The sequence below is a fragment of the Canis lupus genome, chromosome 35, assembly GCF_011100685.1.
Source record: "Canis lupus familiaris isolate Mischka breed German Shepherd chromosome 35, alternate assembly UU_Cfam_GSD_1.0, whole genome shotgun sequence".
Classification (NCBI taxonomy): Eukaryota; Metazoa; Chordata; class Mammalia; order Carnivora; family Canidae; genus Canis; species Canis lupus.
In genome coordinates this window covers 15,178,938-15,251,026 of record NC_049256.1, presented here as the reverse complement: position 1 = coordinate 15,251,026, position 72,089 = coordinate 15,178,938, and the positions used below count along the sequence as shown (strand labels likewise).

The 72,089-nt window shown below is 43.8% G+C and overlaps 3 long non-coding RNA genes across 3 annotated transcripts in view; 2 read left to right on the top strand and 1 right to left on the bottom strand.

Moving 5' to 3' along the window:
* Positions 1 to 5,699, top strand: part of LOC119867620 — a 7,245-nt gene extending 1,546 nt beyond the window's left edge. The window contains exon 3 of the long non-coding RNA XR_005384164.1: positions 5,056 to 5,699. This is a non-coding gene — a long non-coding RNA (uncharacterized LOC119867620). The remainder of the gene's footprint in view (positions 1 to 5,055) is intronic.
* A 17,784-nt stretch (positions 5,700 to 23,483) lies between these two features.
* LOC119867619 lies at positions 23,484 to 27,180 on the top strand. The gene is made up of 3 exons (XR_005384163.1): positions 23,484 to 23,581; positions 25,529 to 25,611; positions 27,070 to 27,180. It is a non-coding gene; the product is annotated as an uncharacterized LOC119867619 (long non-coding RNA).
* Positions 27,181 to 37,745: 10,565 nt separating this feature from the next.
* On the bottom strand, positions 37,746 to 52,313 carry LOC119867618. The gene is made up of 3 exons (XR_005384162.1): positions 52,198 to 52,313; positions 47,189 to 47,455; positions 37,746 to 37,885 (listed from the first exon to the last, which is right to left on the bottom strand). It is a non-coding gene; the product is annotated as an uncharacterized LOC119867618 (long non-coding RNA).
* Positions 52,314 to 72,089: the final 19,776 nt, after the last annotated feature.

Genomic DNA, 72,089 nt, shown 5'->3' with positions numbered 1-72,089 from the left:
TTTCCCGGGATAAATTAGGATCCTGGGCAGTGCCTCCCGGGCCAGCCTCCGTAAAGGCCCAAGAGGGCAAACACTGCAGGGAAGGGGCGGCTGAGGACGGCCAGCCGCCTGAGATCGCCGGGCAAGAATTCCACCCAGAGAATCTTTGTTGTTGTTTATACTCGTGGCAGGAAGCAAACACATTGCTCTTTAATTTTCCTTGGCAGGGTCTGCGGCGCCGTGTGGCTGCCAGCCTGTCTGCTGGGCCCGAGCTAGGCCCCCACCTCCCCCAGCCTCAGGTGGATGGCCCCCTCCCCGGGCAAGTGCCTTGCCTGGAAAAATGCGACCCCCCCCACCCTCCCCGGAAACCCCGGGCTCTGTTCAAACCTCTGCTCTATCTCTGTGGCCCAGCTGCACCTTCCATGGCCCTTCCCTACCTGACAAAGGGAGATACCTTTGATAGTCAGGCGTGCATTGCGAGCCGCATGCATGCTCCGTTTGGAAACAGGAGAATTTTCATTTTGCTTTGGTTTATGAGGTGGGGGGATTAAAACTGGGACAAATGCAAAAGATCCTGCAGGACAATGGGAAAGGGGGAGCTCTGGGAGGAAGCCGCAGAAAGGGGGTGGGGGTGGGTGGAGGGGAGGAGGAGGTAGGAGGTGGGAGGGGGCCGACAGGACCAGTGAAAGAATAAACTAAGCTTTCATCTTGGAGTCTGATCCGTTTCTGAACCCTGATGGGAAAGGTCATGAATTTTAAAATGTGTCTCTCCAGCCGACAGCTCCAGTCATAAAACCAGCACTCTCTGAAGCTCTAGACGGCGGGCGGCGGGAGACCTGAGACGGAGGGGCCGGCCTGGTGCTGGGCAGGCTGTGCGCCTGCCGGCCTGTTGGAGGCGGTGATCAGGAGGGGGGGGGTTGAACATGCTGTCCTGGGCAGGCTTCTGAGGTCAAGTCCTCCTTCCTGCCAGTGTGCGGACGTCTCCAGCACGCCTGGCACCAGCACTTAACTTTCCGAGCAGGCCTCATGGCCCTCACCGGTTGCTTGTGTTGCTGGCAAGTCACATGGCCACCTGCCCTAGTCCCTTGTCCACCTGCCGGAGGTTGGAGCCCACCGGGGTGGGAGGTGCGTGGGAGGTAGCACTGGTGCCTTTTTCACCACTGAGGAGGGCGGATCTGAAAGCTGCTGCAGGAGGGGAAGCTGGGTGCCCCTCCCCACCCCTAACCCCCCAAGTCTCGGGGGAGGGTGAGAGTCTGCAGGCTGCAAGTGGGCTACCTGGCTGTGGGAGGGATGTGAAGGCGGCTGTTGTCTTTCCTGGACTGGAATAGGTGATGGTGACCATTGTCCTGGGGCCCTGGCCAGGTTGTCAGTGTATCCGACTTGGGGAAAGCTGCGTGCTTTTGAGAAGCGGAGTATTGTTACATCTTAAATAGAAGAGAGGCTCATCTCTCCACCCCCTGGAAAGAACCCTGAGCAAGCAGCCGTGACTTATCTGTTTGCAGATTTGGGGTAGGAAACACTGAGTTTTCTGAAAGCGAGACGTGGTGATGGAAACAAGATTGCAGACATTTCTGGAACCGCAAAGTAGCCAAGACGGGTACCCTGACAGCTTCCAAGAAAGTGGCTCCTTAGCTAAGTGGCTGAGCCCCAGGAAATGGAGGCTTATGGCCTTGGGAAGAGCGCTGATGTGCAAGCCAGTCCTGTAGAGACAGGGGGTGCTTTGGGAGCCCCATGAGAGCCCCCACTTCTCTCAGCTCTGGGTCCTGCCTGGTCCCATCTTTCCACCCCTTGGAAATTGGGAAGCTCCTCTCAGAGGGTAGAGGGGAACCAATCATCTGTGTTTCAGCAATGGGGCTCCTGAGGCTCTCAGTTTTGGGGAGACTCTTCTCAGAGGGTGAGCTGGCCAGAGCAACCTCCTTCTCATTTAAGAAAAAGATGTTTTCACTGGGCCAAAATATACCCGAGGTAAAATTTACCATCTTGACCTTATTTTTAAGTGTACAGTTCGGTGGCATTAAGGATACTCACGATGTAGTGAAACCGAGAACACGATCTCCAGAACTTTTCCATTTTGCAAAACTGAAACTCTGTATTCATCAAACAATAACTCCTCTTCCCCTCACCCCCCAGCCCCTGGTGACCACTATTCTATTTTCCATCTCTAAGAATTTGCCTCTTCTAGGTACCCTCCTGTGAGGGAATGGTACAATATCTCCCTCATTTTTGGCAAAGATTATTTTGGAAACCATCGGTGTACAAAGGCTCCTCAAAGAGAAGCAGCAAATAACAGGCTTTAGCCTGTTTATGGCAGTGCTGGTGACGGGGTCCTCAGAAGCAGGCAGCAATCTGAAGTGGTCAGACAGCAAAGGCAGCCCGGATAGGACCCCCTGAGCCCGGAAAAAGGGTGGGGTGGCCTGGCAGGTGTGTCCAACTGCAGAGAAAGACTATAGCAATAGAAGGAAGCCTTGATCTTAAAGCACAGTGCTTCCCCTGTTCGGATTTCATTGACCGCCAGCAACTTTCTGAAAATCAGACTCTCCACAAAGCCTGCCTGCAGGAGGGAAAACGAGGTAGCACGGGTTTCTCTTTGGTTGGCACTTAACGCTTGTCTTGGCAACAGTGAGGAGTGGTCAGAACGTGAACATAGAGGTCCTTTGTGAATTTGAAAACCAGCTCTTCCATGTACAAGATGCGAGGCCTGGAATGAGATCATGTCCTCACGGGGGTTCCCTACCTACTTGTGAAAACTGGAGGTGAGAGGGATCTCTGTCTCTTAGGATTAGCATGAGGAATAAGGAACATAATATGTCATATGGAAAAGCGATCTGCCGAATGCCCGGCCTACAGCAAGTGTTTGGCTATCACAGTAATTGTAATAATAATTCATTTTGATGTTACGTATCAGTCTCTTATAAGTTTGGTTAGCATGACCCATTATCCTTAAATCCAAACAACTTTACTTCTTTTTTATTTATTTTTTTTATGTTTAAAGATTTTATTTATTTATTTATTCATGAGAGACACAGAGGGAGGCAGAGACACAGGCAGAGGGAGAAGCATGCTCCCTGTGGGGATCCTGATGCGGGACTCGATCCCAGGACCCCAGGATCATGCCCTGAGCTGAAGGCACATGCTAAACCGCTGAGCCACCCAGATGCCCCAAATCCAAACAACTTCAAATTGAGTTTGGGGTATGCAAGCCTGAGGCCCAGGCATTCCTGTGAATTTGCTGGGATGAACCTCACCCTGTGAATCCCGGGAAATCAGTTTCTCCGCCTTCTGACATCTCGACCTCTCCATTCATTTCCCTTCTAAGCATCAGTGGAAATAAAGATTTGGAAAGTGGGAGCTCATCTGTGCAGGAGAAATAGTAACCCACAACCTTATTTTAGTTTGTCATACTGCAAGTGACAGATGGGTGACTTGGTGAGAAGGTGGACGGAACATTTAATGTTGCCCCCAGACAGCCAAATTCACCTGCAGTGGGGCCCACAGCAGAGGTATGGAGTGGGTCTGGTGGAGCCCAGCTGTTTGAGCACACAGGTCTTCCAGGACATATTTCCTGTCTGTCTTCAGGGGCTCTGCTCAAGGTGGTGCCAGCGGCTGTTATGGCTGCTGAGGAGGACCCTGGCAGGGGTCCTCCTGGTTTGAGGAGTCTCCTTCCTGCGGGACATGCGTGTAGCAGGGACTCATACACTCCTATGGGGGTGGCCCCCTTGACGACTCAGACCCATCACCCTCTTGACTCTTGGCTGTTGGCCCACAGGTCCTATTTGCCCAAGCCTGGGGATGAATTCTTTCTCAAAAGTCTGGTCTGCTTTTGCCACCTGGCTTCAGGGTACCCAGAGATTTTTAGTAGCAGCAAATCTCGAATCCAAAGTGCTGTGGTCTCAATCTCTGCCCTCTCAGGTGCACCAGCTAACTGTTCCTGTAGGCGTCACTCAGGCCCCAGACCCCATTTAGCAATGGGTGTGTCAGGATGGTTAGGGAGCGCCCATCTGCCCACGGATCCCAGTTGGGTAGATTAATGAATGATTATAGAGTACTTTGAAGGTTGGAGGGCTAATTATTTAGCCAGTTTCCTCCCTTCCCCCCAAACCCCTTGACGGCCTTTTGTCTCTTTTCCCTCATGGGGCATCCTTTGAAGTGAATAAGAGAGGATGAACCAGGGGTCAGTTAATAGAGCCAGCCATTCCAGATGGCCGGACCAGAGAGCCCGTCTGGATGCTGCCCCACTGCTGGAGCTGAGCTTTTTCTCGAGATTGGCAGCACCGTATAGCTTTCTTTACATCTGAGTTGGCCAAGGTTCCAGAAGACATGGGTTCTCAGGCTCCCAACTGGGCGTAATCAATAGCAGGTCTTTATTTGCTAAGGAGTGGCCTCATGCCCTTGTGTCCAGGTTTGCTCCATGTTCAACAGGAAATCCCTTATCGATTAATTCATTCTCCCTCCTCCCTCTTACTACTTTTTCCCCAGAGCCTGGCTCCCTAGGAAGAACCTAGGTAGGTTCTGCTCCCCTTCCTAGATTAGTACCAGATGGGGCAGCATGGGGGGAAACCAGTTCTGAGTGGAGTGGTGGGTTTAGGCTGCCCCATAGAGGGAGGACATCCTATTGCTTCTCTGCTCTATCCCTCTCCCAACACATCAAGATTTTGAAATGAGACATATTTTTTATTATTTTAAAATCTTGAATTGTGTATCCATTTCTAGTTGGGAGAATCAAGGAGGAAATAAATATGGCCAGTAGTGGGATAGCACTTACATATCCCTTTCCTGAGCCCAAGACCAGGTCTTAGGTGCACCTGTGTACGTATTATGCAAAGAGAAGTTTGGGGGATGAAAAATTCTGAGATAGCGTAAGTCACGCATTCATTCACCTATATTCACCAAGCTTACTGAGAGGCTACTGTGGTTGTAGAGATAGATGGCAGAGATACAAAGAGAAGACGATATTTAGTTCTGAAGGTAGGTTGAGTTTAGTAGGAAAAAAGGAAAAAAGTTTGAAAATATATAAATATGGCAAATGATACTTTGAGTGATTGTTTTGTATTTTGTTCTATTTTTATGTTCCCTCAGGTCAACAGGTAGATTGGCTCTTCGCCTGTCCTTGCCTCAGGATATTTCCAGGGCAGAAAACAGAAGCTGCTTGAAGTCAAAGGCTTTTGTAAAACTCCTAAGCTCTTTGAAGAAAGGATGCTGGGGTCCCAGGGGTAGAGGGGAGGCCTTTGAGGGCATCGGGAGGACAGAGAGAGATGACTCTAAGAGCCAGAGGCTGGGTGAGAGAGGGCTTTAAGCATGATGTAAGGGAGGGAGACAGAGAGGCCAGGAAATGTAGAAAGATCACAAGCAGACCTTGAGAGGCTGATGAGGCAGGGGATCCCAGCTTCACCTCGAACTCCCCAAATGAGACCTCGAAGCAGAGGAGCCAGTGGCCCTGGAGATCCATATGTATTGGGGCAATAGAGGACTCCAGGGACCAGGAAAAGCTGACCAGTGAGTGGAAGGGCTCCCCAGTGGTCTGGTGATGGAGGAGGGCCTGATCATTGTCCAACCCTCCAGAGCAGGTGGGCTCAGTAATGACTGTGCTGAAATTTCTGCCACCCCAGCAGGACCGGTGTCCAGAATGGGACTAACATGATTAAAATAAAAATATTCTGCACATACTGGAGTAGTAGACTTTGATGCTAAACCCAACACAATCAAAAGTGGGGGTTGGAGATACCCAGAGAAGTCAAATCCAGGGATCCCTGGGTGGCTCAGTGGTTTAGTGCCTGCCTTTGGTCCAGGGCATGATCCTGGAGTCCTGGGATCGAGTCCCACATAGGGCTCCCTGCATGGAGCCTGCTTCTTCCTCTGCCTGTGTCTCTGCCTCTCTCTCTCTCTGTATCTCTCATGAATAAATAATAAAATCTTTTAAAAAAAGAAGAAGTCAAATCTGTAGAGACAGAAGGTAGAATGGTGGTTGCCAGGCACTGGGGCAAAGGGACCTGGGGAGTTGTTGTTCGATGGATACAGACTTTCTATTTTGCAAAGTGAAAAGTTCCAGAGAGTGCTTGCACAACAATGTGAATGTATTTAACACTGTGAAACTGTGCAGTAAAAATAATTAAGATGGAGATGCCATCTCACACACATGGCTATTATTAAAAAGATCAAAGGTAACAAGTGTTGGCAAGGGAATGGGGGAAGAGGGCACCCTTAAACGTGGTGTGAATGTAAATTGGTGCAACCATTCAGGAAAACAGTATGGAAGTTCCTCCATAAAAATAGAACTACCCTATATGATCCAGCAGGCTCTCTTCTGCGTATAAACCCAAAGGATATGAAATCAGTGCCTTGAAGAGATACCTGTGTTCCGATGTTCACTGCAGCATTATTTGCAATAGCCAAGATGTGGGAACAATCCAAGTGTCCATTGATGATTTTTTTTAAATTTTTTTTTAATTTTTATTTATTTATGATAGTCACAGAGAGAGAGAGAGAGGCAGAGACACAGGCAGAGGGAGAAGCAGGCTCCATGCACCGGGAGCCCGATGTGGGATTCGATCCCGGGTCTCCAGGATCGCACCCTGGGCCAAAGGCAGGCGCCAAACCGCTGCGCCACCCAGGGATCCCTCCATTGATGATTGAATGGATAACTTAGATGTGGTATATATATACCAATATATATAAATATATATATATTATATGGATATTTGCTAAGAGAATAGATTTCAGGTGTTCTTACCACACGTACAAAAAAGATAACTATGTGAGGAGCTGGACTGTAGTCATCATTTCACTCTGTATATTCAATCATCCCATTGTATGCCTCAAATCTATACAATTCTTATTTAAAAATGAAATAAAAATGGTTGAGGCGGTTAATTTTATGTTGTATGTGTTTTACTACAATTTAAAAAAATATGGGGTTGACCCAAAGAGTGCCAGGGGTAAAGATGGAGGTAGATGGAAGTCAGCTTGTGAGGAGCCAGGGAAGCCCATCACAGGCAAGGGCCAAGTGTCTGAGATGTGAAGATATGTGACAAGAAAAGAGGTGGAGGGAAATGCACACACACACACAAACACACAAACACACAGAACCCTGGAGGGTAGAGTGGAGCACCCTGGGACAGAGGATGCAGAGCTGTGGAGTTTAGAATGCATGGCAGTGTGGGGGTCTGGGGGGAGGAATTGGCCTAGTTTGGGGTTTATCTGGTAGGTGATGGGAGCCATTGAGAGTTCTTGGCCTGGGGAGTGGGAGTGACGTAATCAGATCAGGGCTCTGGAAAGATGACCCCGGTTGCCATGTGGAGACTGGAGGTGAGCTTGGAGGCAGGACCCCATCTGCATCCCTGCTTCACTCCTTTCCCTGTGGCTGCAGAAAAGGGGCAGCTCCTGCTGCTCCCAGGAGCCCCCACTCTCCCAGCCACCCTGGAGACAGTGAGAGGACACAGGGCAGAGGAAGAGCGGTAAACAACGATAGCTCTGGGTTGCGAAAGGGTGTGTATAATTGGCCTGGGAAAATCTGCAGGGGCGGGGACTTGGGCCCTGGAGGCTGTGCAGTCCAGGCAAAGAGCAATCTGGTTGATTTTCGAGGGACTTTGGAGGGAGAGGGCAAAAATGCTGAGGGGAGATTTTTGGAGAGAAACGCTGCCTGCTATGTGGGGTGAATCATCCCTGCTCACCCCCCCTATGAAATCTTTGGTTAAATCATTGCCCCCTTCCATGCTTGTGGTGTTCACCCCCTCCCCCCGCTTCCCCTCTCCCTCCTCCACCCCTCCCTTCTTCTCCTGTCACTGATGGAAGTGGAGTATCTGCCTACAGATGGCTCAAGGTGAAGTCAGAGGCTGAGTAATCCAAGCCCATGCCGCATCCCCTCATTCACGCTGTTCCTGACGCCTGGGATGACCTTTCCCTCTGCCTCTGCCAGGCAAAATCCAACCCACTCATCTTTCAAGTGTCCTCGCTTCTGTGGCAATTTCTGTGCCGCCTCCCCTCTTCTGACTCCTAGGCGGAATCGCAATTAATCACCACCTTGAATTCCCACAGAGCTTCTCGCATCCTCCTGTCATCATGCATCTCTCACCTTCTTTGGGGGATGGGGCCTGGGCCCTAATTCATCCAGGTTGTCCTCTCTCCTGCCCTGCAGGAGCGCAGAGCCCCACCTGTAGCAGGTGCTCGGGGCCTCGTGTGGAACAAGCGAGCGAATGAAAGGATGGGCTGACGGAGGCCGGATTAGGCAGGAGAGGACAAGACTCCCCAAGAAGAAAATGAGGTAAAGAATGAGGAGCTGGAGCAGAGAGATGGAGTTAAATGATAACCTTCCTGGAAACACCCTTCAGAGAAATGTGATTTACATAATTAAAATCCAAATAACTAGGAGGATGGATAGGGAGCCAGTTAGTAGGTAGAATGTAGAGACGGGAAGCGTGGAGCCCAAGACAACATCGAGAATGGGGGTTAGAGACACATTTGAGCTAGAGTCATCAAAGCCCGAAGTTGGAGGTAGGAGACATAGAGCAGGAACAGGGTAGACTCAGGGTAGAGGCAGAGGTGGTAGTGGGGGATGAGGGTGGAAAGAGGGAAGAATCGCATTAGTAAAGGATGCTGGGGTGTGTGTGGGGGGGAGAGAAACAGAATCCATGCCCTCAACTCAACGTCAGGACCAGCGGGGTGATCGCTTGTAGCGGACTGGGCCTAAAATCTAAAGAGGCGTCTGTACCTCATTGCTGAGCAGAGAGGAAGACCGGGTGGGAAAATGGGGAGGACGGACCCAGAAAGGACTAGAAACACGGCATAGAAGCTCAACAGTCGTTTTTTGTGTGTGTGTGGGGGGGGGGGAGGAAATGATGGATAATAATATACTGTAGAGATAAATTAATAATACTAAGCTACCTCACCAGGGTGTTATGAGTGTTAATTAATTAATTATTGTTTGCAAAGCACTTTGAAGGTGGAAAGGCTCTATAATTATTATGAATAAAATGTCAGAGATAATAATCCAGCAGAATGTGGTGACCTCATCAGCACCTCATTTGCATGGCACGAAGTAGAGCAGATTCAAGGATCCTCTGCCAAGGGGAAGACCTGCTGGGGACAACAGATGCCCGTCTCAACGCCCTGCCTTCTCCTTGCCATGTCTTTCTGTCAGCCCCAACGCTGCGGCCTCTGCTCCCTTGGCAGCAGGTTCATGAGAAAGCGTGTGAGGTAATATTTTTGATGAGTCGGAAAGCTGCCTGTGGAAGAAGCTGACTCCTGGATGGCTCTAGGGGTGGGTAGCATTCTAATGTTCTAGGCCTGACGGGCGCTCTTTACACAGAACGGCTCCCATTTTGCCGCCTGTTGTGTTCAGAAGAGGTGAGAACCATGGTGGTGTGGGCTGCTCTTCTGGAGCGGGATGGGCATGGATGGTTCAGGGAGGGAGGGTGGGGACTTCTAGGGACGGTGGCATGCCTCCAACGTGTTTGCTCAGGTTTGGGGGAAATGGCAATGCACAGACCTCATTGCTGGCTCTTGGGAGCTGCCATCCTAAGTTGGGGGAGGACATGATGAAAACAGACAACTCCCTGTTTATTGAGGAAACGTGTTGGGGGTAGTAAAGGCTGAGAAGACGATCATGGTAACGCAAGGCAGTAGTAAGGAAGAGCTGCACAAAGGGGGCCTATCGGAGACCCATGCTGGGAAAGCATGCATGGCTGATGTGAGGTCTTGGAAGGATTAATTCTGGAGAAGAGATGTTTGGGGACAGTCGCTTTCACTTCTTCCCTCCTTGACCCCAACCCCACCCGCAGGCTGGGATGACGAGGCAAAAGAACGGCAGACTATTTACCAACCGTTGCCTGTGTGTTAGGGAAACACACCAGTGCTGCCAACAAATTCCATTCCTACAAGGAGAAAGAGGGAACACAATGGCGCCATTGGGTGAGGGTTATCAGAGCTACGTGTACACAGGGGAGCCCAAAACGTCTTATCCAGCCTAGAGAGGCTCACATCGATTTATACCAGAAAGATAGAAGGACAAACTCTGATACTTCTTATATCCCCTTAAGGCAAGAGGACTCACTTGATTTGTCTTGTGTGGACCTTGTGAGAGACCCCCGAGCTCATTCCGGAGCTATGTTATCCACAGTCCAAGGGTCATAAGACCCACGATCTTGCATTGTAAAATCAAAAACTCTGAGCTTTTTAATAGAGGTCAAGCATATCTTCAAGGAGACACCCTAAAGAGGTCCTCAAAAGTCTTGTCCTGACACCTGCTGCCATTCACTAACCTTCCCAATCAATTAAATGAACAAGGAGTTTGACGAGACATACGTGTCTGGGTGAACAGTTGGTTCCTAGCGCCCCTGTACCGTCACTGTGATCTCAGGGAAAACAATACCCAGCTTCAGGCCACCTTTGGCTCAACAGTGCTTCTCAAACATCAGAATGCTGTGGTGGTCTCCTTAAATTGCAGCCTACTCTCTCCCCCTCACCCCCAACCCCACCGCTCCCAAGTGCTTAAGATGCAGAAAGTCTCAGGTGGGGCCCGGGAACTTGCATTTTTCACAAGCTCCCAGGTGCTGCTGCTGGTGGTCCAAGCTCACCACTTGGAAAGTCACCGATTTGAGAACCAAGGAGTCTGCCTTTGGAGGAGGTACCAGGAGAGGGAGGGCAGAGGGCAAGAGAGTGGCATCCGGATAAGGAGAACTCAGAGCCCAATCAGGCATGATGGGGAGCTGGGAAGTGGGGGTGACCTGTGGTCGGGACGTAAGTCTTGTCTCTATTCTGGGTGTGAACCAGCTCTTCCACCTTCCATATTCCTGCCCTGGAGCAGCAGCACCTGCAGGGAAACCCTCTCTGCTCTGCAGCCTCCAGAAATATCAGACGGTTGTCCTCCTCCTGCACCCTGCAGGTGTTTCTTTTTTTTTTTTTTAATTTTTATTTTTTATGATAGTCACAGAGAGAGAGAGAGAGAGAGAGAGAGAGAGGCAGAGACACAGGCAGAGGGAGAAGCAGGCTCCATGCACCGGGAGCCCGACGTGGGATTCGATCCCGGGTCTCCAGGATCATGCCCTGGGCCAAAGGCAGGCGCCAAACCGCTGCGCCACCCAGGGATCCCCTTGCAGGTGTTTCTAAGGTTGGGGATGTGCTCGTTTCCCGAGGCTGCCGTAACCAAGTACACCTGCCCCGTGAACAACACGGGTTCAAACAGCGGGGATCCACTTTTATGCAGACTTCTTTTTCATAAATACGGTACAATGCTGTAAATGTCTTTTCTCTTCCTTACGACTTCCTTAGTAACATTTTTTCCCTCTAGCGTACTTGATTGTAAGAATGAAGTATATTATGCAGTTAACGTGCAAAATACGTGTTAATCACGTGTTAATATTATTTTGTTAACGTGCAAAATAACGTGTTACGTTATCAGGACGGCTTCTGCTCACCAGTAGGCTTTGAGTAGTTACGTTTTGGGGGAGTCAAAAGTTATATTCAGATTTTCACCTGCTTGGGTGGAGGGTGGCCCTGACTCTCGGAGTTGTTCAATGGTCAACTGTACTTCAATCTGAGTGGCTTAGAACCACTTATTGGGTCATGGTTCTGGAGGCCAGAAATCCAAAAACAAGGTGTCAGCAGGATTGGTTCCATCTGAGGCCATGAAGGAGACTCTCTTCCAGGTCTTTCTCTCCTGCTTCCAGTGGTCTCGGGCCTTCTTGGGCTTCTGATGATCTCCCTGTATCTTCCCTCTGTGTGTGTCTGTCTCTGCATCCAAATTTCCTGCTTTTATAAGAACATCGGTCATGGGATTAGGGACCACTCTATGGACTTCATTTTACCTTGATCAACTGCAAAGATCCTCCTTCCAAATAAGGCTGCATTCAGAGTCCTGGGGGTTAGGACTTCACCCTCTTTCGCGGGAGGGACACAATTCAACCTCTTACTAGTAGATTTTCTTCTCCCCCGGGATGGGTTCAGGTTCCTGCCCGTGGGGCTTCGGTTTTCACCTGGGTGCAGGGAAATCGGGGTGGAAGGCTCTCTCCCGTGCGAGCAGGAGCCCACTGTCTCTCCCCACGGAGCTTGTGTTGAAGTCTTACATAGACTTCATCTCACCAACGGAGATGTTGGTGGAATTACTTTCCTTTTCCATCCTGGTCCCGACTCCCGCAGCTTGGTGCTGCTGACCACAGAACTGGCCATCGGGGTCCCTGTGGCAAGCCGGCACAGACGGCCAGACTTTCAGGGACCGGAGGACGAGTGGGTTTGAGAATCCAGGCCCCAGTCCCTCATCTCTGAGATGAGGGTGACAGCACTTACCAACTAGGGCTGTCGTGTGCGATGCGATAGTCTGCAGACAGCGCCTGGCACAGAGGGGTGCTCAGTGCATGTGTGTGTGTGTCATTAATAACCGGGAGCTCCACGGAAAATCTCACCCCGAAACTGCCCTAGAGTGCCGAGCTCTGAATTTGCACCGAGTTGGCTCAGTTCCTCCTGACTTCTTTCCCCGCCATCCCCCCACCGCGGCGGCGAACCCCGCAAGTCAACGGCTTTGAACTGGGACTTCAAAGAGAAGCCAGCTCTGTTCTTCAAACAGGTTTATAAAGAGATTTTGATACAAGACAACAATACTTGTCAGCAGTGCCCAGTTATCGTCCTTCCCTTTGTAGTTTTATTAGGAAATAATTTCCCAGCTGGTGAGGCTCCTGCTGGCACGTCTTGTTTCTCTATTTGCGATTGGATCTGCCCACCGGAGGGGCTGCCCCTGTGCAGCGGCAGTTTTGCCAGCTGGGTCCCCCCACTCCCCCTTCCCCAGAAAGACATCACCGGAAGGGGCTCTGCAGCCGATTTACCATCTGCCCCTCCCCTCCTCCTCCCCCTCTTTGTAGCAAAAATGCAATTTGTTTGACCTCTAGGGAGGTTTTAAACCTCAGCCTCTTAATTGCCCCCCCTTATTATTATTATTTTTTTTTTAAGAGGGAAGAGAAAGAGGAAACCATGGCCAGAAAATACAATTTAAGCTTTCCTTTCTCCCAAGCCCTGAATTGTAGGCTGGCGGTCAAGAGTCCAATAGATTAAAACTCCAGGGCCCGGTTCACTGGGGGTGGGGTCGGGGGGAGGCAATCAAGCAGGGCCTCGTTGCAAGGTCCAGCTTTTCCAAGCAGAGGGAGGCAGTGGTTTTCCAGCAGTGGTTATTCCTTCTTCTTTCCTTGCTGCTTTTTCTTATAACTCAGAACACGTGACAAGGAGTCTGCTATTCTGTGCCAAGCAGGTTCTGAGACACGGAAATGAGGAACACCGGGGTCCTCCGGTTACATTTCGTAGCATGGGCCGGGTTGAGCTGGATTGAGATGCAGACTTCTCTGGGACTCTTCCTCGGAGGGCTCTGTGCCATAGCAGAGGAAGGCTCCCTTGGGCTCTAGGAGCAAACTACTTCAGGCCCACTTGCCAGAACAGTTAGGGGTGGCTCTGGACCATCAGCTACAACGGGAGGCAGGATCCATCAGAGCGGGTGGTTGGGGGTGGTGAAGATTACCTGGTGGTTTAGAATGGGGCCACTGGGATGCATTTCCACACTAAGAAGAGGGGGCAGATAGAGAGGGAGGGAGGCTGAAGACCCAGATGGGGAGAAATAACCAATGTAATATGAGGACATCTACTGGGGGTGGGTTGGGGTGGGTCAGCTCAGCAGGATTTAGAAAGTGAGAGGCAGAAGTTCCTTAGACGTCATTCAGTTCAGAGCCCTCATTTTATCTGATGAGATTCAGTGGGTTTGAGAACTTTCCTAAGGTCATATGCTGATGAGTAGGGGTGGGGAGCATGATCTTGAACCCAGGTCTGCTGGCTCCCAGGTGGGGACCACAGTTCTGCAGGATGTTTGCTGCATCCCTGGGGATGGAGAGGCTGTGGCAGACTGAGCAAGGCTCTCTGCAATTCCTGGCCAACTGGGTGCTGGGGTTGGTTCCACTGCCCTTGGTGTGTTGAGAGGAGGGGGGTCAGTGCAGAGGGGAGCCTGGGGCGGTCAAGGGTCACCTCAAATCTGTGCACAAGGAGAACACAGCGGGATGGGAGTCACAGAGCTGATGCTGCTCCTGACTCTGAAGTATTTTGCTGACTCAGGATCACTCACCTTCCCATCCACATTTCCCACTGTTGCCAAAGCAAACAGTGAAGGCCTCCACTGAAAAGCCACGGAGTCGGAATTGACCTAAAAGCTTGTTTCTGAGCAGAATGTGCCAGACCACAGGAACACAAGTAACCTATTGGTTATATTGTCCAGGATCCGTGCCAGTGTTATCGTACCCATTGCACAGATGGGGTGACTTAAGTGGAGAGGTGGACGCTTTCCAGAGATACATCCGAAGGCAACAGTAAAACCCACAGTTCAACGTTTGTTATGCTCATTCCCAAATCTTCCTCCTGCTGACGACCGTGTTTCCATGGAGTGTGCGGAAAGCACTGAGCAGGACGGTAAGAATAGACTGTAGGCCTTTCTTCACGAAGTCTGGCTGGGGTCTGCTGGGCCTCAACTCCAGCCACTTATATAATTTTTTGAGGCAACCAGTAAAAAAAAAAAAAAAAAAAAAAAAATGAAGCTATAATAAAATGGTTGTAATATATTTTATATGTCTGAAATTAGGGGATGGCAAACTGTGGTTTGCAGGCCAAATCTGGCCAGCAGCCTGTTTTGAACAGCCTGTGAGCTAAGAATGATTTCTACGTTTTAAAAGGGTCATAAAAAGCAACCCCCCCCCAAACAAAGAAAAATATGCCACAGAGACTCTACGTACCCACAAAGCCTGAAATGTTTGCTAATTAGCCCTTACCGAAAAAGTTTGCTGACCCCTGATAACAAATGAGTGATCTTATCACAAAAAGACCACCATGTGGTGTTGCATTATAAATAAGATGAGCATAGGATGTATTTTTTTTTTTTTTAAAACACATTCATTGTATACCAAAAGCAGTGTGGCCTTGTAATGAGATATAAATTTCAAGTTGTTTGACCACTGCTATTTATTCCAGTGATGCCAGTTAATCTCATTATATTCACTTGGACCTAAGTCCCCGATGAATCACAAAAGCCTTTGGAAGCCTGAGATTTGGCCACACAGCTCTCATGACCTCCAGTCTGGGGTAAACCTGCTCTGGGTTTCCTCTGAGTTGGAGAGAAGAAGCTGTTACCCAGCAGGCCTCCCTGTAAGCAGTCGGCATTTTCGTTTGCTTGGCCTGGGTGGTGAAGCTCGTCCATCTGTAGGGCTAGGGTCCTTCCTCAGTTTGGGGGGGCAGCTGAGCTGCGGAGCACAGGACACGCGGCTGAGTCCGCCGGGCCTGTGAGCGATGGACACACTGACTCACTGGCCCAGCAGGTACCCCCAAAGCCCGGCGATGTCTGCTGGAAATCAGCCGGGGGACTGGGTCCCTGCAGGCAGGGTGAGCTGTGTTTCCCTGCTGGGCAGAGGCTGCCAGCGTGCTCTGGAACCTTCCCCCAGAGATGGCCAAGACACGCAGCAGCTGGCCAGGGGCAGCCTGGGCCCCGCACGCAGCGTCAGGGTCCCGTGCGGGTCACTGGGTTGGCTCTTCTGGGAGCCAGAACCGGGGAGGTGACTCTCATAGGGTGGGATTCGCATCCTGGCTCTGCCACTTTGTTAGTCAGGTAGACTTGGACCAGTGACCTGATGTCTTAGATCTTCAGCTTCCTGATCTGTAAAATGAGGTAATAATAGTCGTACCTCGTGGGGTTTGGAGGATGCTGAAAAAAGATACTGGATGCGAAACAACAACAACAACAACAACAACAACAACACAAACCAACAGACAAAAAGGCAGAAAAAAAAAGGAGTGCAAGTCACTGGGGTCTGTTCTATTCCATCCTCTAAACATTTGGCTTGTTTCTGCATAAATGCTTCATTCATGGCCTGAGGGTCATCTCCAGCGAGGATAGTAAGGATGAGAGCAAGAGATATTGTGAGGGAGAGAGAGAGGGAGAGAGAGAAAAGGAGGAAGAGAGGGGAAGAGAGAGAGGGAGAGGGAGAGAGAGGGAGACAGGGAGAGAGAGAAAAGGAGGGAGAGAGGGAGAAGAGAGACAGGGAGAGAGAGAAAAGGGAGAGAGGGAGAGGAAGGAGAGAAAGAGAGAAAGAAAGTTGGAAAGAAAGGAAGAAAGCAAGCAAGCAGTTTGCAGTGCAGAAATGGTACAGGAAAGAGAGATTCTGGAGAAAGAAATGCGACCGAACAACCCAAAGTTAACCAGTACTTCTTAGGCCCTGGCCCTGGCAAGAATCAGAGCAGCAGCAGCTGGCCGGTACCCAGTGATCGGCAGCCCGAGCATCCTCACTCCCTTGCCAGGGAACATTGCTTGGTTGTTTTGTCACCTCGGGCAAGTGGCTGAAGTCCCCTGAGCCTCATCTTCCTCGCTTGTGACCTGGCACAGCAACAACACTGATAAACACCCACAAGGCTGCCACGAGCACTCACTGTTGGCCTCGAGGCCGGGCTCTGAGTGCGGGTGAGGACCAGGCGCCTCCCTATGTGGCTCTGACCATAAGTGGGGGGTAGGGGTAGGCGGTAGGACTCCACGGGGAGCCCCGCGTGCCCCAGGTCACCACTTAATGGTGCTGCGTGGAGGCCCGGACAAGGTTTCCCTTTGTGCACAACCAGCAGGTCTGTGCGGATCGAGTTCCATCAGATGACGACAACCACAATTCAGAAACCCCGAGTCCGCGTCCCTGTAGCCAGATCCGAGCAGTTAATTTCCCGTTTCTCTGAGAGTTTGATTACTTCTGCTTTTGGTTGAGGAAAAGTCAGTTTTGAAAACACCCCTTGTAATAGGTGTTTCAAAAACACTTCGACATTGGTATGGAGCCTATTAAATTCTAACAGCTCTGCTGGCAGGTAAAAGCACATTTATGGTCTTCAAGAAAATAACCATACTGTCTGCCTTCTGGACTTCTGGGCCATTCTGGAGAGATTTCATGTTTAAGGTCAAGGAGGTTGGAAGGGTGGATTTCATTTCTCCAAATCACTCTCCTCATATTAGCCTTCTATGCGGTAGAAATTGTAGGATGGCTGGTCTGCCTCTAGCGGACACTGGTCTTGCTGGAAATCCACGGCGCCCCTTCAACCAACTATATCTGCTTTCTTATTGTCACCACCTCAAAGGGATTGTGTTACCTCTGGGCTTGTCCTAGTCGAGCTCTGCCCAAATATTTGAATGTCCAAATGCTGTTGAAAAAAAAAAGATTTTAACTCTGGGATTCCACAGGGTGGAAAGTAAGGCTATTGGATTGTGCAAGTAAAGATCTCAGGACCAGAAGCTTTTGCTGAGGGAGAAGGATCTAGAATAGAAGATGGAGAGGTTAAAGCAAGGGTTCGGTTCCTGGGAGATGGGAGAAGAAGGAGAGGAGGGGGGAGGGGAGGCTATGTCAGACAGAGGCAGGGAAGGGAGGGGTGCATAGTGAGCTGTTGGTGCTCAGTGTAATCTATGGCCCTTTGCTGGAAGATCCTCTGGAGTCAAGGCTTTGGAACCACTGGATTCCAGAGCCACAGGACCTGGGGGGCAGTGACGTGTGAACTGGGACATGTTGGGTCTTAGGAAGTGCATCCTGGGAGACTTTGTAAATGGTCTCATCCCACACGTTGACCTGTGGTTTGGAGACAGCGACGCAGCAAGGCACGGTCTGTCTGAACACCAGCTGAAGTTTTCAGCATGGTGTAGAGTCATGAAATGATGTCAGAACTTCAGAAAATGTGTTTAGACTAGATTCTGTTTGACTTTGTGGGAATTCAGTTCAAAGAATCCGTAATTTTTTCATGTGGCTAATGTCATTGATTTACAAAGAATTCTTCTCCCAGGCAAACATAAAAAGGCATAAAGCCCCATAATCAAATGCCTGCTCTGACCACAAAGTCAGAATGTCTCAAACCATCTCTTTCATGCACACAGAAGGACACATCTCTCGGCAGCCACTGAAAACTTGCAAAGTAGATTTTCCCCCTTTATCCCTTCCTGATGCTGCTGTCTTCTGAGACGGAGGAGTGACAGGAGAAATTCAGAGTCAACTCTTTCTGCCTTGGGAGTGTCCTCTACTGATTCAGAGAGGGAACGGATGTCTTTCACCCATGTCAGGTGTGTCCAGAACAGACAAAAGGTATCACCTGGCCAGTGTGAGTAAAGAATGAGGTTGGAGGAGGAGGTGGGTTCCTTCCTGTTTCTGCTTCTCAGAGTCAAGCTGCAACCACTGTCACGTTCACATATGTGAGTCTGATGGTTTTAGAGGCTCCAGCTCTGTGAGGTAAGATGGAGCCAGCGAGGCTGCCCAAAGATGCTCTTCTAGATGGCAGAGGGGCAGGCTTTCAGGTTTCTGGCTGCCTTCCAGGAATTGCTGACATCATGTTGGCCCTGCCCATTCTGCAGAACTCACTCATCTCAAACCAGGTCATGGTAGGCTGGATAGTGACCCCCAGAATATCTATATCCTAACCCTCAGACCCGTGAATGGTATCTTACCTGGAAAAATTATGAAGATGTAATTACATGATAGACCTTGCAATGGGGTGGGGTGGGGAGGGAGATTATCTTGGATCGTCCAGGTGGGCCCTCAACACAATCACAAGTGTCCATCTTGACTATAGGAGGCAAGTCAGCATGAGGACTTGCGGAGAACGGAGTGAGCAGCCATAAGCCAAGGAATGCTGGCAGCCGCCAGGAGCTGGAAGAGGCAAGGAAGAACTCTTCCCAGGAGTCTCCAGATGGATCTAGCCCTGACAATACCTTGATTTTAACTCCATAAGATTCCTTTCAGACTTTTGGCCCCAAGAATAGGTAATAAGTAAAAGAATAATAAAGGAGAATAGGAACAAGTGATAAGAGAATAAATTTCTGTTGTTTATAAGTCTTGAAGTTTGTGGTGATTTCTTATAGCCGGTAAGAGGATACTAGAACCCTGTTCTCTTGGGAGTTGCTGAGCGTGCGAGTACATATCTCTCTGGTTCTCATCTGGCTGCTAGGGGCCACTAATGGGCTGCCTGCCGCACGTGGAACATACCAGCAGCGTGTTCTTAGGGAGACGAATGCACGTGTTCCCCATCTGCATGCTCAGGCCATTGCTCAGAGGAGAGCTCTGCCAAGAATAAAGCAGAAATGAGCAGATGACAGCTCTTCCAGTAGAATAAATCAGTATTTGGGCTCTGATATGTTTACGCTGGCCCAGGTAGATGGTTGAGTTGTTCAAGCATATCTTAGAAACAAATCTAATTATAAAACTCCTAATAGCAGGAAATTCTCCCCAAATCCAAAAACCGAGTGCCCCAAAACATTTGGACAGTCTGTCAGTAGGTTTTAGAATCAACTACATTTGAAGATGCCTCCTAAACCCTGCTCACTTCTGTCCAGGGAGATGCTTGGATTTTTTTTTTTTTTCCCCTCCAGGAATGTCTGTATTTTGGTGAGGTAAGAAGCTGGCCACAGCAGCTATCATGGTGCCTCTCCTTCCTTTTTATAGTTACTTTTGCTTTTTTTTTTTTTTTTTTAAATTCCTGGTCCACATTCACTTCCCAACATCCCATAAAGCCACTGGCACTGTATTTCATTCACTAAAGGGCTGCATGATTAGCTCCCTGAGTCACTAATCTGTATAGTTGAGTCAGGACTACTGTCCATCTTCCCATCCTGGCAAGCTCCTTCCTCACCATGTGCACACTTGCCTCTCAGAGATGCCATGATCCTTCTTGCTTGACAGAGTCATTGAATTTCAGAGTGAAAAGGGACTTTTATTAAGCACATCAATTCCAACTACATTGAAATAATGAACCCAGGGCTCAGACAGTCTGGAGGAGGAGTCACGGAGCCCAGAACCCACAGTTGAAATGCACACCCTGGGCAGTTCTGAGACACGTAGTATGTGGGCTACTCTTTTTGAAATGTTGGCGAGACTGGGAACGCAATGGGGTGCCAGCAAGTAGTCGCACCCTTCGTGTTTGGGAAATTCTCCACGACAGCCACTCTCGTGTCCCCTCTTCTTCATTCCTGCAGAAGTAGAAAACAACCTGGAGCAATCTGCCTCTGTGGGCATGTGCTTGGCAGATCTGTAGTTGGGGTTTGTTAAACCTGGGACCCCCAGGAAAACGTGGGTGCTCACCACACTTAGGTGAAGACAGTGAAATGGCAACAACACTTCATTGACATGCGAGGCTACCTGGAGAAGGGACAAGCAGCCAGGCGAACCACAAAGATCCATTTAGCCAAGGCAGAGGATGGGCATTTTTGATGAGAGCATTAACCTTCTCTAGGCTGGCTGTCATTTCCAAATGACAGCTGCGTGCATGGCATTTCCAAGGAGTCTTTCATCTCTAAGAAAAGAAGGGGAAGCAAGGGTCATATCTAATATATTAAAAGCAGAAAGGAAACCTTTAAGCAATTTGGTACCCTTTGGCCTGTGGGTTTTTTCCAAAACCCCACTGAGGTGGTGTGGATTTTAAAATCCTAACCTGGGAGATGTAAGAACAGCTTCAAAAAAACTAGCTTAGACCTGCCTTTAGGATGTCAGGAAACCGTGTGCTCTTATGGTTAGGGGATGCACTCTTTTGGGAGTCAGTGAGGTCCAGAATCACTTAGGATTCCTTTGGTTGCAAGTGACAGAAAGCCAAGTTGGTGTTCTCTTTATTAGAAAAGGGGACGTATGTGTCTCAGGTATCTGAACAGTCTCCTTACAGACATAACGAGAGGCACGGGTGAGCACAGAAGCTCTGTGATGTAACTGAGACTCTAGTTGGTCTCTCTCTTCCTCTGTGGGGACTCTATTTTCTTGGAGGCTTCCTCTTTCTGCCTGCGACTGCAAAGTACAGCTTCTAGGTTCAAACTCAGTCACTGTGAGACTCTGCTTCTCTGTCTGCTAACATAGAAGTCTGGGAATTAGATCCCCTCAGTCTTAATTGGCCTATTTTGTCATCTGTGCGACAACTGCCATGAAGGGGGTTTTGACCCCTGCCCCTCAAACTCTAACGTGTATGTGAACCATCTGGGAGTTTTGTTCAAAGATGCATGCTGCCTCAGAAGGTCCCAGGTGGGACCTGTGATTCTGCATTTCTCATAACCACCCAGGTGCTGCTGCTGCTCTTGATCCAAGGACCACATTTGGAGCAGCAAGGACACGACTAGACTTGCTGGCTTAATCGGGGTGGTACTTTCTATCCCTGTAGGCTGACCATAGACTCAGATCCAAATTAGGACAAAAGCCGAGTGTTGGGGTGGACATGGGGGAGAGCCTTGCCTCACAGCAAAATGTAATATTGATGCCACAGGAAGAACGGGGTTGGCTTCTGGGGCAAAGCAAAAACAAAAACTGAAACAGCCCCCACCCTCACATTTCCACTGTGGACTCTCTGGGATGTTTGTTAACCGCAACGTAAACGGAGTGCCTGCACCTCACTTATAGTCCCCAAAGCCATGAAAGAAATGACTCTTAGATACATGACAAAAGATAAACCTTTAAAAAACTTGCTCATAATTATCATCATTGCCTTTAATTATTAATTGAGGAAGGACTAGCATGTGCTTGATGTGGGCCGAGATTTTGTTTAAGCGCCAGCCCAGAGAGACCTGGAAAGGAAACCAAAGAAGCATGAATTATAAATACAGATCCTGCTATAAGAAGCTGATGGAAGCATGAGCTTCTGGAATGAGAAGGGGTCTCGAGGCTGAAGCTCCGGAACTGCAAAGTGGACTTAGTGCACTACCCGGGAGCCTGTACACGGCGGCGTGTTAATGCTTGTTAGGGAACCATGGTTCACGCCGCTCACCACGGACAATCAATGCCAAGGCAGGAACCACAGCTCTGGGAATCTTCGGAGGCACTTGTATTTCTTTGACTCCGGGTATATAGGAATTGAAAAATGACTCCCAGAGTTTCGTTTGGTACTTAATTGCTTTGAACATCATGGAAAAGACGTAGGTGGACCTGGGGTACTATATAATTAGTTGATAAACTACGACAACCAGACACGCAAGCCTGGAAAAAACATTTATTTAGAATGTGGCATTTCAGGGGATTGGTTGCATAGTGGAGATATTTGAATATCAAAACATAATACATAATAATAATAGCCACAACAATCCCAGCTTGATGGAGGCTCTGTTGGTTATAGAATGTTCTAGTTAGGTTACCAGATGGAGAGTTGGAATCAGGCTCATTCTCTGGTAATTTGAGAAATGAAGGCATCATCGCTTTTGGCCTCTGACCACTGCACCCATCCCTTGTTTCTCAGCATCCTGATGCCTTCTGGCTGTGGCGAGCCATCCCTCCGGCCCTCTCCCTCCTTGCTCCCACACCCTTTATTTTTCTCTCTTCTGGAACCTAAGCTGTTAGTGTTTTGCTGCTGGGAGGCTTGGCATTGTGCAGGTTCCCCACATGTATCTTTATCAGGTGAGCCCTGGGCCATCTCTTAAATCCCTGTGGTAGGAGGATGTCGAGGCATTAGCCACAGCAGATGAATTGTCAAGGAAGCTTCTAATGTTGTAGATAATATTTTTGGAGTGATTCTCTTCTATCCTCAAACATATCCTGGTTTCCACTGTAGAAAAGTTAAATCAGGGTCTTTTTTGTTGTTGGAATTCAGCCAGGTAGGTGGTTCTAGAACCTTCCCTCTACAGATTCTGAGTGCTCAGACATCCAAGCTCTGGGAGACCGCCACCTACCGTCATTCTCAGGCTGCTGCCCTCTGGCTCCCTTCAGCAGAGGTGCTTCCCACTCCTGCTGGAGTCTCAGCTGTGCCTCCTCCCACCCCCATCTTTTCTACTGAAAATTCTCTTTCTCCATAGACGTCCCTCCCCAGTTCCTCCTTCTTCCTTCCGCAGGTATTTTAAAGGGTCTAATTCTTGCCCAGAATTAAGTCCATCAGGAGATACAGAATCAGATCAATGCCCTATGCTCAATTTGGGGTGATAAGTTAACAAGAGGAAACAATTACAGAACAACTGTGAGTCATCAGGCTCTGTGATACTAACTCTAAGTGCGACCTTCCAAAATACACAAGAAATATGTGATCCCACAGACGTCCACCCTGCAGTGTGCCCCTCTAGCATCCTGATGGCACTTATCACACTCTCTGCTTTACCTGTGGATTTCCCTTGTTAGACAGGGACTGCCTCCTTGGCCAGAATTGTATCTGCCCCTTTCACCTGCTCATTTCCAGCAGCAAGCACAGTGCCTGGCCCATGGAAGTGCTCAAAATCCATGTACTGATTTCGTTTATCAATTCACCTTTTCTGGCCAAGCTCTTCTGCTTTTAGAGTAAAAAATTCATTATTGAATTTTTTGAATTTTTGAATTTTTTGAAAAAAAAAAAAAACAAGCACATTTTTAATCGGTTCAGAGTCTAGAAAATAAAACTGAAAGGAGGAGGGATTCACCGAAATACTGAGATACTAGGGGATCCTAAAATTCTACATAATTAAAAATTAAACTATATATTATTCTTTTCCTCAAGTAAATTTTTTAGTGGAATACAATTGTGTGCACAGATTACATATATACAATCTGATTACTTTACAAAGAGAACTTAGGTGACACCCTCAGATCATGAAACAGAACATTGGTGGTATACCAACCCCCATCCCCTTGGAGCCTCTCCATTCACTTCCCCTACAAAGGTAATTCATGTCTTGTCTTTCATTGCTATACATTAGTTTTTCCTATTTGTGAGCATTATATAAATGATATCATACAGTATATTTCTTTTGTCTTTGGCTTCTTTAAATCCATGCTATTATATTTAGCAGTAGCTCATTCCTTTACTTTGCTCTATGGTTTTCCTTTATAGAAATATGCTGTTATTTATTTTATTTTTAATGATTTATTTATTTTTCTGAGAGAGAGAGAGAGAGAGGAGGAGGAGGAAGCAGAGGGAGAGGGAGAGAGAGAGAATCTTCAGCAAACTCCCCACTGAGCACAAATCCCGACAGGGGGCTTGATCCCATATCCTGAGATCATGACCTGAGCCAAAATCAAGAGTAGGATGCTTAAACTGATGGAGACACTCAGGTGTCCCTCAATATGCTATTTATTTTTCTACCTTATTGTTGGTGGCATTTGTTTTGTCTCTAGTTTTTGCTGTTAACAATGGTGCTTTTAAGAACATTTTTTTAATGTCTTTGATGCCTCTGCATTGGGTATATACCTAGGAGTTTGAATGCAGGATTGCAGAGCATGTGCATTTTCAGCTTTAGTAGATATTGCCAATTTTCTGATCTGTTATACCAATTTGCACATCCACCAGCATTCAGTGAAAGTTCCAGTTTTCCTTTTTTTTTTCCCCAACACCTTCATATCATTGTCTTATGAATTTAGCCATTCTGGTGGGTATGAAACAGCATGTTTTGTGGTTTTGATTTGCATCTTCCTGACGTCTAAAGGAGTCAAACACATTTTTATATGCCTATTGGCTATGTGGGTGCCCTCTTTTTTGATATACCTCTTCATGTTATTTTGCATATCATTTTGGCATTGTAACATTTAGTCATGTTGTTGAAAGTTGAAAGGAGAATTCCTGTTGAGGGACTTTAGACTTTATGACCTTGGCTTTCTTACTTAAACATTATTTTTCCATAAAAGGAAAAATCTCTTCAGGAGAAGATTGACATGCAAAGTAGTTCAAAGCAGAGAAGTTCTCGCAGAAGGAAGGATGAGGGGCTCAAGTCCTTTCTCATCTGTGACCCCCTAATGTATTCCACTCAACCTTGAAAACATTGCCTTATGGCAAAGATAGTTTTTAAGAACCAAGGTAACAAGTCAACCAGTAAAAGTCTTCATAAATACTTTATAACATGTTTGCTAGCACAAAGCAATAAAGATAATAGAAGAAAGAGGAATATGAAAAGCATTTTCACAACTTCACTGGGTTATAATAGACTTTATACTGTTAATTTCCATTACATTCTTTGGCTAAATGAAGACGTTTCATGATCTCTTCATCCCACAGTTACAAGATGCTTTCAAATTTATTTGGATTCATTGTAGAAAATAGACACACTAAGAGACAGTGTATGTGTATGCATCATGGGCACTGATACACACTCCTTTCCTCCAAATACTCAATGCTTTTCTTTTTCTTATTTTTAAGTTTCATTTACTTAAGTGAGGTGCTCGAACTCACAGCCCTGAGATCAAGAGTCACATGCTCTACCCACTGAGCCAGCCAGATGCCCAGATGCTTTTTATTTGTGTAACTTAGGTTTGGTGATGCTTGTGTTCTGAATCCTGTCTTGGCCTCATAGACACAAAAATGCTTGGATATGTCAAGTGGAAAAATTTTGCATTAAGACTTATTTAACACAGCCAGGTAGGTATTTTTGTTTCCAATACCAGAGCCCCACACTGGTCACACTGGACATCTACTAGTCCCTTTTATGCTCACATCATTTCCCTGCCTCCCTAGACCCTGGAGGGCAATGAAGGAGCTCCTGCCTCTCTCTCCTCCTCTTCCTTTACCTCTCCCAGAGCTTCATGCCCAAACTTCTATTTCTTCGCTGCCATCTGCCTTACCTCCCTTTTGTGTTTCCCAATGCCCCAGTTTCCTCTTTTCTAATTATTCCCAACAGGAGTCTGTAGACAGAAGAATGTAAAAGAAATATGGAAATAAATTTGCATACAACGGAATTTGGCAAAGCAAAGCAGCTCAAAGGTAGGGAGGGATGGTCGCAGTCTTTCCAAAACCATCCTCGAGCTGTTGATGGTGGTATCTGGAATGATTTTAGGTAGTATGCTTCATGAACAATATGAGCAATTCCTTAAAAATCGAAGTAGTTATATATTTATTTTAGAAGTATTAATATATTTCTTTCATTTGTGGTATTCATTTCCAGCTTGATAAAAGGTCTTTTAAAATATTTAAGTTTAAGAAATGACTATATTGCTTTGGCAAAACTTGTGAATTAGTGACATTTGGGAAATATTGGATGGTTCATGCTCAATAAATCAAAACTAATTTTATTAGAGAATCTCTTCTCCCATCAGATCTAGATAAGCAGAAGTGAGCACATAATACATCAAATTCTGTTCCCCAGTGTAATACTAAGTATTATAATTTTTCTAAAAAGGCAAAATAAAACAGTCTATGACAATGCTTTTCAAGGTATAGTCATGGACCCCTGGGGCCTCCAGGGCACATTTAATGTGTCCATGATGTCAAAAGTATTTTCCAAATAATACTAAGGTGTTGGTTTTTTCAGTTGTTGATATTTCCACTCTTGATGCAAAAGCATCAACATGGTGGGTAGAATGCTGGCTTCTTAGGATGGTTCCAGGCCTTGGTACCAGACTGCACTTGTAGTGGTTGTAAACTTTACCACCCTGACAGAGAAAAGGAAAAGCCAGTGTCACTCAAAAGTGACCTTGATAAAGCAATAGAAATGATTAACTTTGTTAAATCTCAACACTTTAGATCTTTTTAGTGTTTTGTGGTGAAACGGGCTAGATGAATCAAACTTTGTGTTGTGTTCCAAAGTTTGATGGATGTCTCAAGAAAAAGCAAGGAGTTGAATTAGTTCCTTTTTTTTTTCCATGGGAAGCTATTTTTATTTGAAGGAACAACTGACAGACAAACACAATGCTTACTTAGACTGGGTATTTGGCAGTTATCTTCTAAAAAATGAATGAAATGGGTGCATTACTTCAGGGAGAATAACTAGTAGTATTTATAGCCAATGATAAAATTTGAGCTTTCAAGTGAAAATTAGGATTTTAAAAACTTGTGTAATATATCATGAAGCAGTATGACTGCTCCCTAATACCTAAAGGATCATGATGAAATTAGCTGTGATATTTACGAATTTGATTTTTTTTAAATATTTTATAACAAAAGTTGTCAACATATGAAGATCTGTGTATCTCCCCCCCTTTTTTTTCCCAAATGACCAATGCATGATGTTACAAATCATGCATTTGGTAAAAGATCCATTTTAAGTGTGAGGTAGACCAGTGAATTTTAATGTAACAGAATGTGAAAAAAAGTCATTGTTATAGTTTTGGATTATATTCTGCAACTTTTAAGAAATTACCACTGTTAAATTTTGGTGTAGTATCAAAAAAGTATATCTACAATTACATAAACAGGCTACTAAAATATTTCTTTTTTTAACAGTGACATACCTGTGTGACTGTATGTCAGATTTTATTCATATACTTGCACCAAAACCATATACTTATGACGTTTGAAGCAGATGAGAATCCAACTGCCTTTTATGAAGCCAGGTATTGAAGAGATTTCTAAAAATGCAAAACATTGTCAGTTTGCTTAATATTTGTTTTACTTTAGAAAAAGCAAAATATTTTTTACTTTTTATAAGAACATTTGTTCCCATATAACAGTCCTATTATTTTTAAAAGAATAAATATTTTTAAAATGTCTCAGTTTCCATGTCTAATGCAGCACATGTCAGTGGGTATAACCTACATAAATAAAAGCTCTTTAGAATCCTCAATAATTTTAGGAGTGAAAAGAGGTCTGGGACTAAAAATTATGAGAACTAGTCTTCTATAAGAAAGGATTCTTATCCTGTAGGGTCAAAACACTCCACTCCTCACAAATGACAATAGACTAAGGTGTGTGTGTGTGTGTGTGTGTGTGTGTGTAATGGAGGTGAGTGACAACATAAGATCTTGCATTACAAACATTTTAAGGGAAGGGGATATAAAGACTATTGTAAAGAAACTATTTTAAGAGAGGGCAAACTGCAGCCTGTTGCAGAGGGACGATTTCTGGTTACTTGTGAAAATGTAGAAAATGGTAAAACCAATGCTTGAGACAGAAACAAAGAGAAAATACAAACATTGATTCAGAAATAAAAGATATGACGAAAAATATGGATCCTCTTCCTCTTCACCATATGTTGTGGCAGGCAGCCTGTAAGATGTCCAACCAATCCCCATTGATCTCTGCTTCCTGACATTCACATCATGCCTAACCTCCTCCTCTTGAGTGTGGGCTAAACCCAGCAACCTGCTTCTCAACTAGCAGAATACAGCAGACGGGATGGGGTGTCACTACTGAGACTGGATTACAGAAAGGCTGTGACATCTATTTTGCTCCCTCTCTCTTTGTCCCTTGTCAGTTCTGAGGAAATCTAGCTGCCATGTTGTGGGTTGCCCTGTAAAAGACTCAGGTGGCAAGAAACTGGTAGGTCCTCAGGCAATAACCCATGGGAAACTGAATCCTGCCAACTACCTTGTGAGGAAGGTTGGAAATTATTTCCCTTCACTGGGGTCTTTAAGTGTGACAAACATCCTTGAACAACAATTGATTATTGCACTTTGAAAGGTAGAAGCACCCACCTAATCTGTGTCTGGATTTCTGATCCACAGAAACTGTTAAATACTTTTTATTGTTTATAGTTGTTAATTGATGGGGTAATTTGTTACACAGCAATTGATAACTAATATGTGTATATATGTAAATTCATGTAAAAGCTTCATACAATTTCAAGACACCTTGAGAATTTTTTGAAGCCCATTAATGGATAGTCTATGAACCTTGTTAATAACCCCTGGTCTAGGAAAGCATTAACAGAAAAGGCAGCAAAGGAAGAAAGAAAACAAGACCTGCCGAGTAAGTAGTAGAAGGGAAAATCTAGGCAGTATAATTAAAGACAGTTGTATCAGGGAAGCAAAACAAGAACCTAGTGCCTTAATGAGAAGAAAGTTTCACTAGAACTTTCTAGAGGGACAGATCCCTGAGGATAGCAACTAAAATGGTAAGGCAAGCTCTTTTTATCATGAAATAAAATTGGCTGGATCTGTACCCAAGAGAAGAAAAGACCAATGTTCTGTATTTAGGTGTGTGGGAAGAAAGTTTTCAACCCAGCCTTGTGGGTAGGAGAAATGTTGAGTAATAAATTAAGGAGTCTAAAAGTGGAATCTGTGGAATAAAAAATGTGCATGTCACAGAAAAGACTCTAAGTTACAAGAAGTCTTATAATGGACCACAGAAGTTGAAAGTACAGAGGTTGAACTGGCCTCAGGTATGACAAGATGGAAGGATTTAGCTGAGGTCTTCAGGTCCCTACTTATCTTTTTGGTTGACCTTCAAATAGCCAGCGATTGGGTGTGTGTGTGGGGGAGGGGGGGCAAGGTCTGCAGGGAGAGCTCCAGGCCTTATAAAGTCTCAGAGAGTGACACTCAAAGAAAAAGACTGTCTTATCGCAGTGTCCACATATAAAATCGAGGGGAGGTGAGACAGTCCTACTTGGGCAGCCATTATCTCTCGTTACCCCACAACTATATGAACTAGCACAAAGGATAATTACCTAAAGGAAAAGGAGGTGCTTGTGTCTGAGAAGGAGAAACAAAGCAGACCAGATAATATGACATATGCCTACCGCAGTCAGTGACAATAATCAGAGGCTGGAGGGCTGCTTAGTATTTAAAGTTATGCCAATGCTATAAACTTGAGACTTGAGACTTAAGATGGATGTGTAGTGTTTGTGTCTCAACAGTCCTTCAATTACAGGAGATTTGGACTGAGTGTTTGAATTGACTTAAGATGATGGAGTCTAATGAATAGCTCTGGCTGGGGAAGTACTGGAGAAAGGGTTTGGGGATGAAACCATGAAATCAGAGGCTTGGATTTTTAAGGAAAAATTCGGCTCTTTCTCCTTCTTGTGCGTCAGCATCTGTTGTTTTTCTTCTAGAACACAAAGTGGCTCGCAGAGCACATATCCATTTGAATAAAGACTGAACAACCACTGTAGCAAAGGCTTAGTGCCAGATGCTCTATGATGTGACTCAGTTGAATTTCTACCACTCTCTGGAGTTCCTGGGAGAGCCCTGGGCTCATGTAGGGACTCCCAATATTTTTGGAACTGGGAATTTGATTCCAAATGGCAGAAATTTCATCCCTAAGCACACAGAAAGAGATGGTGCCGATTATTCAGTCTAGCTATTCTTAGGTTGTAAATAAAGATTTGTGATTTACTAAATTGAGAATCATTGTGGAAAAACCCGGCCATTCAGCTGAGACCAACAGTAACATAGAACTTGGCAGGAGAGATCTCTTTGGTGGGCCATCTTTCTCCCCAATTTGCCTGCAAAAAAAGTGCCACAGTGGAATTTGGTTGGACATGGGAAGTGCTAAAAAATATGTGAAATAATTGACATATGCCAAGGTAACACATTTCTAACTTCTGCAAAGTTTTTCAACTTTATGTTGGTCACCATGATGTCCTATGGACAAGAGAAATACTAGCAGTTGACTTTAAAACTACATAGTACTAAATTTGTTTACTTTAAGAAAAGGAAATATGATTTCTAATAGAAAGGCATGCCCTTAGTTGCATTCTATGACCTTGTTCAAAGGTCAGCCCCTGCTGACAGTGTCTGATGGTTCACTGCTCGCCTTGCTTTTATAGGGCACGCTGCCTTTTCCTCAAAGGCCAAGGTGCACTGTAAAGATACACCACTTTATCTCTCTTCTCAATTCTTGAATTAAGTGGAAGCTCGTGGTGTATCCCTGATTGAAACTCAAGATGCTTCCCACCTGATATATTTATCTTGAGAATTGCATCAGGTATTAACTATGTCCCTCTTTTAAACTTGGCCCTTTCTCTAATAACTACACATTTTACTCACATACTTTTGTGTTTTCTCCAACAGTCTATCCAGAACTAAAATAAATAATCTGAATACTCATCATATTTGCGTTCCATGCCTTGCCCCACAATTTCCATGCACACATATCCCCAAAATCACAAGAGGAAGAGGTCAGAGAAATGAAAGAGAAGATTTTTTCCCCCATAACCACACTTTTCAATGCCTGAAATTACAGGAGGGATTTGCTTTGGCTCTTCTGGAATATTTCTTCTGATTTCTGGAAATTACTACCTTAGAGATTCTGTGCAATATTGACTTTTGGGAAAGAGGGAAAAGAAACATTCACATGTCCCCTAAATGTCCTTTTGGTGGCTTTTCTGGTAGTTCATTTTGGCTCAGTAATGATTTATTGAGCCAAATCTATGCACCACAGTGCCAGGCACCAAAGACACAGATGCAATTCTTGGTTTCCAAAACATTATGGTCTATAGAACCAGAATTAAGGGAAGAGGCCCAGGGAAGTAGTGCTTGGTGACATCTAACTCCAGGGATGCCTTGTGGCAAGCACTCACATGTATTCATGTTCACCTTCAAAGCCCTGTTGTGACCTTGGGCATAACTGCCCTCATCCTAGAGGTTCAGAGATATTCAACACATGTCCCAGCCACACCAGTGGTATGTTGTGAATTAGGATTCAAGCAAGATTTGATTCCGTACTGATTTTTATTATTTGGTACCACTTCCTTCTCCAGGGTTGTTCAGTTTGCCTGCAACTAGGTCCTAGGGACTCCACTTCTCCCTCCCTGCTGAAATCAAAAGCTGAGAATGTTAAGACTGGTCAGAAAAACGTGCTTTTCATGACCCCAAAAACTGATCAGTTCTTGTAGGTTGAGAATTTCAAATCTCATGTGAGCCTTTTGGGATCTGGGTTCATTCACATCTGACCTCCTGTTTCTGAAGAAAAAAATTATGATAGTATGCACACATACTCTGGCTCTCTAGCAAAGTATCGTTTTAAAAAAGATTATGAAGACATTGAAGGTGCTTGTGGGGCAATAAGCAGCTTTTTGCAAGGTAAATTCAGAAGCATTAAGGAACCAGGAATTAAGAACATAGGTGCTAAAAATATTTGCAATATATCCCACAAATCTTAAATCACTTCTAGATTCACCCTGTTTTATCAGCAGAATCTTTATTCAAGCCTGGTTCACCCTATAGGTTTTGCTAAATTAGAGGGCTCAATCGTATGTCTTAGAATTAGCATTATAGAAACTGTCCCCAATTTGAGGTGGGGACAAGCTGATCGAGTACAGTTTTTGAAGAGTTCATATAAGGCACTGTATGGTTTGAATACGGATTAATGAGCGATTTGTGTTAGTAAACACAAACATAACATTCATTATTTAAACACACAGGAATAATTGTATGAATACAAGTATGTGGCATGATGGGCAATTGAGCTATTTCATGAATAATATATTAGTTAGTGAGCATTTCTTTTTATTTATTGTCTAGACTGAGGAGTGTTGGTCTGACTTCCCGGGTCCAGCCTGCAGCTGGCACATGTCCACTGCTGCCACAGTGGCCGTGAGAAGTGTGTCTAGGTTGCAAGATGGAAGCTCGTGTTTGTTTAAGAAGGAGCCTGATGACATCACGTTGGCCTCATCCTCCAGAAGGCTCAGGAGCCCGTGAAAGAGCACAGCCTTCCTGCTCCATCAATGTGGGCCTAACACAAAGATTTCTGTCTTTGGGTCTGATTTCAAGGTGAACCAGGATGGAGAATTCAAGGGGAGACAATAGATTTTTTTTTTTTTTTTTTTTTTTTTTTTTTTGCTACCCACATTGGTTGGTTAGCCCCATACATGGTATTTGATTAATGTCTGGAAGCTCTAATTAGCAATGGCTAATCAGGTCCACATGCACCAGGGTATTGATTCCTGCCTCCAGAAAACTAATCTAATTGTGCTCCTTATCATTAGCAAATGGTTGGTGTATTAAAACGATGACCCATCTGTATATTGGAAATGCTACTCCATTATGACAGCTTCAGAATGGAAGCAAGTCTAGACACGGTCCAACAGTGGCGTTAGGAAAAATATCTCTGATCCTCAAAGGAGAAGAGTCACAAATATTCAAGATTAAGTTTTCCTTTTAACTTTTCCAGCAGAGGAAACCTGGCATGAGAATCAAATGTGTCCTTTGGACCACAGAGGGGAGGAAGAAAAACAGCCTTGGCTGGCGTCTCTTGGCCTCTGAAACAGTTCTCACGGGCTCTGTGTGTGCCTTCCTGCTACCCTTAAAATGCTGGCATTTGTTCTGCGGTAATTAAAGCACCTTCACTACTCCCCTCAGTGGCATCCTGTCAGGGACTGTAATAAAAAAACAGACCCCTAAAGAGTTAATAATACTAGTAATATTGGCATGTCACTAGAAAATGTATACAAAGAAAACCTGATGCAACTTATGTTTTTTCCCCCTTCTGTTAAAAATTGCAAATTCATGTGATCAGTGGCACTTTTAAATCAAGAGCACCATCTAGTAAAGATGGCCTTCTTTGTCTCTCTACACAGCACTAGTCTTTTTTTTTTTTTTTTTTTAATATTGAAATCTAAAATGTGATCATTTGGAAATTTTCTCTAGAAAAGCCCATAGGCGCCATCACTCCAGCCACAGTGGAATAATCCTGATAGCCATGTCTGTTTAGTGCCCCCCTGGAGCAAGTATTACCCGCTGCTGCCTTTGTGCTATCGCTCTTATTAGCTATTCCTGAGAGAGCACTTATCACACTGTATTGCCATTATTTGTTTATCTGTCTGTCTCTCCAACAAGGCTGGAAAGTCCTACAGGGCAGCGGCTCTATCAGATTCATTGGTGCAAAAACTGAATGTCTTAGGTGCTTGTCACATAGTGGTGAAGTCACTTTTCTATTAATATTGTAGATTACAGTGGGGCAGGAGCCACAACCTCCCTTCTGATGTTCCCTAGCCTCTCTGGTACCCTTGAAGTTTCTCATGGTGTCCCACATCCAAGGTGCCCAGTTGAGATGAGTCTATGATGTGGCCTCTGTCCCCCTTTCATGAGGGTCTGCACTGGGATCCCACTGTTGTCAGGCCCAGGACCACCCATTCCCCTTGGGACAGTGATGTTACTGTTAGTCTAGCATGTAGGGTGTGGTGGTGAGGTTTTCCTTCCCCTAAATAGAGGTCATTACGGCCTAAGTAAGGGAGAGAGTGACATAAAGTCGAAATCAATTTGGAGAGTCGGGTGGCTTGTAGACACAATAAGGAGTTTGACTTTGATTCCAAATGTAGCAGGAGGTAGCTCAAAGAGGGTCATGGCTGTTGAAAAACTAGCAGATTGGTTAAGCAGAGACACCAGTAGGAGGCTATTGGAATGGTCTTGTGTGATGGCAGTGGACATGGATATGGGAAAGAGTTGGTGTGCATGGGACACGAATGAAAGCAACTTTCTGATCAGTTATGAGTAAGGAAGAAAGGGAAGAATTCAATGCCACTCCCAGTTTTCATTGAGCAAACGAGTGGGCATTGTTTCATTAGAAAGGGAATATTTGTGGAAGAAAGGTTGGAGGCCCAAATCAAGGGACTTTTTTTAAAGTTCCAATGGAGATGCCTATTGGGTAGCCAAGTGGCCAGGCTAAGAAAGCAGTTAGATATGCAAATTTCAAGTTAAAGGAAAAGATAAGGGCTAGAGATATAAATTTAAGAGTCATCAAAATAGAGATGGTAGTTAAAGCCTCAGTACTGGATGAAGTTGTAGAGGGTCAGAGTGTAGCTATAAGAAGGGAAAGAGATCTGCAACCAGGTCCTGAGGTCATTGAACTTGGGTCGCAGAAGAGGGCCAAAAATGATGTTTGAACAAGAGCATCCAGTGATGTAGGGGGAGAACCAAAAAAGTGTGCAATTTTAGAACCAAAGGAGGAGAAAATGTCAAGATAGAGGAAGTAGTCAGGTGGAATGTGGGACACTTGCACAAGAAGACCGAGAAATAGTTATTGTTCTCCTCTTTATCCAGGCCTGGGGCTACTTCCCAGGCTCTCATTTTGTGTTCTAAGGCAGTGGGAATAGCCCCAACAGGGCTAGCCCAATGGGACACTGTATTCTAACACTGATGAATTTCCCAAGGTGTGTGTGTATGTGTGTGTGTGTGTGTGTGTGTGTGTGTGTGTGTTTTCCTGGTTTGAAATAACACAATGTGTAGGAGGACACTCACATCCTAGTACAGCCTGAACTGCAAAGAGCTTTTTTCAGTTGGGCACCTTCTTTTATCCCAACGTGAGGATCATGCCTGACTGTCCTCCTCTCCTCAAGAGAAACAAAGGTTTCCTGGCACAGGGTACAGCAGGTCCATGTAGAGAAAAGGCATATTCCTGCCACTCAGTCTCTTAAAAAATAAAAAGAATGACAACAAAAGACACCAATCAACAAAAGCTTTGGCTCTACCATAGGGAAAAATTTACAATTAGACAAGGCTTTTGTTCTCATTCTACAACATGGTATTACTGTCATTTCCCAGCTTTAGCTCTGAGTAACAGGTGGGTGTTTGCTTTGCATTTGGGTAATTAAAGGTCCACCGGTCCACCCAGGTGGTTTATGCCAAACACGGGAAAAATCAGACCAAAGGTGACTGGATTTAGGTCTTCTGCAGAGTTTCAAAATGACAGATTCTGCAGCTTCCAGCTAAGTTATTTCTTCAAGGCCTAAGATAGTACCTGGTCTATTTTGTGATCAGCTACTATTTGTTGCATGAGTGAATGAACAAGAAGGCCAAATGACAAAGTGGAAAAAACACTTGATTCAAGTAGAAGATCCGGAATCTCGGGAAGATCATTTATACTCTCTGCACCTGAACATTCTTAAATATGCCATCTTATAACCCAGGAGTTTTATTTTTTATTTTATTTTTTTAAGGTTTTATTTATTTATTCATGATAGTCACACAGAGAGAGACAGAAAGGCAGAGACATAGGCAGAGGGAGAAGCAGGCTCCATGCAGGGAGCCCGATGTGGGATTCGATCCCTGGTCTCCAGGATCGCGCCCCGGGCCAAAGGCAGGCGCCAAACCACTGCGCCACCCAGGGATCCCAACCCAGGAGTTTTAAAGTGATGTGTTGAAGAAGGAGTTCAACCGGCAAAAACAATGAAAACAAATTCTATGAATTTCTCACATACCTCAACTGAAGTTAAAGGAGATGCAAATACATTCTCCATAAAATCATTAAAATCTCTTTTCCTTTTGGAAGGAAAAACAAAATAAGATTAAATCAGAGAGGGCGATAAACCACAAGAAACTCTTAACTCTAGGAAACGAACTGGGGGTTACTGGAAGGGAGGAGAGAGGGGGGACAGGGTAACTGGGTGATGGACATTAAGGAGGCACATGCTGTAAAGAGCACTGGGTGTTATATGCAACTGATGAATCACTAAATTCTACTCTTGAAAATAATAATATGCTAAATTTTAATTAAATTGATTTAAATTAAAAACAAAATCTCTCTTCCCTCCCACCCCACAGTTGCCCCAATGTCGCTCTGTCCTCAACATCCTGACTCCCGAGGACTTGTCTTACACTCTCTTAATTGTTGCTGGTGAAACTTTCATTCATCCCAGCTTGTCTATCCTCAGCACTTCTGTTTGTGCCTCCTTTCAGAAAGGATTCTACATCTTTAGGAGGGGGAAACAAGGGAGAAACTGAGCTCACACATAGAGGGTTTTCTTTGGAGGTCTGGAGAGGAGGTAAGTCATAGACGATTTTCACATGAGTAGGTTTTGCCCCATCACATATGCAAAATGAGAAAAATAGTTCCTGCTCCTCAGGATTGTTGGCATGATTAAATGCGATACGACTAAGTAATCCTAAACTCCTCACAGATATATGGTGACACTGTTCTGTGTGCTGTGTAAACATTTAGTGCTTTAAGTGCAATTTTGATCTCATCCTCACAAAAAGTTAATTTTATCTTCATAATAAGCCTGTATCTGCTTTCCTTCTTAAAAAACAAGTTACAGGGGCACTAGGGTGGCTCAGTTGGTTAAGCATCTGACTCTTGATCTCCACTCAGGTCTTGATCTCAGGGTTGTGAATTCAAGCTCTGTCTTGGGCTCCAAGCTGGGAGTGGAGCCTACTAAAAAAAAAAAAAGAAAGAAAGAAAGAAAGAAAGAAAGTAAATTGACAGCCTTATAAAAAGAAGCCAACACAAAACATGTCTAGAAGTAGCTTCAGATGCATTGGTAAGGTTTCATTGTCAGTCCTGTACATAGCACAGTTTAGAGTAGTGAATATCTATACTTTTACCACTCATTTAAAATAATTTTAACTTCCATGTAAATTTGTGGAGTATACCTAGCACCTTCTATGAGCTCTTAATTTAAAGGGGCCAGATTTGAGAATTGTGTCTTAATTATACTAATGATACAAATAATTTATCTCAATGATAAAAATCTGGAAATGCTATCCTTTCCATTCAAAAAGTGAGATTTGTGAGTTTTCTGTTTTCCATTTTTGTTTTTTTGAGATCTGATCTCATGAATATTAGGTGATTCTTAGAACAGACAAAATAGAAAATCTAGTCAATTCTGTTGGTTCCCTATTGTTGTGCAACAAATTACTCTAAAACCTACTGGGTTAAAACAATGGACATTTATTAACTCACAGTCCTTGTGGGTCAGAAATATGGGGTTGGCTGAGCTGAGTGGTTCTGGCTTGGAGTCTCTGATGAGATTGTAGTCATGCAGTCTACTGAAGTGTCTACATGTGAAGGCTTAACTGGGGATGGAGGGTCTGTTTCCAAGATGGCATCCTCACGTACTATTAAGAGGAAGCCTGAGGTTCCCACCATGTGAACTTTTCCATAAGACTGCCTGAGTGTCCTCCTGACATGACGGCTGGCTTCTCCCAGAAAGAATTATTTAAGAGAGAGTAAGGAAGAAGCCACAGTGCCATTTATGTCTTAATTTTGGAGGTCATACAATGTCACTGTGTCCACATTCTATTTGTTAGAAGTAAGTCACTAATTACAGCTTACACTTAAGGGAAATAAAATTAGAATCTACTTTTCAAAGGAAGGAGTATCAAAGAATTTTGTGGACATATTGTAAAACCAATACAAGTTCTTTGGCATAAATTGCATTTTAAAATTGCTTATATTCCAAATAAAATATGAGTTTTTCACAAGAGGGAAAAATACTTACATTATTAGATTCTCAGGATGTAGTATATAAATTTCCTTATTGGTTATGGAGAAATTGAGTTCAGAGGCATAAGTAGCTTCTTCCAGGCATAGAAAAATTCAGCATCCAAATCTGGACTTGGATCCGATTTTCTGATGTACAGTTCCATGTGTGGTCACATTGCATCTAAATAATGATAGCAAAAACAGGGCTCTTTTGCTATTCTGAATTTTACTTTTCCATCTTTTGGCTACTTACATGATCTCACACAGCTGGATTTAAATTGGAAACGTTTCATGAAAAATTCGGATGTTTCCAAATATAGGAAAAATAAAAGAGCTATCCAAACCCTTCAGTACATGAGTAATTCTGCATGCTGAATGACTATCCTGGTCAAGACTTCATTCTCCTCCCCAGTGTATATTATTCTATATGGAAGGTTTCCAATGTAATCAAAAGTTAAATTGGAAATTTGGACCAAGGCAACAAGATATCACAGATATCAGATAGCAAAGTGAGATGTGAGACAGGGCCGCGATCCAAGTGTTGAGAGAAAGTATCTACAGAATTATTGCACAAGTTCTGTGCACTTCATCTTGGGTCCTTTCACCCAGGCTGTGGCTAAGTCAAAGGGGATCTTATAAGAAGGATTTTAAAGTAAGGCAACCAATGCTCCCAAAGCAAGGAAGAACTTCAGTGAGACCACTCAAGGTTGATAAGTGTCATCTTCAGGTAGAAGGCACAAGGAACTGGTCCCTGGCCCAGGACTGTAAGATACTACCTATGAGAACCACAAAAGCTATGGAGATTCCTGAAGTTTCATCCAGGAACAGTGAAACCATTATCCCACAGCACAGATTTGAAGGGGTAGTGGAAAACAAAAAGAAACTTTTATGATGAACTACCCTTCATGCATGCTCTAATATAAAGCTTCACTGAAATTTATCACAGGCATTTCCTGCCTTTTAAATAATGCAAGGTGAGTTAAGAAAGGGTTAAGTTAGTTTCAATGTTATCATTAATTAATGCAATAATTGAATTAATTATCAATGCAATCATGTAAGAAACTTGGACTTGTATATTACAGTGTTTTCAAAAAACCCAAAATATATCAATATATCAATTTTCCAAGGTTTGTGGAAATGTATGGGCATCTTTACCTCAAGTTCATGATTTTTATAAAGTTGCTTCTAATTTTCCTGTCCCTCCTTTCGCTGCTCTACTGTCAATAGTCACTGCTGCTCACTGTTTCCTGTATGCTTCTGTATTTTATCCTCTCTCTTCTTTAATTGATGGTTAGTGGGAGACACACTTGTTGGGATTGTGAATTAAAGGAGATTAAATAGGACTATGATGTTTCTTGTTTTTTTTTCCCCTTTGGTTGCTCACCAAAGTTCTCCAGGGAAAGTTGTTGGAGAACTGATTTAGGACAGAGGAGTTCTGATTAATCTTGTGTGTTAGGTAAGCAGCAGAGGTATGTACACATGAGATAGTCACTGAGTGTTCAGTAAATTTGTTTATATATATATATATATATATACTTAAAGGTTTTTTTTTATTTATTCATGAGAGACACAAAGAGAAAGAGAGGCAGAGACATAGGCAGAGGGATAAGCAGGCTCCATGCAGGAAGCCCAATGTAGGACTCGATCCCAGGACTCCGGGATCACACCCTGAGTCAAAGGCAGATGCTCAACCACTGAGCCACCCAGGCGTCCCTGTTTATATTTTTCATGACACTTTACATACAGATTTTTCATTCATTAGTTGATTCACAGGTGTATGTTGAATGCCCACTATGTGCCAGGTGCTGAGCTTAGATCAGTTAATGCTGGCACGGATTGAATCAACTGCTCCTATTCAAGTTCCTGCGCTTGATCCTAAATGCTGTGCTCTGTAACTTAGACCAAGAAATGAATTTTCCATGCCTTTTGAGATGGCAAATCTTGTATGCCACTTAAACAGATGAAGAAGCAATGGATTTAGCACCAGATGAGGAATGAATTCTAATATCACAAATGGCAGAAAATTTGCTGTGTGGCTGGTTGGTAATAAAACTAAACACTTCACTTTGATACGATGTTTTAGTTTTCCTGATTGCTTCAGTAACTACCTTCATGTTGTACTTTCACAGTGACCTTCAGAGAGGTAAGACAACCTCTCCCAACTCTGTTACAGGTGAGGTTAAGGGTTCTTAAAGCCTAAAGGTAGTGACCAAATCAATGCGAGAGCCCATCTTTATTCTATGAAATTCAGTCTTTTTCTCTTTTAAATAAGACATCACCTCTTTGTGCTTTCATTTCCGCTTACGTGTAGTATTAGATTGATTCTGATGCAATGTGGATTAAGTATTTGGAGATGTGACTGGACATTCGGATAGCCAAATAGTTTCCCCAGAGCCTGAATATACCGTTAGTGTCTCTGTTTTGGAGTGTGTATATACTTGACCTTCTGTTCTGCTTAGTAAGAGTTGAGACACCAGAAATGGAACTGAGATGTAAGAATGGCTTTCATGCATCAAGTCCTTGGCATAGGTCCCTGGCAGCAAACCTCTGCCCTTCATATGCTAGGAAGCTAAAGTAAAAGCCTGCTACCAAGCCAGATGCTTTGAGGGGAATTGTTCATCCCCACCACTGGCTCCTAGGCTGGATTGAAGCTTGTGAAGGCCTAAGGTGTCCTAACTCCCAGAGACTTCAGATGCCCCAGTGGCTGTGACAGGGTGAGGCCACAAGGGAAAAGAACATTTTGCCAAATAAACTGTGGTCCATCCAGACAATGGAACATTATTCAGCACTAAAAAGAAATGGGCTCTCAAGCCATGAAAAGACATGGAGGAAACTTAAATTGCGTATTACCAAGTGCAAGAAGCCAGTCTGAAAAGGCCACATACTGTACAATTCCAAGTCTATGACATTATGAGAAAAGTAACATATAAAGTAAAAACATCAGTGGTTGCCAGGGGGTTGGGGAGGAAGGGATGAATAGGTGGGGCACAGAGGATGTTTAGGGCAGTGACTATACTCTGTATGATACTATAATGGTGGGTAGGTATCATTACATTTTGTCTAAACCACTAAGAGTGAACTGTAATGTAAGTGATAGATATCTGGACTATGGCCATGATGACATGCCAGTGTAGGTTCATCAGTGGTAATAAATCCACCATTCTGGGGAGTGGGGGGAGTTTGGTAACTGGGGAGGCTGTGCATGTGTAGGGGCAAAGGGTAGATGGGAAACATCCATACCTCCTTCTCAATTTTTCTGTAAACCTAAAATTGCTCTAAAAATAGAAAGTCTTCAAAAAAGAAAGAGGGAGAATTTGTCTGCCCTAATGACAGCCCTACTTTTAGAAGCTGGGATCCTACCTAGAGAGCTGTTGGGCTCCCTTTTGTGGTCAGCACAGGGAAATGAGTGATAAGCAAGCCATGGAGGCTGTAACACATTTGGGGTTTGCAGCCAACTCCAGCATTTCCCTCATTGCCCGTATTGTGTTGGGACAATGGTCTGATCAAATGTTTCCTAATTTCATTGTGGACTTCCTGTCTAATGAGTCCCTTTCTCCCCTGCTCTAAATAAAGAAGATGCTAAAAACGTGACACACACTACAGATGGGTCACCCACATCTGGGCTTTTCATTTTAGAAGACAGTGTGGGGGTGGGGAGGACAGTTAAGCAAGATGTGGCTGGCTTTCTTATCAGAGGGGTGAGTGGGGGGAGGGGGTAAAGAGATGAGGGAGTGAAACAGAATCATCCACCATTGTTATGAGTGACAGACGTAACCATTGGGACTAATTATAATAATGATCCTAGTCCATAACTGACACAGAGCTTGAGTACACCTCTCTATGCCAAGTTCTCAAATTTGGGCACCTGGATTGCACCTATGAAATTGGCATTGACCAAAGAAACCATGTGCAGATGGATATTTGCATGTGAAAACTGGGTAATTGTGTGTGTGAGAGCAGGAGCTTCTGTGCACAATTATCAGCTTCTCCTCAAGATGTTGGGAGCAGTTTCTGGTCCTTTGGAAAACTGGCCTGCAATTTGCTGTTGCAGATTTGAGTTCTGTGTATGTAGGAGACGTGTGTCCAGGTTTCAGAGAAGGAGCCCATATGAGTTGTTCTATGTGTGTTGGCGGTCACTGATGAGCCTGGCACTGTAACAGAGTGATTAAGGGCTCAGGCTGTGCCATCAACCGGACCTGGATTCTGGCTCCACTATAGCATTCACCAGGGCAAGGTGGTGGGAGAGAGGAATTTCTCTGAGGAGCTGCAAATAACTGGATGTGCTTGGGCACTCGGGATGCATGGTATTGTTGGAGAACCAGGTGGGTATCTAGGGAAACTGAGACTTGGAGGAGTAAAGCTAGACCTATGACAGAGCAGGATTCGAAGCTCTAAGGGCCCTTTGCAGTCTTAGAGCCTATTGTGAAGACATGTGGCACCACGTGTTTGGTGGCCAGCGCTGGTGGAACTTCATGTATTTTCTGTGGCAGCTCCGGGGTTTCTCCTGAAAGCCTATTTCAGTCTCTCCTCCTTCTGCAGCAGCCTCTGGGAAATCAATCCGCTTTCCTTCCCTTCAGAAGCTGCCACCGTCCTTCAGAGTTTGTCCCCTTAATACTCTCTGAAGACAAACACCAAAGACCTTTCTGTATTAAGGCTTTTAGTGAGGATCACAAAGGGAAAACAGAACAGGAGAAAAATAGCAAAGATGAAGAAGCCATAAATGGCTCTGCATTACAAAGTCCTTATTGTCTAGATCCCTTGTATACAGTTTGCAGGGATCCTGAAAGGGGGAGCCTCAAAGGTATTTTGTCCTCAGAAGGTGGAGCTCACTGAATCTTCCCATGTCTTCCGATTCTTCCTTAGCCATGTGATAAGGATCATTTCTTTCATGTGATGCATCATCAGCCTAAGCGTGTGGTCTGTGCTTGGTTACTGGTAGATGTTCAATTTTTCTTAAGTCCTTTAGAGCGAGTTGTGATGACTGATTTAATTGACTGTTGCCTCTCTGGGTCTCTTCTTGCATTCACGTAGCGCCCCATGGGCAGGAACCACCAAGCTCTGTCCCTGCGCTTGTTGATGGGTTATTGCCCAGAGCCTGGCTCTTTGTCTACATTAGCGATAAAGAAATATTTTATAGCTTGAGTTGGGGGCTTTACTATTGAAAGACACTTAATTCTCCAGTGATAAATTTACACTTTTATCCTTATTATTAACCCAGGGCCTTTAGGGAGAATTTTTTTATTTTTATTTTTGTATTTTTGTGTTTAAAAACCACCTAGTGGATCCTTGCAAATACAGGAAGAGGGGAGTGGGTTGAGTCAGCCTCACAGGGGCAAGTAACTGCTTGGAAGTGGCTTACTATGCTGTCTTGAGCAATGAAATTAAGGAATTCTTGGATTCAGTGGAGACCTGCATATGGGTGTGGCAGTACGGGAAGAAGGCATCCAAATGTTCTTATCATATTTATATAGTTCAATGCACTTTGATGATTTAGTGCCAGAAAAGCACAAAGATAGCTGGAAAAAGGCAAAAAAGAAGAAAGTAAGGCCAGAGGATCAGGAGAAGGGGCAGCCAGATCTGAGAGGCAAGGTTAGGGACTAAGCATCATATACGAGTTGGGAAAGATAGGATTTAAATGAGGCAAGAGAGAGGGAAAAATGATTCAAGTATGATCAGAGTCTGAAAACATGTCAAGTGAAAGCCAAGAGCTTTGTGAGGCTAACAAGGAATATCAACCCTAAGATTTGCTCTCCCTTCAATATGGGTGGCCTTTTCCTGTTCTCCTGTCTGCACTTCCTTGGGCAGTTGTAAATGATGAGGCCACCCGACTGAAACCATAAGTCTCCAAAGCCTCAGTAGTGTTATACTCTTTTTCCAGCTAAGGAATCCCTTCATGATATGGGGCGGAGGGTTGTAGGAGCTGCTGCCAGCAGACCAACATGAGCTTCTCATGGGAGAAGCTGCTCTGAAAAGACACACGATTTAGAGCAGATTATGATAATAATCATCATCATTTTGGCAATCGTGGAGGATTACACATGTAAGACACTAAAAATCTTATGGTGCTGGTGATTCATTTAATGGGAATTTGGCATTGATTCAGAAGACAATGCTTCTAGACATTTAGCAGTCAATCCCAACAATGCAATTTCAACAATTTAAAATACATGCCCACTTAAAAAAATACATGCCCACTATAAAATGACATGTCAAGACTATAGTAAATGGAACATTAAATTATCAGAATCATGATGATGTTGATGATTTTCATTTGAATGTGAATTTCTGAGAGTAATGTGTTCAGCACAGGGACTTTAGCCAGGGAAGTGCATTTACACCATCTATTGTACAGCTGGTAATGCAGTGATGCAGAAGTACAAGAACCACTTTGTAGGCTTGTCATTAGTCATGTTAGATGTCCAATAAGTGTATGGGAAGCCATTAAGTATTTCTCCAGTGTCCTTCTCCTTAAAATAGCCCATAGTTGAGGTTGTTCAATTCTGCCTCATTGGGATTAACATCTTCTCCAGGGTCCCAGAGGGATTTTGATCCTTAGTCTAACATCTCCTGGTCCTCTTCATGGCCAGTGTCCTTCATGTCGACCTGGAGGCCTTATTACCTTCTTTTTCTTAATTTTCATTTTAAAGATTTGTTTATTTCTGAGAGAGAGAGAATATGAGTGCATGAGCGAGGAGAGGGCAGGGGAGAGGAGGAAGCAGACTCTTTACTGAGCACAGAACATGATGGAGGGCTCAATGTGGGGCTTGATCTCACGACCCTGAGTTTATGACCTGAACAGAAAGGGCTCACCCAGGTGTCTCTGGAGGCCTCTTCTCTTATTTCAAGCTCCATATTATTCTCCATGTTGCTATGGGTCTCTTGGGTCTCATTACTTGATTTGGATGTGTTATCCAGCTATGACTGGCTGTCGTACTCCCTGAGTATTTCCACCTCAGATCTCTGGATCTTCATCTCGAATATTCTCTCTTGCTACTCTTCTTGCTGAGTCAGAGAGCTAGGAGCTTACTCTTGTAAGCTCCTCTCAACAAGATGGTCTCTCATTGGATCTAATGGGGAGGTCTATGGAAGTTGCTTTTTAAAAACAATCTATTTTATAAAACACTGGTATGTATATAGTTTAAAATTTAAATATGACTCTTACCCCTGTAGATAAGACTCAACCACTGCCCAGTCTCAATTCTTGATACCCCAAGGCAAACACTTTCCACTTTTTCAGATGTTTCTTCTCTAGTTCAAGTAATATGTTTATGTCTCTGTTTCATTATTTTCAATTTTCTATACTCTATGGACTCTCTTCTATGAAAACTAATTATTTAGCTTCTTACCTTCCACTCACTACACACACACACACACACACACACACTCTCTCTCTCTGTCTCTCTCTCTCTCTCTCTCTCTCCCTCTTCTCATCCTCTTAATTATGTACCTGGTATCTATTATTGCATAACAAATTACTGTAGAAGTTAGTGCCACAATGTAATAAATATTCATTATCTTACAGTTTTTGTGAGTCAGGCATTTGGGGGTTCTGGAGCTGAACGATCTGATTTCAAGATCGTTCACATGGATGGCCAGTTGGTGTTGGTTGTTGGCCAGAGACCTCGGTTCTTCTCTGTTGGGGCCTTTCTACAGGTTGCGTAGGTGTCCTCATGACACAACTGAGGGTGTTTGTTGCCTAGCTCATTCCTCATGGAGTTGTGAGTGGGTGATGGCCCCAGCTTCAGTGAAATGGCTATTTTCTAGCGCTGCAGCTCTACCTCTAGGTTCAGGAACCACACCCTCCCTATATGCCTTTTGCACTTAGCAATGTAAAGGCTCCCTGTTCCTGCCAATGTCAGGGTACCTCATCCTTTCTGGTTGCATTCTCTTCACCCTGGCCATACTTTTATAAATACTTAAAACTCTCCTTAATTTCAGCGAGCCCTGTTTCCTGCCCATGTTGACTAATGGCAGAAGTAACTTTTTGATGCACCATGTGGTTGAAAATGTCTCTATTCTACCCTGATCCTTGGGTATAGGATTTTAGGTGGAAAATCATTTTTCCTTAGTACTTTCAGAGATGTTCTGCCTTTTAGCTTTCAGGATCTCTGTTGATGACACCAACGTGATCCTGATACCCGATCCTTTGTATGTGACTTGTGTTTGCTCTCAGGAATACTTGGAAGTCTCCTCTTTATCTCCGTTCAAAAATTTCATGATGAGGTGCCTGGATATATGTTTTATTTCATTCACAGTGCTCTACACTCAGCGGCTCTTTTCAATCTGGAAAGTTCAGGGAAATCTCATTTTATGACTTTGATAACTTTATCCCTCCTCCTTTATTCAAGTCTCTTTCTCTCTCTCTCTCTCTCTTTTTTGGAACTCCTTTGAGTTGAAAGATGAATCTCATGGACAAATATAATATCTTAGGTTTTCCCTTCTGTTTTCAACTTTTTTTTTTGGTGGGGGGTACTTTCCAAGCGACTTTACCACCTAATCCATTTAGGTTTTTGTCTATTATATTTTTATACTTTCCTATCTTTCTTTCATGATGCAACATACTTATTATGCATGAAATCTCCTTTTATCTCTCACAATTGAAACTTTCCTCAGATACATGGTCATGCAGAGTTGCCATCTTATGTTTAAGAGTGGGATGCTACATTTCTGATAGAAGCTCTGTGTGCATGAGTAGAGCTTGTTAGCTGTTGGGTTTCACTCTGGGTGATCAATGAATGTCAGCCTCTGTAGGTTTTTCTCTCAATCTGCTTTGTTTTCTCAAAAGACAGGCTGTCGGGTATTGTTCCATAGAACCTTGTGTGGTGATGAAAACATTCAGTATCAGTGCTGTCCAATATGGTAGCTACCTATCAGATATGGTTATTTGATACTAGCAATGTGGCTGGTACAATTGAAAAAGTTATTATTTTTTAAGGATTTCTTTGTTTTCAAGAGAGATAAAGAGTGCAAGTAGGGGAAGGGGCAGAGGGAGAGGGAGAGAGAATCTCAAGAAGACTCCATGCTGAGTGTGGAGCCTGATGTGGATTTGATGTCACAATCCTGAGATTACCACTTGAGCCAAAACCAAGAGTCGGATGTTCAACTGACTGTGCCATCCAGGCACCTGAAAAAGCTGATTTTTAACTTTATTTAATTTTACTTAATTTAAACTCATTCACTTATGACTAGTTGCCACCATATTGGACAGCTCAACTCTGCTCTGCTACATTGACTGTCAACCCTCTACCAGCTAAAGTGGAGAAAAAGTTGGGGATCCCATTGTTCAGGGTGCAGACTTCACCTAAATTTTTCTCTTTGCACTAAGGCTCTCACTCTGCACTCAGCTGTTTGGAATCCAAAGTCTATCGTGTTGAACCTCTCTAAAGGTCAGGTCTTCAGAGGCAATGGGGGCGGTAGGGGAGGGGGTCAATCATCTGACTGCATGAAGTAGAAGACAGACTTTGGAGATCCAGATGCTACTTACAGGTCTTCCAACTAGTCCTCCTGTTTTCCTTGCCTTCTGGGGGTCCTGTAACTTGAATAGCTCAGCTGGGTTTCCAGGGTTCCTTAGGGAAAACAGCTAGTGTCTGTGGCTCTCTCTGCTGCAGGTCTGTTTCAGCTCTCTGGTCTGCTAAGTCAGCTGTAGTTCACCTTCCAGGTCTTGGTTTTTGCTGTCATCTCCTCTCCAGGTGTCCTTGGCCATGTGGATTTGAGCCACTTCTTTTTTCTCGCTTGTATTTTACTGAGGTTTCTGTAGAAAGAGAAGAATGGGTGTGTCAGCGCCTCCGTACCGGCAGCTGATTACTTGGTTTCCACACTTACTTGGTCTAGCTCTTTTGCCAAAGGCATGGGATTGTTTATTTTCCCTACAGATGTTTTTGTGATGTCTAAAATGGAAGCTATTGTACTAGTTGCCATTACATTATTTATTTTAGCAAGTAGAGGGATATCTTGCTGAAAGAGGTGGCCAGAATTTGTTGTTCTATTTTTATGGCACTCTCCTCAGACTTTGTCTAGTGGTACTAGTGGGATAGTCTCCGGCATTTAACAGGAACATCTTAGTCTCTCTTGCCTGCTCACATAAGTGAGACCAGGGTTGTAAAAATACCCTTCCTGGCTGCAGAAAACTGAATTGCTTCCAGAATTATTCTCTCAATTTTTTTTCTTAGAATCCCTAAGGGTATTCACACATGTGTCCAGATATCAGCTCTGGTCATTTATGAATCCATTGTTGGCCAAACCAGGACCACACAATAGCCCCAAGCTGGAAATTTCCACTAGACTGTCACTCCTCACTTAGAAACTTTCTCCCACTGCTGGTGCAGCTGGAGGTAGCATTGTTGGTGAAAATAGGCTCTGCCTCTCTGAAAGGCAGAGGAACAGGGGAAGCTCCTCTAGTCCCAGTGTCAGTCACCTTGGAAGGTGAGAGACAAGGTCCAATGCTGGAGTAGTTGGGGCCAGATGTTCTCAGACCTTTCTGTGTTGTAACCTACCTCTTATTTTGATGTGGTTGAGCACTGACTTCTAGCTCAAGCCGTAATAGACCTGCAGGGACTCCCATCATGCAGTGACCCCCAGCAACAATCAGTAGATAGATCTCTGATAATCCATCTAGAAGTCTCTCTACAGTGAGAGAGGGAATATTCCCTCTGCCAGCTATACTTTATATCAGTGGGAGTTTCATGGTAAAACTGCCCGGACCCAAGGTAGTCTGGCTTTATCAGCTCACACTTCTGCCTCCACCCCAGCATCCACCCTATTCTCTGACACTCTGACTCTCTATTGCGAGTTTCCTCTCAGGGACCCACTGCTCTCTCTTTCTACCCAGCCACCATCTGGGACTACTACTATTCATTACACATACGTCTATATTCCAGAAACCCCAGGGATCTTATAATTCAATTCATTTTTTTCTTCCGTGAATCTCCTTAGTAGTTTCTGTGTGGATGTCTAAGTGTGAATAGATACAGGGGAGAATAGGTGAATAAATACAGTGCTCCCCCACTCACTCTGTCCTAACTCTACTAGCTGCCCATGTCTGTCCCATGGGCAAGTCCAATGGAATGAGTAATGGATAATTTATTCTAAAGTTGTAATCTCCAAAATGAGGTTCACAAGATGATATGGGAGTAAAAAAAGAATTTCTATTTGATTTTAGTCTATTGTATTGAGGTGTAATTGACATATAACATTATATTAGTTTCTGATGTACAACATAACGGTTTGATATTAGTATATAATGTAAATTGACCACTACAATAAGTCTAGTTAACATCCGGCACCATATATAGTTACATACATAGTTTTTTTTTTCTTATGATGAGAGCTTTTAAGATTTATTCTCTTAGCAACTTTCAAATATGCAATACAGTGTTACAATTAACTGTAGTCACTTTTGCTGTACATTTCTATTTTTTAATCTCATACTTTAAAATTTTTTTGCATGCGTGTTTTTTATATATATAAATATTATTACAGTCCATAGTCAAACATTTTTTCCCAGCGCAGTGCAGTTTTATTAAACGAAGCAAACTAGTCGTGTCCACGATAGGGACCCGTGGGAGCCAGATATCCTCTGTGGATATTATGCCTATTTATACCTTTTAATTTATCAATAGGGTGGCCAAACTCTTTCAACTTTCAGAAAATCCACACAATATTGGCCTATCAAGACTTTTAACTCCATGCAACAACATTGAGTTTTAATCACATTTGAACTCATGTTATTGGTATTGCTATTACCTAACCTTGTTGCCCACATCCAGATCAATTTTTGGTATTTTTCTTCAACTTATGAAACAACTGTCTCCTTTCCATTTCTTTACAATTGCTGTGTGGTTAATTGCTTTCAGCTGCAAAAAGCCTAGACGTTTATAGGTTCCTCTTTGAAGTAGAGCTTGAAAAATTTGAGAAAGCCTGACAAATGAATCCATTCATCACAGTAAACTGAACTGTATTTATCCATATCAGGGCCCATTTATGCTGGTGGAGGTTGCCGACTTACCAGACTTGGGGCCTGGCTTACCTAGATGGACTCACGTGGAGGCCTACTGATGTGCACAAGAAATAATTCAAGAGCACAAACACTGAGCTTCAGTATCGGCAGCAGGAAAATGTGTGTGCAGAGAATGGGAAGGACCTGACTTTGCTAGCTGCACAGTATCTTCAGGTCAATGACTTATATGCCATCGCAGACTAGGTTCACAGTTTCCGAGGTCTAGAAGTGGGTGTCTCATTTCTTGACAGCCTCCATGATGACCCAAGGATTCCCACCTTCCGGTACTTAAACCCAGTTAGTCTCCTCCCATACTGGACAGGGGTGATCTGTGTAACCAGAAGAACATAGCAAAAGTGATGATGTGTTACTTCCAAGATCAAGTTCTAAAAGACACAGTGGCTTTTGTCTTGTTCACTTTTCCTCATTCTTTCTTAGACCATCCGCTTTAAGCAAGTCAGGCTGCCATGTCATAGTAGCCTTATACCAGGCCCTGTGCTTGCTAAGTATGGGATATACAGATGTAAAACATATTTCCTCTTTTTAAAGTAAGTTAGTCTTGTAAAGGAGGTGAGATGATCTTAAGCAAGTTCAGGGCACTGTACTAGGTTCAATTGCAGTAGAATGGACAAACCTTCCATGGAGTTTCAAAGAGGCCATTTTTATTTCAGTTTGGTTAACTAAAGAATTGCCTTTGGAACTGGAGAAGAACAACTAGAAAAAAATAGGTTACCTTGAGGCAAACAGGGAATGAAAGGAGACAGGTCCTTTCAGACAGACAACTGGGTATATAAAGGCAGGGAATTGGGTTCAATTAGCATTTATTGGAACAAAAGAATTTATTGGAAACTTCTCTCATAGTTTCCATAGAAAAGATAAAAGATGAGCAAGAGAAAACGTCTGTCTTCTAAAATCGTACACTTTCCCAAGACTGGAAGCCATGACATCACTGGAAGCTCTTAGACTGATGTTATTCAATATGGCAGCCATTCTTAGAAAGCAGCTAGTCCAAATAAAAAGGGTTGTAAGTGTAAAGTACACACCCAAATGTGAAGACCCAAGTCCATTAATAACTTTGTACCTTGATTACCTATTGAAATGATATTTTTGATATATTGGGTTAAATGGGACACATTATTAAAATTGATTTCATGTGTTTCTTTTCATTTTCTTAAAAGCAGTTGCTAAGTTTAAAATTTTATCTTTGTGGCTTGCATTGTCTCTCTCTCAGATGGGGCTGGATTGGAGGCTGCTTCTGCCATAGCCCAAGAGAGCCTCTGCCACCAGCACTGTGGGTAATGAGAAAGGGATGGGGTCAAGAGATGGTGAGGTAACCATAAACATGTGCTTTGTGCTACACTCTCTGTTGAGAATGTCTAGTCTGAGACTCGGGGAAGCTTAGCTGGAAAAAGAGGTGGTGTCTGGGTTTGGAACCAAGGGTTATGTGTGTGCTGAGCAGCTTGTGGTGCTGACAAGCATTCTTGGGGAATAGTGTGCAACAATGCTTTAATTACACTCCCCTCCCATCTGAACCCCTTTAGTTCAGAATTCTCTGGATGATCTGCTTCACTTTTGCTTCTAATATTATAGCATGAATGGAGTGGGCGGGGACTGTACTAAGAGAAAGATGAGAGGTATACATACCCAACAATAGAGAAAAGTTTTACCTTACTTCTTTGGAGGAGTTAAGTCTGGTTCTGGATGTATTCCATTAGCTCTGCTGGAAGGTCTGAGATTCTAGTGAGTTTCTATCACTTTGCATGATTTTGGGTCTTTGGTAGGTAATTTTGGGGTAACCCACAAGGATATGCATACCTTTTTGAGTTGTGAGAGACTGGAACTTAGCTTTATTGGGCTAAGAAAGATAGTAGCAATCTCCTAGGCATAAAGATTCTACTCATTGGCCCATAGCCTCAAGGAACTGACTAGGTCAACTGTTAGAGGTCATTTGGATCTTTGACCATGCATTGCAGTGGGGCATTGATTCTATTCCAATCTCGGGCAGATTGCTGTATGATCTTGCCAAAACATCTCTCTGCATCTTTATATCCTTATTGGTTTATCCATTTCCGTATCTGAATAGCCAGAATGATCTGTAGATTTACTTCAGAACATTCTTTAAACTGCAGTGTCAATAAAAATATTGTGCTTTTTCAGGTAGAGAGCACTCTGAAAGAGAATAATTGATTATATTCCAGGACCTCTCTGTGAAACTGAAATATTAATAGAAAACGATGCTGCCCAATGATTAGAATGTTGCAGAGGGTGACAATGTACCCCAGATAACAGGGTCTCTCCTGCCCCTCCAGATTACTCTAGGCAGTTGAAGAATATGCAGGTCTGAATCAGCTCCACACTGCAGACCCAGGTGGGCCATCTCTCCTAATGTGAAGACATTATGCCAAGTTTTAGGGAATAGGTGTTATAGTCTATTAGGGCTGCCCTAACAAAAGTACCACAAATTGGGTGGCCTAAAGAACAGAGATTTGTGGTCTTACAGTTCAGGAGAGGGGCTGACTCCTTCTGAGGGCTGTAGGGGGGCTGTTCCATGCCTTTCCCCAGCTTCTGGTCTGGTGGTGTTTCTTGTCTTGTAGATGCACCACCCTGATCTCTGTCTTCATCTTCATATGATGTTCTCCCTGTGTGTATGTGTCCATGTCCAAATTTGCCTTCAGTTATTTTTATGTACGTGTAGCAGGTTTGATTAACTTACCTCCGCAGAGGGATACATGTGAACTCATCTTCCTTTTCTATAAGGAACATTTGTGTTCTTTCAAATGTCCCTTCTACTCTGGGGCCTGATTTCTTAAGCACATTCTGCTCTGATTCCATCACATTTCATGCATCATAATGACCACATTAGATTATTGAGATTCTGATCTATTCTTCCCTGGATAAGGGGATTTGCTTTCGGAGTATGGTGGATACTCTACAGGATCCTCCCAAATGTACAACTAGAATAGTGATTACAGAAGGAAACATCTTTTCAAATACATCACCCAGCTGGAATAAAAATAAGAAATGATTAATGTCTTCTTTTTATTTATTTTTATTTATTTTTTAGATTTTATTTATTTATTCATGAGACCACACACACACACAGAGGCAGAGACACAGGCAGAGGGAGAAGCAGGCTCCATGCAGGGAGCCTGATGTGGGACTCAATCCCGGGTCTCCAGGTTCAAGCCCCGGGCCGAAGGCGGTGCTAAACTGCTGAGCCACCCAGGCTGCCCCTGTCTTCTTTTTAAATAAACTTTTTATCTTGGGATAATTTTAGATTTACAGAAAAGTTACAAAGATAGTACAGAGATCCATTCTCAGTTTCTCCTAAGGTTATCATCTTACATCATGGTAGTATGTTTGCCAAAACTAAGATAATAATGCTGAACTCCAGATTTCATACAGAGTTCACAAGTTTCTCTGAATCCAGGCCAGGGAACCACAGTGCATTTATTTAGCTGTCATGTCACTGAGTGTTCTTCTATATGTCATGACCTTGACAGTTTTGAAAAGTACAGGTCAGGTATCTTGTAGAATGTCCTTCAATTTGGGTTTGTCTGATGGTGTTCCTAAGATTACAGAGTTTAATTTTTATTTCATTTTCCTTTTTTTTTTTTTAAATTTATTTGTTCATGAGAGACACAGAGAGGCAGAGACACAGAAGGAGGGAGAAGCAGGCTTCCTGTGGGGAGCCTGATGTGGGACTCGATCCCAGGACTCCGGGATCATGACCTGAGCCAAAAATAGATGCTCAACCGCTGAGCCACACAGGTACCCAGGTTACAAAGTTTTAAACAAAGAGAAGTGATGCCATAAAATAAGTGAGTACCAAGTATCTCCAAGACTTACTGTCAAACCTTGATAACTTGAGATCCTAAGCATGCATTTTGCTGGCCTCATAGGGTGTGTATGACAAGATATAAAATCTAGGGCTTTCTCAAGGTAAGGAATAGAATAGAAAAACACTGTCTACCCCTCAATCCTCCCATCCCCAAATGAAATTGGGAGCCCAAGGAACTATAATCTCTGCTATAGTAAAGACAGTAAAGAGAAATAAGCTCCACCACACAGAAAGGGACCTTGAGAAAACTTGTTCATCATAACCCTAGGTGCTGGGTGGAGGAAAGTGCTCCCCATGAGAACCTATAACGCTAACCCCACTCTCATATGTGCTTTCAGTCTGAATTCACCCTGCATTGGTGGGCTGAAAGAGTGTTGCACATGTTAAAATGTAGTATAAAAAGATCTTGGGCTAGAATCACCACTGGGTATATTTAGCATTATTTTAATATATTTTAATATATTAGTATGTAGATAGATAATTTAGAAACAAAACATATATAATAGTGGTGATCTTAAAATCAATGATAAGGCAGGCTAAAGAAATCGAAAAATTACGAGCCAGAAGATTGATCTAAGAAAATCTTCATGAAATGAAGATTTAAAAAATGTTCAAGAAAGATTAAGAGAAAATATGAATGGAATGAAAAATTTTGTCAGTGCTATCCACAGAATCTTCTCCAGTGATGAAAATGTCCTAACTAATCACATGTGGCCAGTGGCTATTACCTACTATGTTGAACATTACAGGGTTAACCTCTGTCGAATCAATGTTCTAGAAGGAGATGGTTAGGATGGGAAAAAACAATATCCAGAGAAATCATGGCTGAGAACTTTCCAGAACTGTTGAAAGACACTGATATTTATTCTAGGAAACCCCCAAATCTAAGCGAGATAAAACAAAATACACGCCATCAACCACTACAGGCAAAGTGTGGAATACCAAAGAGAAAAAATGAGATTTATCCAAAGTAGCCAGTGAGAAAAGCCAGATCATTTACAAGGGGTTGGCCATGAGACCCATGATGGCTTTTGATCAGCACTGGTAGAAACTGCCAGACAAAGGAACAATATTTTCAGTGTTCTCAGAGAAAACTTGTCAGTTCACAATACTTCATCCTGCAAAACTAGCTTTTATGAATGAGGATCCAACAAAGACGTTTACAGATAAACCACAGCTAACAGAGTTTACCATAGAGACTGCCACTGAAGCAAATTCTGGAAAATTATTTTGGACAGGAGGAAAATGGTTCCAGGTGAGAGGGCTGAGATAGAAGCAGGAATGACAAGCAAAGATGCAAATAAACCTAAATAAAAGACTTTTATTAATAATAATATTAATAATAATATTAATAATAATTAATAATAATAATAAACAAATAATATAATGCCTACTTTGTGTGGACGGTAAAACCCAAGAAATGAAAATATTAGCCACAAATGTAAGATGTGAAAAAATGTAAGATGGGTGAATCTTGATCGCAGTTTAAGAGGTATAATGGTCTTTGTCTTATTTAAAAGGAAGAGCAAAAAAAAAAAAAAAAAAAAAGGAAGAGCAAACACTAGGGGATATAGACCAAAATCTTTAACTTTCAATCAACCTGAGGCTAACCTGGAACAGAAAAATAAAAATAAAATAAAATATCTCATCCAGAAGGAGCGATATGGAAGGGTTGAAAAGCAGTTAGTGACCTTGATCGAATGGACCTGGATAAAGCCCGGTGCCCTGCTTTAGGAGAAAATACCTTATTTTCAAAACACATGAAATATTCATGTGGGCCATGAAACTGGATTTCGAAAGACTGTGCTCACCCATACCGTGGTCTCCCACCACAAATAAATTAAGTTAGAAATAATATATTAATGTGTAGAGAAACCACATTCATTTGGAGATTAAACATATATACGTGACATGCACACAGGCATCCAAATAACTTATGGTTCAAAAAATGAATCCTCCTTAGAATTTAAAAATACTTGAGACTGAATAATTAATATCTTGGAAATCAAAACTTGGGACTTTCCAGGACTTAGAAAGTTAATGCTTACATCAGAAAATCAGGACGGGTCAAAATTACTGAGAGAAACATTAAATTTGAGAAGAAAAAGAATAGCAGAGTGGACCCCCCAAAAGAGTGGAAAGGAAAGAACAGATGATTATCAGTATCACACGGTCTGGTTAGGACTCTTACTCATTCAATCATTCAGCCAACATTTATTGAGCACCTGATGTATACTAAGAAGACAGAGTTCGTAACCCTCCAGCTTCTTTTCTAATGGGGTAGCAGGGGGTGCGTAAGAAAATGAATGAATGAGTGAATGAATGATAACAATTTCAAGTAGTGAGAAACACACCTGAAGCTGAAGAACGTACAGCGGAGTACAGGAGTGGGGGCTGAGGAGAGGTGGTGTGTTGGTGGTGGCTGTTTTAGGAGTCAGCATTTCTTCCAAGGACAGGAACCCACGTAGCCATTAGGAAATGGAAAAAGCCCACATCCTAAATAATAGAGTGATGATGGGCTCCCAGCCGGATGCCCTCTGCACATGGCCATGTGCGGCTGGGCCAGGGTGGTGGGTAGGGAAGCGGCCAATATGGACACCACGTGAGGCAGGTGGATAATTGCTCCCCAGGTCTCAGGCTCCAGAAACTCTTTGCTGAGCCCTTTGCCCAGCGAGTCTCCTGGCTCTTAGGCCCACATCCTCGTTACTCCTGGTGGTCCTGCCAGGTTGTAGCCCCTCCAGCGTTCTTTGGAAGCCCCCCATGCTCAGACCCTTGTGTTCATCTGCGAGATGTGAGGGTCAGTACATGCCCCCTGGGCGTCCTTTCCGGGCTCTGATCCCACGATACCAGGAAATTAATCTGTGCTAAGAAATACCTAGGAATGCAGTGAAAAGGGGAAAATGTGTGTCCCTCCCAGTGCACACTTAGACGTTAACAATGCTTTTCTACACCTTAGCCCACCCCCCGTAGAGTTCCATCAGCTTTCCAGGCAAGGTGAGGAACGTGGACGGGGGAAAGGCGATGCTAGCATTTGAGAACCCAGTGGCCTCCCAGAGAGCAAAGAAGCCAAAGCTTCATTGGATCAAGGATCAGCCAACATTTCATAGAGAAGGCAGTATTTGAGAAGGAGTTTGAAGGACACGTAGGAGTTCGGTAGGTAGGGAAAGGCCTTCCAGAATAAGGGAGCGCTGTGAGCAATAGCAAGAGGGTAGAGAAGCGGGTGGCATATATGCCCTGTTTCGGGTCCCCCTGGGCAGGGGCAGGCAGCAGGCAGCAGGCGGGTGTCAAGAGAGTGGCTTGCAGAGGGAGTGTGGAGTAACAGCAACTGTCACTTTGATGCCAGGGGCTGTTCTGCGCCTTCCATACCTTTAATCCTTTACTCCTCAGACCACTCCTATGAGACTGGGTGCTACCGGAACCCCATTTCACAGATGCTGAAACCGAGGCCTAAGGGGGACTGCCCAGTGGTAAAGCTGGGGCTGGGAGGCGGGCCTGGCGTAGAGAAGCCCAGGGAGGTGAAACAGGAGAGGGTGCGAGCTGGGGATGCCCGAAGGTGGGAGTCAGCAGGTGCACCCCGGGTCTTGAGTCGGCCGACGGTGGTGGTTTAGTGCCTCTTCGCAGTGAAAATGCTCATAATGAAAGTTCTGCTTGACAGATGATAACGGCTCTGGAGGGAATCATGAGGGGAGATGAGTGTGTACTCGGCATCCTCCCAAATGCGGTCACTGCGGGGAGCTGGAGGGCTCGAGGCTTGTCGCCTTGTGTCTCTGGGGTGGGGTGCGGGCGTGCGAAGCCCACTGGCCGGGCAGCTGCTCTCGGGACGACTTTAATTCCCAGCTTCTGCCCGCTGGGTGATGCAACCAGTCATCCCCCTCCCTGACATGGCTGATTTCGGGGTGCTGTGATGTCACCGCACATGGGGCTGGGAGGAGAGGTGTGCAGCCACACAAGAGCATCTGCACCTTGGTCTGGGATATGTCAGATGGTGGGGTTTGGGCCCAGGCCGAGATGCCACAAGGTGGGGTATCCGATGCATTGCCCTTTGCTCCTACATCTTTGTCTCTGACAGGTTTGGGCCTCTTTCCTTTCATGGGAGCATTTGCCCCGGGGGGGCTGAAGGGAGAAAAGACAGAAGGAGGTGAAGACAACCAGGCTGCAAGAAAGAGTAAAGGTGTAAGAGACCTGCCCGCACCCCCCAACCATGGTGAGCCCTCCTCCTCGGCTGCACAGCTTGCTCAAGACACGGCCCTGAAATGAAAGCCAGAATGCATGAATGAACCCGCCCCTGAGAGGCTCGACTTGCCCTTCCACGCCGGCTTGTGCCAAACCGGTGTTTCCATCCAGAGGTTATGGGTGTGCCTCCAGGAACTGGGTGGTGATCAAGAGCACGGTCCTGGATGGGGACGCCCTGGGTGTAAGCACCAGCTCTACCACTTATTAGCTGTGTGGCCTCCGACAGTGATCTGACCACTCTCTGCCTCAGTTTCCTCGTTTGTAAATGGGAGTGGAGGTCTTGCTTCTCAGGGCTGTCGCGAGGGTTCAGCTGTGCTGTGTAGAGGCCTCAGAACAACGCCAGGCACAGAGTGTTAAATGCGTGCTTGTCACTGTCATCATCATCATCTGTATTTATTACGCTCATTTGCTGCTTCTTTCTCTTCCATGTAAATGGAAGCTATAATTAGCATGCACAAGTTACAATTTATTTTCTTGTTGGTACGCCTTAAAAAAGTCTCCCAGGTTTAAAGTAACTTCTCAAGTTGAACATTCCTTTAAAAAAAAAAAGATTTATTGACTTATTTGAGACAGAGAGAGAGAGGAGCAGACTCCCCACTGAGCAGGGAGCCCGATGTGGGGCTCGATCCCAGGACCCTGAGATCATGATCTAAGCTGAAGGCAGACGCTTCACTGACCGAGCCACCGAAGTGCCCTTCATGTTGAATATTCCTTAAATATAACTTCTCCTTCCTGGGGCTCAGAGCTGACCATCATAGCCTGGATGCCCTAACCATCTGATATGAACATTTGGGTGGTGAATGAGTGATTAAAGTTTTAACACAGAACGTTAAGTTCAGCATCATTTAATAAATGTGCAGCCATGGCCATTTCTTGTGGTAGTGGGGGTCTAGAGGATAATCTGGATAGATGGAAGACACCAATAATTCCCAGGCCTCATTTGGCCAGGACTTTATTATCCTTCTCTTGTTAGGCTTTATGATTTTTTTCCTCACCTAGAACTCCAGACAGATGTTTTAATGACTGGCTTTGGACGGTCCTCCTTGTCCATCCCTGCTGTGTGTTCTGGGGCTGCCCTGAGAAGCAGCAGGCAGCCTGGAATATCTCCCCTTTGGACAAAGAGCTGGTGGGCAATTGAAGGTTAACTTACCTCTGAAGGAAACCCAGTTTCACTACCAAGATACCAGGAGAACACTCTCATTTAAATAAAACATGTAGCCGAATCCCGTTCAAATTAGCCAAGGGATTTGGTCCATGACACCAGGGCCTGGGGATATCAGAGAAAGCAAGTGTCATTTTCCTGGATTAGATGGAGCCAGCCACAGTTAATTAATTGCTTACATTTCCACAAGCTGGCTGGGATAGGATAGCATGGGGTGGAGTAGGTGGGTAGACTAACCTCCATGCCCTGCCTCCAAAGCCCTGCAATCAGGTTCAAACTTGGGCTCATCTGTTCAACAAAATAATTGAGCCATTCACAGTTTCAGGCACTGAAGATACAGCAATGAACAAAATAGATAAGATGCCCGCCCTCATAGAGGTTAATCTAGAGAGAGAGGCCACAAACAAGTGACATTTATATACATATAATATGATTTCACACGGTGGATCAATGAAGAAAAAAGAAGCAGAACAAAGGGTAGAGAAGGAAGGAAATGCATAACTACGTAGATGAGGTGGTAGTAGGGAGCTCTGAAAACTGTTGTCAGTTTAGAAGCAAGTCATGGGATGATCTGGGTAAGAGGGAATAGCAGGTGCAAAGGCCCGGAGGGGCAACAGAGCCTGGCACACTGAAGGAATGATTAGAAGGTTAACATAAGTCGTGACACTTTAGTCATAGCATGATAGTTTCTGTCCTCCCACTTCATCCAGTTTTATTTGATGCCTGATTTTCCTACACAGCATCCCTTGTAGTGAGCACCCAGCTTCTGCCCTAGAGTCAGTGACGGACTCACCTTCCTGACGAAGCTATTTTCAGACAGCTTATTGCTAATACTTGGTTCTACAAACGGAAAGTCCTTCAGCCCTCCCAAAGCTTCCAGGCACTTGTTCTTGTTTAATCACATTGAAATACACAATATAAGTCTGATTCCTTTTCCATAAGGCAGGCTTTCAATTATTTGAAGACGGGCATCTTATCCCTCCATGTCGTTTCTTAATAAGCAAGACGGTTCCTTCAACTGTTCTTTGTATAGTTTGGTTTTAAGTTCCTTTACTTTGCTGGTGGATCTCCCTGAAATATATTCCAGATTGCATGCCTCTCTCCTACAGTGTGGAACCCAGAAACAAATGCAAAGATCCGGGCATGACCTGGGCAGCAGAGTACAGGGTGACCAGGCCCTGCTTCATGATAGATTCCTGACTTTCATGGTGCTTTGTCATTTTCAGGTAGTTTTGTGGTTTGTTTGTTTTTTGCAACCACATTGCTTTTAATTGAGATTGAATTAATTGTTGACACAAACTCTCAAAGCTCTTAAGAAACATCAGCTGCCTTTATTTTTTTAAAATTTTTTTAAAGATTCTATTTATCCACTCATGAGACACACACACACACACACACACACACACACACACACACGGGGGGTGGGGGGTGCAGAGATACAGGCAGAGAGAGAAGCAGGCTCCACGCAGGGAGCCCGACGTGGGACTCGATCCCAGGACTCCAGGATCACGCCCTGGGCCGAAGGCAGGCGCTAAACTGCTGAACCACCCAGGGATCCCCTGCCTTTATATTGAGTTTCTCCCTCTACACATACTGTAAGAATTTAGGACTCAGTACTAGACTCTTAACATTATCAAATCCAATTATTTTCAGATTTTGCCCCTCATTCCAGCCCCTCCCAAATCTTCTTAGACTCTGATTCTGCTATAAAATAACTACATCGTCACACCAATCTATGTCTCCTGTAGAAGTGGTGAGCAGGCCCCTAGAATGTTCATCTAGCTCACTGATAAAGATATTGAGGCATGCACAAGGCTGTGAACTATTTCTCTGGCAAATCACCAGGACACTAGGAAGCCCTCACCGGTTTTGACATCAATCCATTAATGAGTATTCTTTAAATATGACTCCTGAACAGTTAATAACCCACTAAAATGTTCTAGCATCCAACCCTTTCTTCTCTATCTTAACCAGAAGTATATCATTAGAGACATCGCCAATTGTTTTGCTGAAGTCCAGATGCCTGAATGGAAATGTGTGTACATTGTCTTTATCTGCCAACCCCCCACTGAGGAATGGAAATGGGCCGGACTAACAGGACTTGTTCTTGTGAGCTCATGCTGGGTCCTATAATCACTTCTTTGTCATTTGGGTGCCTATTATAACATCGCTTTAGTAACACATTCTGGAATCTCGTCTGAGATCCATATCAAGCGCAATCATCCGTAGTTTACAGAATCCATTTTCTACCCGTTTTAGAAAATTGGAAGGATATTTACTCATTTCCAGCCTTCAAAGTTCTCTCAACTTCTTTCCCAAGCAGCATGCCTATCCTGTGTCTGATCTCCAACTGGTCCCAAATACAGCTGAAAGGTATTTTGCTTTTTTTTTTTTTTTTTTGGCTTTTTCATTTGTTTGCCAGCCTTAGGTCATTTTGATAAAATTCCATCACTTTTTTACACACTCCTTTGGTTTGCGTGCTGCTCCACATCCTGTCCTTTAAAATTAGAACATCCAGAGCACTGCTTTGCAACCATAATTAAATATTGGGATCACATGGGAAGAGTAAAAAAAAAAAAAAAAAAAAATGACTTAATGCTGATTTTTTGCCCTGGACAAATTGAGTCAAAATTTCAGGGAGTGATGGAAGTATTTGTTTTGTTTTGAAGTCTCCGCAATGGACAGCCAAAGTTTGGAACTGTAATGCAGTGACACATTAGTTTTGTTTCTGTTTTTGTTTGCTGGGTTTTATTATTTATTTTAGATTGTCTATCTCTTTATCATTGACATCACCTGTGTCTGCATTGTGAGACTTGAATGTTTGAGAAATTCGTGAAGCATTTTGAGTACAATGGAACTTCCTTCCTCATGCCTTGGAATTATGCTTTTCTTTACCTCTGAATTTTATCTCTGAATCATTCTATCTTTGTCTGCTGGCTCACACTGTGTGAACTCAGTGACCTTTTCCCTAAGACTCCTTTCTCATCGTCTTTGATAAACATTACTTTATCCTGGTAGGTCAGAATTCAGTCTAGGACAGTTCTCCATTTGCATGCTTGGTCTTTTTTTTTTTTTTTTTTTTTTTTTAATTTAGCATGTTTTACACTGTTCTGCTTTTGGCCAAATGAGGCTTCTAGTAGTTGCATATGAAGTTGAAATCCCCCATGGTTATTAAATCATGCCTATCTGTCTCCTAAAAATAATGTGTTAGGAACCTACTTCTCTTTATATTCATCTGGCCCAATGACCCAATATGTGTACTAGGGAACAAACTGAACTGATCCTCAGGACTACTTACAGTGTGGTAAGAATACAAATTTTAGGATCCTACCTCAGAATTTATGATTTATGAAGGGCTCAAGAAATTGCATTTTATTTATTTATTTATTTATTTATTTATTTATTTATTTGAAGATTTTATTTATTTATTCATGAGAGACACAGAGAGAGGCAGAGGCAGAGGCAGAGGGAGAAGCAGGAGAAGCAGGCTCCTTGAGGGAACCCCGGGATCAAGCCCTGGGCCAAAGGCAGAGGCTCAACCACTGAGCCACCTAGGACACCCAAGAAATTGCATTTTAAAGGTCCCCTAAACAATTTTGATGATTGGCGAAGCTTAAGAAACCCTGACCTGTACCATAGCAATATCCCTTCTGTTTCTGTTTCCTTATCTCTTTGCTCTTTAGTATGTATCCATCCATAGGACTATGGATTCCCACAAAGATGTCTGTCTTCCTGACAGAGCATTCTAGCCAATCTCTTCCTCCAGCAGGCCTATTTATCTTGAGTAGAGCATATGCTTCCATGAACATATTTCAATTCTGTGTCTCCTCTTTTCCAAGCTTGGTGAAACAAGGTCAGATTTATTGCCCTATCTTGTAAGAATTTCTTTCAAATTATCTCCAATCCATTTTGTTACTCACGCACTGCTGACTGGCATAAAATAAGACTTCCAAGATTATAATAATTTTTTTCTGTCTTCCCTTCTCAATTGCTTTCTGGTAAAAAAATTAATAAATAAATAACTGGACACTACTCATTCTTCTTTGCTATAGCTATGTTATATCTGCTGATTTTCACAACAGTTAGTTTAATGAATTTATCTGGGCATTTTAATTTCTCCTCATCTATCCTTAAAGTTTTAGATGTTCTTTTCTCCCATTTCAATTCTCTTTCCTTAAAAAAAAAAAAAAAAAAAAGCCTTTTTTTATTATGAAAATGCTCAAAAATACCCCAAAGTAGAGAGACTGATAAATGAAACATTATGGACATCATGTGGCTTCAACAATGTGTCATTTGGCTCCTCTGGGAAGCAGATGGCATTAGGAGAGCCAAAGCCTTACTGGGGAGTGACATCCATGGAAAGACGTGAGAGGAGGCAGAAATGTCAGATGGTGATGGAGATCCAACAAAGTTTTTCATAATCTAACAAGGAGGACCAGGACTAAGATTGTCTTGAGAGAAGTCTCAGGTTGACAGAAATGGTTGGACCCTTAGACTTCGTCAGTGGCTGGGACCTCCCTGAGAACACTATGACTTCTGGTATACCTGAAGGAATTAACAGCTAGATGTCAGCTGACCACATTCCTCCAAGCTGGGCAAATACACCTTTGTCAAGCCACAGTTGCTACTCTTCCATTTACAATCACAGTTGAGCAAGGCTGGACCAAGAGGCGTCTGGGTGGATCGCTGAGTCTGCTATTCCCTTCTGTCTCAACTGTTAGTATGGCAGCTCTATTTCCTCCTGCTGGCCAAGATCAACTACTGTTGCCAAGGTGTAACTGTTTTGCTTGCCTGCTGGTCCCTGGGAAGTTCAAAGTGCCCAAGCAGTAGTCCTAACTGGTGGTTTAATGGGACCTTTGGAGATCATACCTTTTAACACCGAAAAGCCCAGAATTCCAAGAACAGGGGGCACAAAGATTCCCAGTGGGTCACTGGGAATGATGACGAGGAGTAGCCTACCTGCCAAGAACCAAGAGTTGCATCTCTTGGTTCACAAATTTTTCCTATTTGGGATGCGGCATCGTATACAGTCATATGATTCACTATGTATACCACATCCTAGAGAGTTTTTGCAGATGGCACTCCAGCTGCTTCTTCAGCAAGCCATTCCAAACACTTTCTGCAGGGGTCAAACTGGTGAATGAAGTAGAACTATGGTAGGGACCATCACCCTGCATATCTAGATTTTTAAGAGAGACACTAATCTGTCACTCCCACACAGTGATGATGATGATTATTTTTGATCTCACTGTCTTGGCTGAAGGAGGAAGGGAAGGCAGTTACAGAGCCTTCCACATTTTTAATATTATGCTAGATCTTACTCCAGACCAAAGTTTTAAAGTGAGGATGATCCCAACTTCTGAATATGTCAATTCCAACTACACCTTTGGGGATTGGAGAAATGGCTACAAGGGTGTCCTTGGGCTCAGGAGACTTACTGTCACCTGGACTTTGGCAAGGAGGTTCATTACTTCTCTATGTCAAAGAGTATCTATAACACACAAACTGGATGGGGTAGGCCATCCTGCCAATCAGTTGTGATTGATCCAATACCTAATTCCAATCTCCAAAAAAAAAAAAGCATTTAACTGCAGCAAAATAGGCATAACACAAACTTCGCCATTTTAATTTTTTTTTGGTATTTTAATTATTTTTAAGTAAATTATTCAGTGGCTTTAAGTACACTCACATTATTGTGCAACCATCACCACCTTCCATCTCCAAAACTCTTTTTACCTTGTAAAACTGAAAGCCTGTCCCCATTAAATAACTCCACATTCCTCTTAGTTCCTGGAAACTACTATTTTACTTTTGTCTTTGTGAATTTGACTACTCTAGGGACCTCATATAAGGAATCATATAGTATTTTTCTTATTGTGACTGGCTTAGTTGACTTAGTATGATATTCTCAAAGTTCATCCATGTTGTAACATGTATCAGAATTTCCTTCATTTTTATGGCTGAATAATATTCCAGTGTATGGATATACCACATGTTATTTATCCATTGATCTGTTGATGGGCATGTGGTCAAACCCCATCTTACCATCTGCCTGCTTGGATTGCTCCTGGAACCACTTCTGGGATGAGGATGCTAAGGTGGAGTTAGAAATGCAACACACCTCTGAAAGGCAAAGAGAAGAAACAGAATTGGGTAGAGGAGCTCTCAGACTTCCATGCACATCTGATAGAGTCTCTACCAGCCCCATGGAGAGGCCTGGGGTAAAGACTACCCATTCAGGAGTCCTGTGTTGGGTTTAAATGGCTGAGCCCTTGGACCACAGTCTTATTTAATCATTGGCATGGCCTTGGCTCAAAAACCGAGGTGAACCTGAAAGAGTTAACATTTGGGGGCTGTTTCCGAGTACCCTTTTGTAATTGAGTCAGGTGTCTTAGAAGTAATCAGCATATTTCTGTGTCTGCCCTAGGAAGATTATCAATGTTTTGCCAGTCTTGAGTTATTAAAATACTCTTGATTGGGATAGTGAGTCTCTGGGCAAATTCTTTCTGTCCTGTTCTCATGAAATGTATTCTATCCTCAGCCAAGAGTTCATCATTTTTCCTTAAACCATGGTCCAGCAGTCTAGATCCCACCCACGATACTATCTGCAGAGCCAGCTGCTCACCTCTCCAGCTTCCCTCTCTCCTCTTAAATTCCAGCTAGTAACATGAAGGAACAATGAAAACACCACCTAGGCTTCCAAGTCCTTCGCTTTCTTGTTTCAGATTTTATAACCCTTAAAAATATATTCCTTGTTATTTCAAACGACATTATTAGTACCCTGAAGAACAGTATAGATGGATTTGGTTTGTAAATTTAATAGACCTTCGAGAGATTTCTGTCACATCTCACCTTCTTAATCCAAGAAATTCCATCATGGCCATTTTCCGAGGACTTCCCTCCACTTCTCCACATCGAATCTTAGCTCCAAAGCTTGCCTCTTTTGTGTTACACAATTAGGGAATTCCCTTGCATTCATCAAGCATGAATTCCCTTGCATTCATCAATTCCTTTGCATTTATCATTGATGCCCTACTGGCCAGACTCCTCATCATTCCAACTTTTCTCCAGAAGTTTGAGCTTCATCTTCACAAGACCAGAGCCTGCAAAGCTCTAATGATGGAGGATTTCTTTCCTCGGCTTTACCTCTCTCTGCCACTTGTCCCTAATCCTTGTCTCTTGACTCCAGTTTTAATTACTCCTCCTACATTTTGAATTTACTACTTTGCTTTTTGTGTTATCCCTTGCATTTTCTCCAAGATTATCCCCAATATGTAGTGTATGAAGAGATGGTTTTGTGCCCTCCACCTGGTTCTGTTTTGAACACTGGTTTGCATTTGCAGTGAATGCTTCCATTTGTAAATATCCCATGCAGTGGTGACAGGGATAATTTCTGCTAGCTTCCACTTTTTCTGGTTCGGGTTGAGAGTCCAAAGACAAGTTTACCCATCCCAGACTTGCTATCAGAGCTGCTTTTTACAGCCACCCCATCATTCTATATCTCTCATGGGTTCCCTGGTCAGAGGGAATCATTTGGCCACTTCACATCATCAAATTACCAACAATGACAAATGTTTGTTTAACGTTTATTGAATTGTCAATAATTAACACCCCTCTGCCAGAGCCACCAGATTATAAAATGCTGAGGAATCAGAGAGAAAAACTCTAAGGATTTTAGGGATTCATTCACCTTCTCCCACATGCCAGCCTCTGCTGCAGTGTCAGATTTAATTTTTGTCTCCCTGGGCCTACGCCGGCAAGAACAATTCTTCTACATTGACTATCTCCACATGCAAAATGGGATCAACATTTTCGTCCAAGTTGAATAATCAATTCTTACAAAAAAGTAAAACAATCAGTTTGACTCTTTTTCTTTCCACTTAGTTGCTGAGCTGGATTGACTGATCCATTAGTGACAGATTCTAAGGTCATGGGAAACACTGTTGGCTCCAGTCACGTCATGTGGTGAGCTCTTCTGCAGGAATCCTGCCAAATTCCGTATTGTCCTGCCTAGTGCAGGATGTTTGAATACTTCCAGTGATGGGGAGAACTCCACTTCACTGACACCCTACTGAATCCATTTATTAATAATTCATCCAGGTCAAGTTGTCCTGGAGTTGGTATGGAGACATTTAATGGACACACATCTTAGTTTCACCAAAAAGTACTCCCTTCCACATAGTGCCCTAGAAAAGAGCCCAGAAATGATCGTTTTGTGCCAATCTGGGACACTTCATTCAGTGTCCACAGTTTTGCTCTGGAGTATGCCTCCTAAGGCCCCACGACCAACCTTACCCCCATCTCAACAATCCCTAGGAGCTTTTCATTGTTTCTTCCAGAACCGTCTGGACTCTATAACTAGTTATAATTCTATAAACTCTTCCTTGTGGGCTAAATATCTGGATAAGGACCTGTTGAATACCCACTAAACCCTCCTATATTCATTCAGGGGTTCGGGGGGGCACTACCTCTATATTATAAAAGGGAGTGATGAGTCTCCCTGGCATGATTGCATCATTGGGCCACTGTCGCCAACAACCACTGACAGGCATATCTTATTGATTTATTCATCTACCCATTCATTCTCTCTTAGAATTTTAAGGCAACGTATATAATGTATATAGTAAGAAAAAAATTAAAAGTGGTTGTCAACCCCTTGGCTCTTCTCCCCCTGAACTCACATACCACCACCACCACCAAACAACATCAAGAGCAGATGCTAAGGGTGAAAAAAAGATGAGACTAAAACCCAAACAGGGAGATGGCTAAGAAAAAAATACATAGAATAATATCCTATACTTTTGTTTATAATTATACCACAAGTTTTCCTCTGAGCTTTCCAGTAGATGCTCAGTTGGTAATTAACAGGGCCCGTTGATGAGTTCTTGCTGCATACTAACTGTTTACTTGGCATAATGTTGGGCAACGAATGACATTTTGAGTTATAAGAGTCAGTTATAAAAACAAGGGTTTCTATTTTTCAACCATTTGATTGGAAAAGATAAGGAAGAGTGGTAACGTCTGGAATGAAGTGTGGGACATAAGCACACACAGGCTCAGCTGTGGGGACAGGAAGTACTGCAGCTTTGCTGGAGGGATGTATGTCATCTTGCATCAAAAATGTACATATCTTGGGGCACTTGGGTGACTCAGTTCTTTGAGCACTTGACTCGATCTCAGCTCAAGTCTTGATCTCAGGGTCATGAGTTCAAGCCTTGTGTTGGCCTGCATATAGTGTTTGGCCAAGAAATTCCATTTCTAAAAACAAATCCTAAAGAAAGAAGTGGACAGATGTACAAAGATACATATCAAATGATATTATCAATGTCTTTTATCTTTTTTTAAGATTTTATTTATTCATTTGAGAGAGAGAGAGGGAGAGCAAGTGAGTGAGTGCGGCGGGAGAGCACAAATCAGAGGAAGGGCAGAGTGAGAGGGAGAAACAGGCTCCCTGCTGAACAGTGATTCCCCACACAGGGCTCCATCCCAGGACTGAGTTAAAGGCAGACGCTTAACCAACTGAGCCACTCAAGCGTCCCTTGATGTCTTATTTTTTCTAGTGAAAATTAAAAAGAAGCTAAATGGATGTGCTGAATAGAAAACTGTGCAATGATTAAAAAAAAATGTAGCAATATCAACACTGACCTGGACAGACATCCATGAGATATATATATATAATTTGAAAGGCTAACAGATTATGTATAGTGCAATCACAGTTTTGTAAAAAATGAAAGCAACTATTGGCAAAAGTATTTCAAAGAATACACATCTAAAAGTTAAGAGTGGTTACTTCCAGATGGTGAGAACTTGGAAAAATTTTGCTCTTTACTTCATACTTTCCTGTATTGTTGTAATTATTTCACAGTGAGAATTCACATTACTTTTATTATCAGAAACAAAAAGATCCCTTGTTTGTGGCTCTGAGCAACGATAGAGTCTATCTAGTTCAACTTCTTTAGTTTATAGAGGAAAATGTGGAATAGAGAGGTAGTCACAGGTTTTTATAAGATTTCTGTCTGTTGTTATAATTAGTATTCTAACTTCTGTGTAGTGCTGTCAAGGTATATATTAAAGGGATACTTTGGCTTATGCTCATCAGCATTCACATGACCACAGATTACACTTTGGGTTTTGTGCTGGATGAGGGAAGGGGCTCTGGAGATTTGATGGAGTATCATGTTTGTATTTGCACCTTGGTTGACATCCAGTAGCTAATGATCATAGGAATGAAGAGTCCCCAGTGGAGACTTGGCCGCTATCCCTAAGGTGCTATGCATTTCTGGGTTGATGCCGTACCCCCCTCAAACAATAATATATGCTTAAGAGAACCAGACTCTGTTTTGTATCTCTATGTCCTCATTCATATATCAATGCAGGGCAATAGTAAGAGCACAGTGGCCTGAAAATAGATAAACTGAAACAAAAATCCTGTCTCCAGTCATGAATATAAAATAAAAGTTAGCCTGGTGTCCCTGCATAATGTGGTCCGTTGGGAAGGTGGCTTCTAGGAATTGATGTGACCAAGACTTAAGAAACTGTCCTGATTCTCATTCTATAAAAATGTGTTGGGTTGGGGTTAGATGGGGTGGGGGGGGGTGCGCGGGTAGGGGCAGTCTTTAGGTTTCATAAAGACTTTTTTTACTTTTATAACACTGGTGAATCATTTATTGGGGCAACCTTTTCATTCTTCCCTTTTAAAAAACGTATCTCCATAAAGCATTTAGGAGTAAATAAGCTGTTCTAGATGGGCTGGTACAGGCACCGAACTCTACTGATAGGACACTTCATTCTGCCTGGGTTTGGCCTTGGGAATCCTAAAGTTATAGAGTGTTCAAGAAGGTAATTGGCAAAGATGTCTGCTCATGTTAATTTCCTAAGAAGATGACTGGTTATGTTAGAGCTTATGGGTGGGGCCAGGGGCATGGGCTTCTTGGGCTTAGTCAAGTTAAGACCTGAATATCAGGTCTAGTCCCCAGAGAAATGAGAGAAACCCAGACAGAATGTTGCTTATCTGTGCTCTGAAGGATCCCTGCAAGCTGGACCTATCGATGTGCAATTTCCAGAGTTTGAAAAAAATCTAGAAAAGTCCTTTGAGTTTGTCCTGAGCCTTGTAGACCAAGGCCTTGTAGAACTGACCTTGGAGACCTACTCTTCCCACTTCCAAGAACAGCTGAAGCATGGGGAAGATCCCAGCCAGTTTTGTATCTTCTTTGCCCCCACTGCTCCCATGCCTGAGCTCTGGAGAAGCATGCCATTGCTTTCGCAAATATCCTCATGGATCAACCAGCAGAGATGGAGGTGTAATGAAGCTGTGAGCTGAATGGGTTGGAGGAAGTGGAAGAAAGGACGAAAAGATACCTTCCCCCTTTTCTCTCCAAGTTCCACATAAGAACCAGGATCCTGAGAAAGATCATATTCAAAAATATTTCCTGCCCATACTGGGTGCTAGCACTTGGCATTTCCTTAGTCATGCACTCATTCATCCATTCACCCATTCATTCATTCATGCATGCATGCATCCACTCATTCATTCATTTATTCATCCATTCATTCATTCACTCATTCATGTATGCATTTGTTCATTTTATTCACTCACTCATTCATTCACCCTTTTGTGTGTCAGGCATTACATGGCTGGGGACGTGATAGAAACAAACCTGATCCTAACCCTCATAGAATTTTTACAGGCTAGGGAAGAAGGTAGATAGTAACCAAAGAATTGCAGGATAAGTACATAGTTTTAAAATGCTGTGAGTGTACAGTGGAGAGGTACTTGATGCCATGGTTATAAAATAAGTATATTGACCCTCCCAAGCAGGTCCAGGGAAGGAGTGACCATTAGCATTTGCTCCCTTTAGTTCAAGGAACTTATTCCAGTTGAGATTGACAAGGCCTGGCTCAGGTGACACTCAGAAATGAGGGAGAGACAGGTGTCTGATTTGTTGGGTGCTGTATTTAAAAAGCATAGTTTCTTCCTCCTATGGGTCTTTCTCCTGTATGTTGTCTTTACTACTCCCACAAAACACTCACATTTCTGACACTTCTGGTCACCAAATATGTGGGGTTTTCCCCCACACACCAAGCAATTCTCTGTGACACCAGCTGCATCTGCCACAATTTAAGGCAATTCTTTCACCATCTTCCTGGAGTTAGGGTCAGATTCTGCAGGTTAAGGGCTCAGTCCCCAAGACTGCCCTCCCCCCACTTCTAATACCATTCTCCAGCCAATCAGCTACTAGGGTGAGGTTCCCACGAACCCCTCCTTAGGTTCAATTAATTTGCTAGAGTAGCCCACAGAACTTGGGGAAACATTTACTTATATTATCAGTTTCTTAAAGGATATGATATTGGATACAGATGAATAGCTGGATGAAGATATACAAAGTGGGGCAGCCCGGGTGGCTCAGCAGTTTGGCACCTGCCTTCAGCCCAGGGTGTGATCCTGGAGACCCAGGATCGAGTCCCACATCAGGCTCCCTGTGTGGAACCTGCTTCTCCTTCTGCCTGTGTCTCTGCCTCTCTCTCTCTGTGTCTCTCTCTCATGAATAAATAAAGAAAATCTTAAAAAAAAAAAAAAAAGATACACAAAGTGATTGGCGAGTGCAGGAGCTTCTGTCCCCATGAACTGGGATCTGTCACCTTCCTGTTCGCCCCCTTGGAAGCTCTTTTAAGTTATATATTATTAGGATTTTTTTGGAGGCTCCCTCAAGAACACACTCACTCACTCATTCATTGCCCTCTTTGGAGGGGAGGTGGGCTGAAAACTCTAAGCTTCTTATTGTGGCTTGGTCTTTCTGGTGACCAGCCCCAGCCAGGAGCCATCTAGGAGCCCACCCAGAGTTAGCTAGGTGGAACAGAAGAAGCTTCTAGTGCTCTTATCACTTAGGACACTATAAGAGTTTTAGGATGTCTGCGCCAGGAAACAGGGGGGTGCTCAATTTGAATTTTCTATGATTTCACAGGTGTGTCCTATGTGCCAGGCATTTGTACCCTTGTCCACTTGAGTCCCAGAAGGCCTGTGGGGTTGGGCCCATTATTCCTTTTTTGTTTTTAAGATTTTATTTATTTATTCATGAGAGACACACACACACATAGAGAGGCAGAGACACAGGCAGAGGGAGAAGCAGGCTCACAAGGAGCCTGAAATCGGGACT